The following is a 72089-nucleotide window of genomic DNA, read 5'->3' on the forward strand; positions in this document are numbered from 1 at the left end:
ATGACCCGGTCATTTACCTTCTTATTCCTTCTTCCTAAATTTTACGGATAAATTTTTTTCCGTTTAATTTTCTTTTCTGAACTCTGTTTCTCATCACTAAGTGTCATCTCGAGTGCTTGGAAATAGTTTGTAACATTCTTTCGTTTGGATTGATAACTTCCTTTAAGGATCGAGTCATTTTCACATTTTCACTTTCCCGACACTATTCGCTATTTCGTCCTTTTCCCTATTCTATCTTATCTCCGTTTGTCACTTTTTGGCACAACCTCACTTTTTGTGCTCGGAGTTAGTTTTTGACTTCACGTGCCTTCATTCTAAGTGGTTTCCATGAAATACGTATCTTTACTTTTGTAAGAAAGTACTCTGGTTGCTCCCGGTATCCATAGGGGCATGGATGCACAGTTCTTCAGAATCTTTTTCTTTTCTTGGGGTGTTTTTCGTAAATATCTTTTGAAAATATTTTATTTTAGGTGTTTTTAAGAAAATATTTTTTGAAGATATTTTCATTCTGGGTCATTAGTGCAGTTAACCCTTTTTGGAGGGGCCAATGTGTAATTAACGAAAGTAATTGCAAACATGTCTCGTTTTGAGCCTAGATTCTCGTACGGGATTCATTTTCACATTTCGTCGAGTCATGTACTCTTAGAATTTCATTCTGGTCGTTTTTCTCCAGTTTCAGAGTTTTTGACCCTAGTTGTCGCCGAACTTGTTCGGGGTATATCTTTCTGTTCGGGACTCAGTTTTCGACGCCGTTTCTTCCCTTATTTATATTTTCTCATTTTAAATCTTTTTCATTCATGGAGTTTTGCTGTTTGAGCACGTCTGCTCAAAATCCACTTTTTCGGACCTGGAAGGACCCTTTCGGGCCACTTTTAGGGTTTTTCTATAAATAGGGGACTTAAAGAGAAAAAATCAGATTTTCTTCTCTCTCTCCTCTCTCTTGGCCGGCAGCCATGGCTTCCAAGGGGCTACCACCCTTCTTCATTTTCTGGCCACTTCCCTCGTGTAAAACGCCGTAATGCCTTAACATTTAATGCTTGTCTTCACAACGCGCACCTTTCACCCTTATTTGAAGTCAAGTTGTGATTTTCATGGGGCTTCCTTGGGGGTTATGTTCATCGTGTTGTCCCCGGCAAAATCTCGCGGTATCGTCGGATTCGGAGCGGTTTTCATTTCGCGGTATCGACAAAACATAGTCATTGACATATATTAAAATTAGAGCATTTGGACAAGTAACGAAGTTTTTATTTAATATTTATTTTGAATGAAATATTAATTCATGTGGCCTTAACTAACTTGAAATCAATATGTGTTAACATATTATATTAGGCCCTAGCATGCTCTTCAACATAGGTGAATTTGAGAGAAATCGGAGTTGTTCTGAAATCTAGTAATATTTAATTAATTTGATTAATTAATTTATTCCAAGTGTACTATTCACTCCATTTGAATTCCAACTTGATTTTATTGATATGCATGTCATATACTCTCACATATATTTAATCAAGAACATTTGGTTAGGTTTTGAAAACCTTTCATTTAATTATTTTCCAGTATTAAGGTTTAATACTCGTGGCTGTATCTTACGTGAAATGTACTCTTATCATGCTCTTAAATCTAGTCTTGATATGTTTAATAACATATATCAATTTGAGATCATTTGGATGAATGTCAAAATCAAGAGATTTTAATTAAAAGAATTAACTAAAATCCATTCAATGGCTCTATGAGAATGTCTAAGTCACTAGCTTGGTATTCATGATTTCCTTGACTTGTTCCTTCTTGTGTATCACATTGAACATAATCGAATAAGATTGAGACTTACAATTACTTGTCTTCCTTGTATGGAACTTAGTTCACATGGTTGTAACTTGTATTTCATGGAGCTTTTAGCTTTTCATCATGTATTTAGACCCCTTGTATCTTGATCTCATTAAGGTAGTTAATGAACTAGTATGATTGTCTTGAAATGGTTTAAGTACACATGTGTTGTTTAATAAGTAATTGAAATCATGTATCTTATGCTTGTGGTATATTTACTTCAATAGATTTCTTGTGCTATATATCTTGGTTCTAATCTATATAGATGCATACTATGATTTCTTGACTTTTCACATGCCATTATAGTTGATGAACTTAGGGCATGACTTATGTGTTCCAAAATCTTGGTTGTGCATGGAACGTGGTTTAATGCATTACTTGTATTTTGATACAATCTTGACTTGCACAACTTGTTGATTTTGGGACTTATGATATCAATCAAGAATTGACATGGCTAGGACTTGGTTCTAGTACGGAGGATTGTCCCTCTACAACTATAGTGCGCACTAGGGGAAGGTACCCATGGGTTAGTAGCCCTAAAGTGATCCCAAGAGTACGGTTTTAATCCGGGCGATATCCGAGTTTCCACATTGGTTGATTTCACTCTTTAAATTTCAAGATGCTATTCCTTGAAGATTTAAAACTTGTCGTGTTATGTGAAATGCACCAATCTTGTTTATTGCATTGATATTATGCATTGTCCTTGATTTTATGTATTACTCCTATCGTGTTAATTGGAATGCTCCAATCATGTTAATTGTATTGATAATGTATCCTTGTTAACTTATATCCGAGTATACTTCTAGTCATGTTAATTGGTATATTCCAATCATGTAAATTGCATTGAAAATGTGATCCTTGTATTCTAGTACCCTTCTTGTCGTGTTGTATGGATTATTCCAAACCTTGCTTAACTGTGTTGATAATGCAATTCGTGTTAATCTATATCCAAGTATCCTTCCTATCATGTTCCTTGGATTATCTCAACCTTGATTCGTTTCATATATGTATGTATATCATGATTCTTGTTGTTTATACTCTATGGTAGCTTAGGATGCTCCATGAGTCTAACCTTTGACATAGACATTAGGTGGCATGACCCTTTTGAATTGTTTCAAGTCAATGTAAAAATTTCTAAAGAAATCGAGTCGATGCATACTCATTCTCTACGAGTAAACTTGTTTACTCACCCTGAAGTTACTGGGGGGCTATTTCAGGTACGAAGACTTGGTTCGTGATGCTTGTCGCTCCTTGGATGACGTGTAACTTTGAAGTTTCCATTTCATGCAAATATTAGCATGAATTGCTCCTTTCATAGCCTTATGTATCAAACACGTATTCTTTGATTCCATATACGTAATGTGTACATGGGTACACCTTTGTAATGTATTTGACATGTATGAGTTGAGGCCATAGGCCAATGGCATCAAATCTGTATTCTATGCACTTTCATTTTTAAGGTTCATTATAAAAATGTTGAAAAATGCTAAGTCATTGCTTCATAACTTTTGCATCGGGTGTGGGAATTCCATTCTTTTTCTTTCATAGGGTTTCCATGATCATGTATGAGGTGTGGCCAAGGGCCAAACACTATTTCGTTCTAGGTTTTGCATTTTGGTTTCATTTATAGCGTTTTTAGGCATTTTTAGCCATTGAGAGGTCATATTTTGCATTGGGATTCTTTTAAGGCCGCGAACCATTGGGACTCGTCCTAAATATTTTTTTACGTTTGCGTGCATGTCCACAATGCACAAAATTCTTAAGTTTCAACTTTGGAACTATTTTTTGGGCGATTTTATGAATTTTCATGCAAAATTCATCCATGGGGTGTCAGTTTGAGTTCCCCTTTGTTTTGGCATGATTTGAATGCTTCAATGATGCTAGGGGATGTTTTTAAGTTTGTTTGGATTATGTAGAAAACATGTAAAACCTTAGAGACGGACCGGGCACCATTTTCACACATTGCAGCAGCTTTTCATAGCTACAGTAGATGTGTCGGCCGGCTGATGGAGCTCCATCGGTCGACCGACGAGCCTCGAGACCCCATTCCAGTAGCCTTTTTAAGGAAATGGTCGTTTCGGCCGACTGACGATGGGGGTTCGGTCGACCGATCCTCCCTAGGAGCATTTTCTGCATCTTTTCCTTGGACAGCCTTGTGGTTCCAACTTCATAGAATCATATCTCTTTCATTTTAAATCCAAATCAGGTCATTCTTGATTCTAAACTCAAAAGCTTGAAGTCAGCTTTCCAATGGTACCAACCATTCATCAAAACTCCAACTGTAGTGAGAGATATTCCAGTTCTAGTGAGATAGTGTCGTGGTATCTCTTAAACGAGGAAGGCTACTCTGTTTTAATTTCATATATCTTCCGTTCAGACTCAGAATCAGGAAATTCTTGAGTCTAACCTTGTTTATTTTTCGTTGTCTTTCCAATGGTGTGCACGGTGGCACTTATCTTTGTGTGAAATGACCTTTTGCCCTTGGTTTATTTCTTTTCGATTTTGGCATTCTTACTTCATTTCTTGGTTTATTTGTGTTCCATGACCTCATGGAAGGTCATCAAAGTGTCTTAGAGGTGTGTTGTGCCTTGGAAGACCATTGTCTAGTTTCTTTTGCTTCCGCATCTTGGATCTAGTTCGGGTCGTCACAGAATACACTAGGTTGAAAAATCCAGGGTCGTTACAAATATAAACATTTGAATGAGGGTGAGCAAATGTAGCATTAACTTGTTCATAGTGTTCATTATGCGCATGTCCATAAGGACAATTGGAAGTGGAATGCAACACGCTTGAACATGTCATGAAAGGCTCACAAGAATGATGAGGATAATGAAAAGGAGATGGTTGGGTAGCCGATTTTTGACTCAATAAAAATTGATGAAGTCTTTTAGTGAGAGTTTTGACCTCGGTTACAATCTCCATTGGATTTCAACTTGACACACTTTCAAAAAATTTCTTTCTTTAATAGAACGATGACTTACCCGAGAAGTTTGAAATTTATGTAATGAATTTTCACTCATTTTTTGAAAAAGGTGCCAAACATCATCTTTATGTTTCCCAAAATATAAACCTCCACATGAAGTATCAACTATGTCCTTATGAGTGTCGGATAGGTTTTCACAAAAATATTGAACCACTTGACATTTTGGAATGTTATGGTGTCAACCAAAGTGCAATAAAGATGTGTGGCCAAGCTTAAATTTGTAAAATGCCACTACCACTACTAACTACTAAAGTAGTAAGAGTGAGTAGGAATCGTCCCAAGGGAAAGTGAAGGTATTCCGGAATTAATGTTGGATTAGTAGGTCGAATAATTAAAAATGGTTTTGTTGGTTTGATTATACTACAATGTAAACTAAAATAGTGCAATGTAAAGATAACTAAAATAAGTGAGATGTAGAGAATGAGAGAGGGTTCTTGGGACATAGAGTTCACCACTAAGCATTGCTTAGCTAGACATTCAACATTTGATAAATTAGGGGGATAATGTGTTATAAACAAGGTGTGTGCAATTGATTGGATTATTAAACTTGGATGGCCAAGTAAGCATACATTGTCTAAAACAATCAAGTGGATAGCACAACATATCAAATTAAGTCATTAAACCTTCCATAAGCCCACAATCAATGCACACTCAAGAATCTAGAGAAATATACTACTTGTACTTATAAGCATGGATCATCAAACAACAAGAATGGAATGTCCACCAATTTAGGAAATTAATGTAATTAAACTATAACTATGCTAATGACATGAAAATTAAACTAACTAAACTAAGGAGGTGGCACAATCCATCAAGAAATAAGTATGAACCATCAAATAAACCACAAGAGTAATCCATTAAGCATCATGCCTTGACCAACACTAGACTCATCAACTTAACATACATAGACATGCGTCAAATGTAAATAATCAAGTGTAAAGCACATGACCATTCATTCCAACATACATAGACATATGAATAGAATTAAAAGATCAATTAGAAGTATTAAACTACACAAATCATGTAGAAACAAGATTTATATATATAAGAGGTCAAAACAATAGTTACAACACAAATCCCCATTAATTACAATCATCAAAGTCTAAAAAGCATGCTTAGGGCTATCCCTAGCCCCAAGAGAATAGTCTAGCCACTCATGGTTGGTGTCATCCAACCCTCAAGGGCATTCTCCATGGTTGAATTCATCTTCCTCCTTGGTTGTTCTTGGTGAAAAACCCTAGAAGAATGAAGAACTCTCCCAAAAATGTGATGTTCTCTCTCTAATCTCTAGCCCAATCTCTAACAAACCAACCTCTATGCTAAAAATAGCCAAATTCCTTACATAGGTAGCTTAAATGTCACACCCAATGGTCAGACCTCGTGCATTAGGACCTCCAAATGATTGCACCACGATCACACCTTCAATTCAGCTTGCGATCGATCATGGCTCGGTTTGATCGATCATACAAGACTTTTTCACCACTTTGCTCATTTCTTCAACTAGACTTTAGATTGCTTCCTCCAATGCTCTGATTCAGCTGATTGACATGTTTTGGAGATAGTGCCTGAAAAGGGAAATAACATAAAATTAGACTAAAATGGAAAAATAAGATAAATAAAGATCCTAAAACATTCAAGGTTAAGGGGTTTAAATGCGCACTTTTCAGCGCTTATCAATAAACATTAATTTTCTCTCTCTAGAATTTGGATTTTGTGAAAAAAGGTGGCAAGAATATCCAAATCTCTAGGGTTTCAAGCATTAAAACAAAGAGGAAGAAGATGAATCAAGCCATGAGGATAGATCTTGGAGCTATTATGACCACATCTACACCCTCCATGAGTGACTAGACTTCTCCTTAGGGGTTGGATGAGTCCTAGGCTTGTAATCTAAACCATTCTCTTTAAGTTTTTGGGGAATTAATGTTGTAAATAATGCTATAGCCCTGTGTATATAATGAATCTTGGGTTCTTCTTTGATTTCTATGGTTAAATTCTTCCTAGTAATTCTTTATGTTGGTTGCATGTCTATGTGTGATTAATTGAGGATTTAGTGATGGCTATGCATGGTTTTCATTGAATGGATTTGTCAATTAATTTGATGGATTATGCTTATACTTGATATGTTGCACTACACCCTAGTTTACTTGTTGTTAGGTAGACAATCTATGCTCAAATTTGATACTGTATGGCTTATTATTGCAAATTCCATGAATCTCTAGATTGATATGTGTTACAATTGTTACTAATTTGATGGGTTATACTTAGACTTGATGGGTTGTGTTACACTAAGTCTACTTGTTGGTTAGGTAGGCAATTCATGCTTGAATTTGATGATGCATTCTTAATATTATAATTGGTAGTTGCATTTTTTTCACAAGAATGTTTTCCCCAATTAGTTAAAACTTTGTGGTTTAGTGAATGAGCTTGGCGGTGATTCCAACACCCTAAGACCTCTCTTCATATCATTCAAACCCTATCTCACTTAGTTTATTTTACTTGCATTTTCATTTAATTGAACTTTAGTATAATGAACCAACCAAACCTTCTCTCTTTTGCAATCTTGTAAAACACTAGAGTCGAAGTTAAATTCCAACTACATGTTTAATCCCTACAGACGATCCCTACTCGCTATACTTCATTAGTAGTAGTAGTGGTTTTATAAATGTAATTTTGACTTTCTAAGCTTCCAAAACCACATTCATATTTTGACCTTGTGAAGCGACCTCTCGCAAGAAAAACGGCCTCATTTGGGACGTGTCAATAACAAAAGTGTTTAATTGGGTTTACTTATGGTAAATTGGTTCAATTAAAGAATAATATACTATAATAAGGATATTTATGTAATAAACCGTCGAATTGTCACTTGTTAGCAATTAAATTTCAAAATTTGCGACTATTTATCTTTTCTTGAATTTATAATTAAGGTCATTTTTTTAATAATTTTGTTTAGGATTGGTCACCAATATCTAATTTTATCTAAATATAAATATATGTCATATCAACAGTGTTCAAATACTCCCTAGTGAGTAGGGAATACTATACTCTAATTGTAGCCATATGATCTAATCCAACAGAAATTAGTTAATTATCCTTTCTTTCTATATTTTAAGAAATTTATTCATTTTTTTTAATTATCAATAAATATTATCAAGATGAAAGGACAAAACCAGATACTTTGTTAAAGGAAGAAAAGAAAAAGAATTTGGCTATGTCGCTCATCCTTTTGGTGGATTAAAAGAAAAAAAAAATTATTTTTTATTTTGAAAAAAGGGAACAGTATCAATGATTTGCATCGTAGCTTTGGCAAACAACTATTTTGTTGAGCTGAGTTGAACTGTACTTGTTTAAAACCCAAAGAGAATAGAAACTCAGTTAAGGACTTCTTTTACAGTCTCAGCAACCTAAACCCTTCACAGACTGAAAATCCATTGGTTAGGAATACCGGCATTTTGTACTGATCTTTTTTTTCTTTTCTTTTTTGGTTACTTTGGGGATATTGCAAGGATTTATTTGAGTTTTAAGTTTCTATACTCAAAATTATGGTTTGTTATGTTGAATTTCTAGTTTATGTTAGTTGATCTTTGTATTTTTCGGTGTTTCACCACTAGTTCTTCTTATTGCTTAGCAATTGGAAAGTATTCCTTTACTGGGTTAAGGAGTATGGTCTACCAAGGAGTAACGACGGGAAAAAGTGTGTAATACCCCTATATTTTAAAGGCTTTATTTTATTTAATTTATTTGCTTTAATTGATTTATTTGATTGTTCATGTTTATTTAATTGTTTATTGTGTTAATTATTTAATTATTTATTTGGTTGATTACACCTTACGTGCTTAGATGTATTTTGTAGAATCACTTATTTATTTATTTATTTTATTATTTATTTATTTGCAATGGATTGGACTAGGTAGTTGGACCTAAGGTTTGGGGCCGTGGACTATTGGAGAAGGCATTGGTGGATTTATAAGACTAAGGCCCATGGATGTAATTACATATAATTATATATTACATGTTTATAAATAATTAAATATTATTTATTTATGTGTTTATTGTATATAAATATTTATATTATATGCTTTGTAATATATTGCTCCATATGTAATATATATATATATATATATATATATATATATATATATTTACTTGTCAGACTGGGAGTAGGATTAGGGTATTGGTGTATATATCCGGAGTAAGATTAGGGTATTAGTGTGTGTGTGTGTGTCTATATATATATATATATATATATATATATATTAGTATGTGGGAGGGGTTTTATGTGAAATCAAAGGGAGGCAGAGAGATAGAGTAGAGGGAGAGAGAGAAGAAGTAAGGAGGCTATGTTAGGCACTGGATGTTATATATTTTAGCCCATTTACTTGCATGTTTTATTCTCTTAGTAGTAGTTTATTTGTGATTTTACATGTTTTATTGTTTTTATTTATTTTAGGGCTTTAATTGTAATATCAGTCAAGACCAGTGATTTCAAGCTTTAAAAGATGACATTCCGTGGGACCGAGCTATGATGAAGATCTAAGTCTAATTAGACTTATAAAAAAGTCCAAGAGAAGTTACAAGTTGATGAGACTAAGAAGAAAAGGAAGAATCCTTCTCCAACTAGGAAACTTTTTCCAAAGTTGGTAACTTGAACCCATTTTGGTAATCTGTCTTTATCTCTCTCCTCGAGTGTTAAAATAGCTCAATTTTCTTCAAAATGGAAAGGAAATTCAAAGATCTACAATTTTGTATTTCACGAGTATTTCATAAAACAACTGTTTACCTTGTCAAAACTGGGCTGGAAGTCTGTACGAATTTTGGAGTCCTTGTTTGACAGAATTTCCATATATGTCTTCTATATAGAAAAGGGAACTTTGGAGCTGATCTTCTCTTATTTAAAGGGAGTTCTCTACAGAATTGTGATATGATATAGAGGAGCTTGAGGTTGAGATCAGAGGAGAAGCATTCAGAAGAAATAAAGGATCAATCCATGGCGGTGAAGATGTCTTTCTCAACTATAAAGAATTCCACTCCAATCATGCTTGGCTAAACGCTTTGTTAGGGTTGTGATGTAGCCCTAACTTAGCACCATTGGTTTAATTGTATTTATTTATTGTTGAACAATTATTATTCATGCATGATTGTGTAATCTATAGGATTTTTAATTGACTTTTCAATAAAAATCGGTTTTACAGTTTTAATTCAATTACAAATATTTTTATATCTTGTCTTAGATATTTGAATCTTGTGATTGAACACAACTCATTCACTTCTTGCAATTGTTAATGAGATGATTACACAATTATTTTTCTCTGAATATAATGTTAGGAATTTGATAGATTATGCTTAGAGAAGATAGACTATACTACACCCGAGAGAAAAATAGTTAGGTAGATGGTTTATACCAATTGAAGATAGTCCATGCTTAGCTTTAAATTATATTATCTTCTAGCTGAATTAATATGTGCTTGTAGCGATGATTAATTCCTTATGCATGTTATGTATATATATCTCCAATAAATTGATACAATTGACCAGTGGTGCGACGTTAGTGGTGAAGTCATGCTGCTAGTTCTCCCTCTCTATTTTCTACATCTTATTTAATCATTGTTCTTTATTTTATTTTTTCTACTTAGTTTATCTAAAATAAATCATCACAATTTGGTTATCCTATTTTCAAATTAAGTGAGAATTTGAGAAATCTATTGGCAAACTTTATTTACACAAGTCCCTTTGGGTACGACACCCTTATAAGTAAGCCCTATCTAAAAAAAATTCGTGCACTTGTGAGTGGTACATATCAATCTCACAACAAGCTGAATCCAAGGAAGAAAAAAACAGAGTCCAGCCAAGAAAGAGGAACGAAGGCAGCTTGTGGTTGCCGGAGTTGGAGAAGATGATCGGGGAAGGTTGCAATGAGGTTTTTAATCCGAAAACCTTAAGGCAAGTCTCTTTTCTATTTCTTTCCCTTAGAACTTATAAACCCTACATCACATGCTAGACTCTATGGATTAAATAATAGACTTAAAATGGATATATATGCTATTGTGAAATTATAAACAGACTTGTATATTCATGTATAAATATATGTGTATAAACTTGCTTAATTCATTAATTTAATGCATGATTCTCTGTTTTAATTGTTGGAGCATGTGATTTTATATTTGTTGGTCCTAATGATCACCAAGCGGTGTTTGCCTGTTTAATGTCAAAAACTTATGAATCAGAGCTTTCAAGGGCTTATACCAACTGCATTATGGTGCAATGTGGATTAAATCATCATACAGGGATAATATTTTCATTTACCATCTTGTGACACAATTACACAAGGGTTTGAGATAGTACATTACAGCCATTATACCTGCTTAAGCTATTTTGCTATATGCATTGAGGTTCAATACATGAGATTCGGCTACAGGGTTCTGCAGGGGCATTATTGTTTTTTCACAGTTGTATTATATGTTTATACATGTGTCCAGATAGCTGCATTGTATTGAACAACTGTGGTTGAACTTGTATTGTGAATTATACAGTCTCAAGACTTGTATTATGATGGGAGTGACAAATGGTTGTTACAAGGGCATTTTGGTCATCCTATATGGAACTCAGGTGTGTGACACGTTACAGCGATCCTAGAGTGATATTGTATGTAATACAATTGCATTGCTTGGAGGCTAAGTCTAGATAAGAATACAATTACAGCCTTCTCTTAGTGAAGTGTAATTTCTAGTATGCTTGAGGACAAAACAACTGAGGTGGCAAGGTTATATTAGTCCATTCATATGAAAATTTTTAGCACATTCCCTGAGCAATCATTGGCTAAAGGTGACATGTGTATATCCTTGTTGAAGGAGGACTAATGTATTGAACTCTATTATATATACACTGTTATATAAGTTTTAGGGTTTAGGCCTCTGTTAAATAACCATTTAGGGATTATTATCGCAGATTCATTTAGGGATTCTCGAAGTTAGCAAAACCACTCACCCATCTAACTAAGAAAGGTGTACCGTTTGTATGGGATGAACACTGTTAAAAAGCTTTTGATGAATTGAAAAACAAGTTGACTTTTGCACTTGTTCTAGCTACTCCACAGAGTGGGATAGAGTGTCTTGTCTATACAAATGCTTCTTTGCAGGGTTTAGGATGTGTTTTGATGCAGGAGGAACGACCAGTGTCATATAAAAAAAATAAGCTTAAGCCTCATAAGCTTAACTATGCGACTCACAACTTGGAGTAACTGTGGTATTTGTTTTACGTATTTGGAGACATTATCTGTTGGGAGAGTCATTTGGATTGTTTAGTGACCAAAAGAGTATGCAATATTTGTTCACATACAGGGAGTTGGATGTGAGACAGCGTGGGTGGTTAGAGGTTGTGAAAGATTACCACTTCTCTATACAGTACCATCCAGGGAAAGCGAATGTAGTGGCAGATGCACTCAGTCGTCGACCTTATATATGTTAGTCTTTTAGCGTTGTTTGCTTTAGAATGGGATGTTTTGAAGACCATTGATGAGTTGTCTTATGTTTTTGTGGCTTGCGTAGTAATTACACCTGTTATCATCCACAAAGGACTTAAGGCACAACTCGTAGATCAGCAGTGCATTGATAAACTTGCAGAGTTAGCTTCTGGAGATGTTCCATTTTATTCTGTTGGGATAGATGGAGGCTTGAGGTACAAGAGATGCTTAGTAGTACCTTCTGCTGATGATTTAAGGAAGGAAGTGATGACTGAGGCTCACAAATCTGAGTTCTCTATTCATCCAGGTGGAGATAAGATGTATCAAGACATAAAGCAATAGTTTTGGTGTGCAAGTATGAAGAGGGACACATCTATCTTTGTTTCTAAATGTAATAATTTTCAAATGGTTAAGATTGACCATCAGAGACCACCAAGTGCTTTGCAACCCCTTCCTATACTGGAGTGGAAATGGGAGAGTATTTCCATGGATTTTGTTGAGGGATTGCGTGATTCAAATAGGAATCATAACTCTATTTGGGGGACAATGCTTCAGTCCTGCCCCATCAAGATAGATTGTGTCCTGCACACTAACTTGTCCCAATAAAAGGTTGACACCTCTTTTAAACTTAAAAAAAATATAAAACATGGGTTATACCCATTTTTTATAGTTAAACCCGACAGATCTAATTTTTTTCCTTACTCAACTTTGAACGCCAGTTTTAATTAACTCATGAAAAATTGTCTTTCCTACCTTTTTCTTTTATTTTTAATTTTCTTCAGATAGAAAATTATCCTTAAAAAAATTGAACTAACCATTTCTATTTCTCTCTTTTTAAAATCTACCTCAATTGTTTTTTATGCATGCTATATATGAAAGTTTTTTCTTTTTTCACTCAATTTTATAGTTTCTACCTTATTTGTACAATGTATATACTCAAATTAATAAAAATTTGAGTAATGACACTGGACTAAGATAAGAAATTAGCCACGAAATGTAGTCTAGTGATTTGTCATAGACAAAGTGAGTGCACAAATTTTTTATAAATATAAAAAAAAAAGATATACACAAATACATAACTTGTTTGAAAGACGCAATGGCTTTCTTTGCATTGATTTTGCTTTGCCCCTAAGACAATAATAATCTGATTGAAATTAAATACAAATAAACAAAGAGTTCCTCTGAAAGAGAAGCAACGACACAGAATAATAATTTGATTCACAAAAACCAGATAAGTGACTTCTCTTCATCCTATCCAGAGTCACAAAAAAGCATACTTCTTGGATACATAAAATTTAATAACCACCTGCAATAAAAAAAAAAAAAAAAATACATGCACACATTGCTCAATCTCCAAACAATCCTTAGATTAACGAAGTATAAGGGAAAATTTTCAGCTTGTTTTCTTGTGCACTTTGTGGAAGGTTACCGTAATGTTTCATTGATTCCTACAAGCATTAAAAAATAAAAATAATGAGAAAGTAGTTAATATAAATAAATCTATAACTTATTTTTCTTTAAGAGTATGAATAATAATGCTAGAAGGACAAGTTACTTGAAGTAATTAAGTACAAGTCACATCAGATAGCCAATTTGTGGTTTCTCCAAAATTTTCATTAGAGTTCACCATTGTAATACCCCTATTTCTCAAAAGGATATAATTGGATTTTAATTATTTATTTTATGTGCATTTTAATTGATTAATTGATTATTTGTTTTCTGTGCATTTAAATGTGATTATCTGGCTATGTGTTTAATTGTAATTGTTGTTTATTTTATTATTTGCTTAATTGAGTAATTGTGAATTTATTTAAATTAATTTGTTTAATTAAAATTGTTTATTTATTTTTCATGTAATGGTTTAATTGTTGTTTAATTTAATTCCTTGGTTAATTTGCTGCTTGATAGAATTAAGTTGTAATTTGTTTATTTAATTTCTTTGATTTATTTACATTTTAGGATTAGGGTTTTCTTTTATGAAGTTAGGTTAGCCAACTTTTAATTTGTATTGGAATTAGATGTAGGTTTAATAAAAGCCTATATATAGAACAGAATAAGTCTGCTAGGGTTAGAAAACCCTATGCACGTAATAGTTCTTGAATGGGGAAAACAGAGGGAGCTTGAAAGGAAACTGTGAGAACCACCAGTTAGGATTTTAGTCATGGACTGAAGGTCGTGTCAAGGAGGAAGGAATGGATGGCTTGTGGGATGGAACCGGGCAGTAGGAGGTTTACCGGGGGTCGGCAATCATCGGAGAATTTAGAGACGATGTTGAAAGGTTTCAAACCGAAACCTAAAAGCAAGTTTCATTCTATATACTTCCTGTAAACTTGTGTTCTATGCATTCTATATAGTCTCCAAGAAGTTAATTAAACTTTAAAATGGATGAGTATTGCATGATAAATCAAACTGTAAGAAGTTTTAGGCCTTTGTTTAAACTGTAACTGAAATTGTTGCTCTTGCATAAACTGTTCCGTCATGGTTTAATCTTTTTGTCCATTAATTCATACTGGAATGTGAGGAGTTTCTAGGGCTATAAGAACTTAAATTGAACCCTAGGAATGTTAAAAAGATTTAGAACAGGGACGTTAAACTTCGTCGGAAGTGCAGAAGACAAACGGACGAAGCAGTGACGAAGCAGAGACGAAGTAGAGGGGGCTCTCAGGGAGAGAGCCGACTCCCTCCATTAGGGAGCCAGCTCCCATGATGAGAGAGCCGGCTCTCCATAAGGGAGAAACGGCTCTGGAAGCCTAAGAGCTGGCTCCTATGAAGGGGGAGCTGGCTCCCTTGTAAAAATACCCCTACGGGGTGTTCTGTGATACTTTTCTGTTTGCAGGGGCTTATATGTAGTTTCTGGAAAGTGAAGGGGGTTCTAATTGTTTAATAATTAACCTATTAAAACCTTAAAATAGTTGGTTTATGCTAGGGTGCTAATCGTAAGGGGCAACATGAAACATAAACGTATAATAAGCATGCTATCAAGGAAGGAAGAAGGTTTAATTTACTAAGTTTGTTTTAGCAACTCAAACCGACTGGTATTAAATTATTTATGGGATGTTATATGAATAATATATATAATTTAATAAAGGCCAAAAGGGTTGGTTTAGGATATGGTTATAGACATCATGAGCTTTAGATACTAAGTTACATGTTGTCAGGAGTTGAGGAGGTTTTACTTGTTGATTGTGCTTTAACCAATTGAAATGGATTAGTATAAAATACCATTAGGGTTTTATATACTGTGCAGATTGGACTTCTGAGTGTCATTATATCATACACAGGTTTCAAGATGGAGGATTAAATAGACGTCATATGATGTAAATATTAATTTGCATGCCGTTAAAGATTGAGGAGGATTTAATTACTAGGCTTAGTTTTAGTAATTTATATGAACTGGTTTGAAAGTAGCGTTTGGGAATTCTAGTATAAGGTGCTCAGTTTATAATTCTGATAATCATTATATCATGCTATGGATGTAAATTGATGAACTGTTATAATTTCTGTTTTGTCAATTGGATGGATATGGATGGTTTAAATTGTTTACCAATACTTTAGCAATTTAAATGGAAGTTCTATGATTATAATCATATACTGGATGCATGATAGGATCTTATCCATATCTGATTTCTATTATATTGGTTTCTGGATGTACTTAATGTTCATTTGGGTGTGCATCATTTATGGATCATATGCATAATATGCACCGGTATGGGACGGTGGCATATTGGAGATGGATTAGATCAAAAAGCTAAGTCCTATCTCTTCATACATACGGAATAGATTAACTAAAACAGTTAAATCCTACATAGATGCATGTTCTGTCAACTAAAACGGTTGAACGACATAACGGATGTTTGTTTTATTTTTCTGTATTAGGAGGGATTTATATATATACTTATGGTACTGTGATATGAGCTTGAGCCTCAGGATCATGGTTAGGGTGCATATATCGCAAAGGTTGGGTAGCTAGATATAGCTGATGTTCCCTGGTAGGTCTAGGTACATGACTGCTAGAAAGTGTGATTTACATGTTACCTGCTACTCAAGCTGAACTACACTATAGGCTAGTGAGCATCCTGTAGTGTGTATCTATATCTATATGGACTATTTTAGCTATTGCTGAGCTGTCTAGGATGTATCTGCGTATCAGGTTTATGTATGGATTGTAGTAGAACGAAACTTGCATGTCGGCCTGACCCACTCTTATTTTTCAGGTGTTCGTCAGTACCGGGCTTAGAGCTTGATCGTGATGAAACAGATATAGTCACTCACTCTTCCGACTACATAGGATTTCCTTTCTTATTTTAGTTTTGGATTTTGGTTGTGTAATTATTGTTCATTTGGAATTCTTAGGGGTCCACTGGATGGATTCCCGAGTTGTACGAATTGGAAAATTAAATTATAAATCTATAATACTTTTTGGAGCATTTTTGTATTTAGAATTCTTTTCAGCTTATTATTTTATTTTTTTTATTCTCTTGTATTATTGCTTGTTTACATATTAATTGTTTGGTATCCCTCGGATCTGTGCTCGGACTTGATCACCCGTGGCTCTAGAATTAAGGGGTATCACAACCATCGACTGCATTATGGAAGGCATTGCCAATACGATAATAGTTTTGTGAACACCAAATTAAAATGAGAAATCATGTTGTAGAAAAAAGGTATCGTAGGAAACTATTATTATATGAACAAGAAAATATAGAGAAAAACATATAACGGGAAATCAAAAGTGTATTACTTGAGTCAAATTATCAAATGTTTGTTGACAACTCTATGTCCAGTTTATTGCTCTTATAACTCATAAGTACTGGAAACATGCTCCTATAACATTTAGTAAAATAAAAGAAAATAAGTACAACAAAAAATCACACATTTAATTAATTTATAAAGTTTCAAAGCAAACCCTTGTGGCCCTTTGTTGTCTTGTTGAAACTTTGGTGGTTTTGGCAATAAATTTTTGTCTTCGTCGTTCAAGTGTACCCTTTAGTCGACTACGTGGGGTCCAACTGTGGCTTTTCTTTTAACTCCTATGGGCACACAATTGTTAGTTGGAGCTATCATTTCAACTTGCTCATTTCGACCAATTGAACTTTCGCTACCACTTAAATTGTTCAAGTAAAGTTCTTTCTTCATCTCCTCCGAGTCATTAAGCAACACAAGAGCATATTCATTTGCATATGCATATAACTTCTCGTGTTCTGAAGCTAAAGATGAAATTTCCTAAAAATTTGGACACAAATGACTGTAACACTTTCCCACAGACACCGTAGGACTATCATTGGCTTCAATTCCATAATAGTTAGTGATAGTCCTTGCCTTTGCATCTTTTGTCCATCGTTTCATGATATATTGGGATGGAATCTTTTTTATATTTTTCTTATCCAACACTTTCAATGCATGAATACGTAAAATTCCAATAGAAGTGAACTTCATGCAACTACAAATGACTAATTGTGTTGAGGCATCAAATTTAACCACATGCTCTCGAGATTTTCCAACACAAGACACTTTGTATTCAACTTTTGTCCCTTCCTTAGCCACTTTGTATATATTGTAATCGTCTTTCCTCATGTACTCTTTTTGAAACAATTGAAAAACTTCTAGGGTATAAATTTCTGCCCCATGACGTAATGTCTCCACACTATTTAACAACTTAGGCACAATTTGGAACATCTTAAAATCTGCACATGGTTCTTCATATCGCCAATCATTCAAAACCCTCTCATAATGCTCCAAGAAACGCAAAAGATCAAGATTTGGCTTTAGGTAATTCTTCAACACATTGTTTATGCTTTCACTATGTTGGGTACTTTTCATGTCCGCAGTGAAAGTGTGCTACCATAAACCATGGCCCATTTTTCTCTTACATCAAATAACTCTTTCAACCATTTATTCTTTTTGAGACTGTATTTATCCAACATACTTTCCCATGCCAATAGCCACTCATCTTAATATTCATAATCATACACACAGTTGCCTAGATCTTGTGCAAATTGGCTTGTTGAATGAAATACATGATTCAAATTCTTTGCAGCATTTTGATAAATATGCCAAACACATAGTCGATGTTGAGATTCAAGAAAGATTTATGATATTGCTTTTGTCATTGCAGCAGATTGATCTGTGAGAATCATCTTAGGCTGCTTTCCAGACATTACACCAAGGAAAGTCTCAAACAACCATCTAAATGATTCAGTGGTTTCATCATAAAGTAAGGCTGCACCAAACATGACTGTTTGCTTATGATGATTTACCCCAATAAATGGTGCAAAAGTTTGACCATATTCATTTATCCGATAAGTAGTGTCAAAACACACAACATCTCCAAAAAGGTCATAATCACTAAGTGAGTGTGAAACTACCCAAAAAAATATTAGTGATCATATCATCCACATCGAGCTATAGTGAGTAAATATATGATGAATCTTTTAGTTGCATATTGTGGAAATACTCCAATATAGCTCCAACATCTCCTTTTTCCATTGCCATCTTTCGCTTCTATGTATGTAATTTCGGTAATCCTTATCTAAAAAGCTAAGATTCTCTCTCCCCCCAACTTCTCTGCTCATCAATTCCATAGTTGATTTTATTGGTAATCCAGACCTGTTTGCATATTCAGAATGTGCTTTTTGAGCCTTAGAAATACTTCGATTAATCTACAACATGTGTTTCATTAAAGTTCTAATCAATTCATGATTATGACTTTTATTCAATGACACAACCTTAAAGTTTCCATTATTTTGAAGTAGGCATGTCATTTGAGCCTCACAACCAACTCTTGTAATTGCTTGATGGTAGTTAGGATTTTTGTTCATGTTGTCTTTTCTTTTACCTTCTTTTGAACAACAAAAGGAAATCCTCGTGATGATCCCCACTCTATTTTTTCTGTGATGATTTTTCCTTACATCGAAACCAAGTTTATCACCGTAGTTGAGGTAGAACTGGTTTGCTCTCTCATCGGAACTAAACTCCATTCCATGTTTCGGTTCGACTTTTTTTGAGGAACATTCATTGGGAAGAGAAGGACAATCATCTTCCATATCCACTTCACAATTATTCGATGGCTGTTCAAACTTACATAATCCATCTCCTGTATATTTCAATAATGAGAATAATTTGTGACTATTCAGAAGACAATTCTTTCAATGCTTGAGAACCCTTTATGTTTTTTTTACTAATAAATGGATAAACAAAGAAATTTAATAAAATGCAAGGAATAAAATACAAAGAGTTATTTAAGACAGTACATTTGAATATAATTAATCCTAAACTATACAATACATTTTTCTTTTTCTTTTTATTTTGTTATTATTATTATTATTTTTGGAATAGGTAAGCAATAGAGACACAAGCACCAAGAGAAACCCCCAAGTCCACCAAAACAAACATATATGAACCAAAGCAACACCCCAACTATACAAACAAAAACTGAATTTAACTCGAGACTAAGACAACACACCAGCACAAAAAAATAATAATAATAATAATAATAAAAAAAAATTTTATGAGAGAAACACAAGATGTCCACGTGAATGGGAGATTCTATTTATTAATTTATTTGCCACATCAGCAATCTCTACTGACTGATCAACCATCAACAAAATTTGACATTTTTTCTTTTTATGGAAATTGAACCTAAATAAGAATGAGAGCAAAAGAAACAGAATAGAAAGTTTGAAAGCTCAAAAAACTCAAAATTGGAATATAATTAAGCTCGATTTCGGCAAAGTTTGAACAAAACTTCTTACTCGATTTAAGCTATTAGAAAGAGAAAAAAAATTACACGATTGAACAAATTAATTTTGACATTTTTCCTTTTAATGGAAATTGAACCTAAATAAGAATGAGAGCAAAAGAAACAGAATAGAAAGTTTCAAAGCCCAAAAAACTCAAAATTGGAACATAATTAAACTCGATTTCGGCAAAGTTTGAACAAATTTCTTACTCCATTTAAGCTATTAGAAAGAGAAAAAAAATTACACGGTCAAACAAATATAATGTTTTAACATACCTGTTTCACGAAAATGAATCAATCTTTACTAAGATCAAATCGAAATCGAAATACAATCTGAAGTGGAGTGGTGGAGATCATGTTATATTAGGTTTGAAATGATTAGCGGTTAAGGAAAAAGAGTGATGCAGATGAAGATACACAAATAGGAGCAAAGAGAGGAAAAAAATAGATTTATCGGGTTTAACCATACAAAAATGGGTATAACCTATGTTTTGTATTTTTTTAAATTTAAAAGAGGTGTTAACTTCTTATTAGGACACGTTAATGTGCATGACACAATTTATCTTGATAAGGAAGGGCCGAAGTATTATCCCTATTTGGGTCATTGTTCTAAATTTGACTATTGAAATTTGAATTACAAATGTGAAGAGTTGTAATAATACAACAAAATGGGCTTTTAACAACACATTTCCTACGAGGGGTATGCATAACCCTTGTAGAAAGTACTTTTTACAACAGCCTCGAGTAAGCCCTTGTAGAAGACTAGTTTTCCACAATAGGCCCGGATAGCCCATTGTAGATAGGGCTTTCTACAACAGGCCCGCATGGCCTCTTGTAGAATAGGGTTTATTTTTCTGAAAAGTAAATTTTGGCGGATTGATGAAAAAATGGCGGCTTTTTTTTTCATCAATCTCTAGCAGCGCGCCAAAAAGCTTAAGGTACCATTTATTCCTCCCAAATTCGCACACATCGATCCACCAACCAAAATCCCCACGAAACCCTAATCATCTAAGCCCAAATTCCGCGAGTTTCACCTTCAGATCGAGGAAAATAACCCAGGTACATATCTATGTTCTTGGTTCATCTCGGTTCTTCTCTGAATATATGTGTATATATATATATATATACATATATACATATATTTGGTTCAACACTTCGCACACATCGATCCATCAACCAAAATCCCCACGAAACCCTAATCATCTAAGCCCAAATTTCGCGAGTTTCACCTTCATATCGAGGAAAATAACCCAAGTACGTATCTATGTTCTTGGTTCATCTCGGTTCTTCTCTGAATATATATATAGATATATATTCAGAGAAGAACCGAGATGGTGGATTAGTCTAAGCCTCTCTAACACAGGTACTATTTTTTAACTTCCTATTTGATCATCTCTGCGTTCCCTTCGCAATTTGTAGAGCCTCTGTCTCTATAATTAAAACAATTCCTGAAATTTGGATGTATGCATTTGAGAGTGATTATTAAAAAGAAAAAAAAAGATGAGACTATTTAAATATGCTAAAGTCTAACGCACATGTTCTCTGAACCTCATTTGAGTTGTTTTTTTTTTTTTTTTTGGTTTGGTTTTGTGTTACACTCGTATCTAAATAAACAAAATGCAGAAGAAACTTGTTGAACTTCCTAAGGAAGAGATATTGAAATAGAAGGAAGAGCCTGGAATGTTGCTTTCAAATGTAAACTCCATTACATATGTGATGAGATTGCAACCTAGAGTTAGACAGTACAAGAATTTTAAAAACTGATGATAAAAATGTGGGGGGAAAAACCAACATTTTTTTTTGTTGATGTTCATTATTCATGTTATAAGTATTAAAATGATTCATTAATTTCATTCAGTGATTGAATTTCAGTTGTTGGATAATGATATCTGATGAATGGTTGACATCTAATATATTTATTTGTTTTTTTTTTTTTTTTTTTTGGTTTTTGGTTAAGATATCAGCAATGTCAACAATTGGGCATATATCTTCCCACACACCATTGATGAAGGCAGGATAATCTGGGAAAAGGTTCCAGGTTTCTGTTATGACTATTTAAGAGTAATCTAGATCCCTTGAAGTGATTCAGGAATCAGGTAGATAATTAGAGGTGCTAAATTGCTAATAAGGTTGTAAACTTACTATCTAATGAAGCTACACAACATAATGAATTAAATCCCATTTAAAAAAGTGTCAATAGGAGGTCTTTTGATGGTGATGGAGACTCCTATTTGGGTGCTAAAACATTCCGTCTTGAATTCCGTATTTTTTGGGTTAATGGGTGGTATTGTAAATCTTTGGAGGACTTTGTCGATAGATTGAGAGATAGTAGGCCTTTTGAACAGATGTTCTTGGCCTTTGTACAGTTGTCTAATGAAATTTTGTTATAAAAAATGTCAATACTTTTTTATACCTTGTGTGGATTTTCATGATAATTGGTATGCTGAAATTGTTTGAAGGTTTGAACATGACATGGCCATTTCTAACCTTTGTAATTGAGAGAACTTCGTTAACTTCCATCTCAGGACATTTTTCTATGAAGGTATTTGAACAATGGACATCATTGAATAAATGATGAAGTTAGTATTGCTGCCCTAATGTGTAAAAATTAAATACAACAGAGTCAAATCAATTAGAAGTGACAAAACTTAAATGCTCCAATATGATTTACTTTTCACTTTTCTTGCCACCGTTATTCAAGTATTCAACTGTTGGCTTTTTCTTGCCTAATGAGAACGTTCGAATGCCTAAATGAGACTTGATTAGGTAATTGGAGATTTCATTGTTCTATCTCCGGAGAAAAAGAGGCTTTTAACGACATCATAGTACTGCTGACGAGCAGTAAATGAGCATCTTTAAATTCTCTTAAAAAGAAGTATTGCTTAAAATTTTACAAATGATTACAAGAGGCTTGATAAGAGAAAATGATTAAATCTTTGAGTGGTAAAATAGCAACTATAAACATTTTTATAAAAAATAGCTGTTAGTGATATTTTCTTGAGAATTATAGAGTTGAGACCTCCTTGTTAGGAGGGGGAGGGTTGATGGGTGTTGGTTCGAAGCACTGTCCCCTTTGGTGCATTATAGGGGATCTGAACCTTTTGCCATTTATTCAAGTCGGTAACAACATTTAACTTTGGAATTTCAAATTCCATTTTACCAACTTTTTATATAAATATATATTGAACTGGTAGAATATGATGATAGATTGGAAGATGCAACAGTAGCCCAATAAAGTGATGGATTTGATAATAAAAATCACAGTACTGGAATTTAATTAAGCAGTTTTTTTTTTTCAATTGGTAAGTTACACATATGTTCAAATAGGGGCTTGAACCCTTAACCTCTCCTACTCGAGCTAAGACTTTGGTGGTCAGCTTGTTTGGTCTTGGTTAATTTCTAAACATTAGTCACTATAATGGGTTTGAGATGTATCTCTTATAAGGAGATGGTTTACTTCTTTCCATATCACCAATTTGTTGTATTTATTTATATATTTAGTTTCTTTGAAGTACTTAATTTCACCTGCCATTATCTTAAATCTCATGTCCAACCATTATTGTAATTATTTTTAATGTTCTAGATTGCTCATGAGAATTTAGTTGTTTTCTTGAAAAATTATTTTGACATACTAGTGAATGAGATCCTTTTTATGTTTCTTTTCCAACAATGTTGGTTTGTGATTTCCAGTCCCACCAGCTAATTTTACTCAAAACATGAAATAATCTTATGGTAGTCCCTTCGTGCCAGAACATAGAGGGCTTTGGTTAAGAAGCACGTAGAAGACAACAATACCTGGGTGGTTGTCAGGCAAATCCTTTCTTTCACATTAAATGAGAAGGTACAACAATCTTGATGCTTTTATTTTTTATTTTTATTTTTTTAAATTTTTTTTCCCATAGTTGTGGACTATTATAGATCATGAAACTAACTGTAGATCTGATTGAAAATTTGGTAGGGTGCTTTTGTGAGGGAAATACTTCTTGAAGAATTGGCTAAGGTATGGGTTTTGGGCATCTTTACTGATTTACCATTCAAAGAGTAGGAGAATTGTAAGGCACAAGATCCTCATGCATTGGGCATGCTTGCAATTTGTTAGGACTTGCTTTCTCTCCACTCCTAGCCCCCCACTTCCCTCCCCCACCCCACAAACACACCCAAAAGGAAAAAGAAAAAGTAAAAGGAATGGAATAAAATAGATAACGTATTGAGTTATTCTACGATTCAACACATCACTGATGATAAGTTGGATCAAAATGTGATGTGTTATTGTTTAACAAATTTTCTTGTATACCATTGAGGGGTTTGTCCCCATTTCTAGTTTTCTACTAAACCCAATGAAACTGTGTATTCCTACTCTTCTAATGTACAAAAAAATATGGAATCCGATCTTCATTTCTGTTGTGTATTTCTTGCTTTATGAAGTCTCTATCTTGATCTTGTGCCAGAGTTATTAATTCTTGCTTGTGCATTTGTAAACTAGTCTTGGTCTAGGAAGTGGATTATTGTTTACAGGCCTGAATTAGGATTGAAATCATTGGTCTTGATGTGACTCTTTTTAATTTGTTCAATTGTTTCTACCTTTCATTACTCTTTTTTCCATTTGACTTCAAACCTTTTAGTTCAACTTTTGAGTTGTGACTTGCTATTAGATGTTTAATAAAGCTGGATCAATAAAAAGTAAATCACTTTCAAGTGATAATTGTTAACTATTTCAACTTTTTATCCTTTAATAATCAATTTTATCACCTGTATGCATGTCTCATGATAATTAATATAGTAATAGCGAGAAATTATTATATGGTCCGGAGATTATTGGTATGAGTCAAGAATCACAAAATTGATCTTTTTAAGCTTCTATGCAGATCAATTTTTACATCCTTTTCATCATGTCTAACCATGCCGAGGTAAGCATCAACCTTAGTTAATGTTTTTATTATTTGTAGTTTAATGTTTAAATTTAGGTATGACCATATTTTTATTGTGTTTTTAATGTTCTTATATCAATTTTCATGTACTTGGAATGAAGAGTTCTAGAAAAGTTACAAAAAGATTAGAACGGGGGCGTCAAGCAATTTTGGCTGGTATGGTGCGTCAACCCTCAGTTATACGCATTTCTGATGGGGGTTCAAACTCCCCTCGTACATCCACAAGTGACCAAAATGTAGTAGTTGGTGAGCCTTGTGTTTTTGAGCTGCTACACTTTTGTAGCCTTGTGTTTCATATGCATATAAAATTGGGCCGTCAGGTAGCTGAGCCTGTTCTACTTCTATATCTCCTGGGCCTGTTTGGGCTTTGTACATACTTTACACACACACACACACACATAAAAAGATTAATTTTATACTTATACATGCCAGTGATTGCTTGAGGCTATTAATGGAGACACCCATCTCTTTATCTAGTGGTTGCTGTTGCACACTTTGTTTGGGCTGTGTTTGTTGGCCAACTCTGTAAACAGAAATTATGTAAAGGACATGCAACTTGATTGGTTTCCTTATGCTACACAGCCTGCTGACACAAATGATGTAGTAAAGGTGTGTGTCTTCTGCTGTAGTAAGAATTGGATATCTATCCAAATGACCATCAACACAATAGTTAAGCACATCAGCTCCCAAACAGTCTGTATTCATTGTGCACTTTCTTGTATTTAGAATAGTTTTATTCACATACATAATAAAGAACACTGCAATTACACACAGGTATTGTATCCACAGCACACATAGCAAGCATGTAAACACTTAAACAAACCATAGTTTGTGAGGTCTACCAGAGCTGAAACTGTAATGGTCACTTTCTTGACCATGATTCAACTTGTTTAACTCCAAATCATCAATTCAATCATGCTTAGATGATGGACAATCAGAGTATAGCATGATTATAGCACTCAAACATGAGTGCTGAACCTGTAATTGCCTTTGACAGCCCACTGTGTCCTCTGAAATGTTTGGACTCTTTTCCTCCCTTTTCTTCCTTCCTTCTTTCATTTTGGTAGGAGCTCTAATTTAATTTATTATCTCCTTTCCAATATGTTCTCTTGATTCTAAGAAGACTGGTTGAATTGTACAATTTTTTTATTTTGTTCTCTCTCTACACACACACACACATATATATATTTGTTTATCTACTCACTCACTGGTGTGGAAGTAATTCAATACTTTTTTGAGCACGTTTTAAAAAGTTTTTAATGATATATCAATATGAAAAACACTATTTGGTTTACATGCAGGGCCGAACGTGGGATAAGCTTGTATTTTTGAGTTTTTGCTTAAATGATGCTTGAGGTATCAATTTTTTTGCTTAGAACTTCCAAAATATTAAAATACAAGATACAGATACATGATTATCATCTACTTCCAATTTTTTTCTCTATTTACAGGTTCAAGATTATCATCTTCTTTTGGGATACCTGGGTGTGCTTCTTTTGGGATACACTATTTGGTTTACATGCACGGCCTGGGATAAGTTTGCATTTCTGAGTTTTTGCTTAAATGATGCTTTAGGTATGTAATTTTTTTTTTTTTAATAGCTTCCACATTCATGGGATCAACTGCTAAAATATGTTGAAAATTCTCAAGATTCTTGCTACACGAAACCACTACCTCATGAACAGATCCAAACTTCTCTCTATTCCAAGTTTTAATAGACTTCTTGGTAATTTTAAGTTTCTGAATTAGCTTTTTAATTGGATCACCCCCTACCTCTCGAAAAAATTGAAGAGAGTTGTGTCCCCAACAGCCCAAGTCCATGTCACTATTTGAAATTTCATTCATGAACATGAATCACATGGATAGACAATAATTTAGGATGATACGGAAATTAGGTGGGATTTCATTCAAGGCTATGGTTTTAGGATATTTTTGGATTTTCCTTGAATTTGAATAGGCCAGTTAGTTATTTACATAGCTTTTTCGTGAAATTCCTTATCATAATGGAGTCATTTTGAAAATGGTAGCATCTCAAAAATGATTTCAAGATATTGAATTCTGTCAAAGTAAGGATTTTTAAATAACCATGTTTGAAGAAATTCAATGGAAGTTCTTCTCGGTCTAAATGACCCCATTTAAATGATGATGATTGCATTGAAATGCTATGTAAATCATAGTGTTGCCATTAAAATTCAAGGGTCGTTAAAGAGGCTCTTAGGAATTGACAGTGTGGGGTTTTCCTCTTGTTCTTGAGGGTCAAGTGCTTACAAATGTGGCTGCTATTAATAAAAGATGAAAATTAAAAAATTTAAACTTTACACGTAAGATTCTAATCATTAAATTGTAAATAAGCTAATTTGTGCTCATGTAATTGTATAACATTCGAAGAATTTTTCTGTAGCATCTCATAAAAGTTAGAAGTGCATGTAATATCACAATTGGTTTTGATATGGAATATCACATTTGGTTTTGATATGGAATATCACATTTGGTTTTGATTCCAATATCACATTCTAATAGATATGGATATTTTGCCTCTGCTTATTGTATTATAGTCTGGCTGATTGTTGAAGATAAATGATAGATAGGAGTTGCTCGTGTGATGCCTGTTGATGTAACTTGTTATTGTCATTTCAACCATCTTCAAAGAAACTGTATAATTGTACTTGAACAATCTGGAAATTTTCTTTTTAGATATTTGAAAGAGTTACAAGAACATTTTGGTTCTGTCTGAGTTTGGACATATTGAATTACCTAATTGAGACATTGGTAGAAAAACTTTAAGCGGATTGAGCAACTAATAAATTGAAATTCTGTCTAAGCTGAACATATGCACCATTTAGAAGGCAAGAACACAAAATTTTACTACTTACAGATTAAATAAAATAAATGAGATCATGGAATATATTCAATTTACACCAAGCTGTTGTAGATGTGGATACTTGGTCTGCATAGTGACATGAACCAAGCTATTTTGATTGTGGGTTATATTTATTTGTTGATTGCTTCTATATGAACTTGTTTTCTTTGCAAAAAATATATAGTTACTGTTTCACTACTTCATCTGAATCGATCAAATTCTAATATTGAGTATGATCTTAGGTTGTATAACCCCCTGGAATATGAGTATACAAATATCTGGATTGATGGATTGTAGGATTAATTTGTACTTTTGAAATAATGGAGATGCACTGTGTCCAAGGATAATGTTATAGATAAATACATACTTACAGACATGTGTGCGTGCATATACATGTACAGACATTGGTAATTTGCAGATAGATAGTTTATATGAGGCTGTAATCTATAATGTTTGGGTCAATACGTGTGTGTTTTCTTGTAGAGGGGCTAAGCTGTTGATGCTTCAGTTAGTATCAGTTCCTTTCATGCTTAAGTTTCTTAGTTGGTTAATTTTCAATTTTTTATTCATCTATTTATTTTAGGGTATCCTTTGTTTACCTTCCAGCCATGGGATTGTGATCTACCATTTGAATTTGTTAAAGAGCTGCTCCTGGGGTTCTCGTCGAGTCATTTTGATGTCAACCAAGAGTAACTTTACATAGACATACATATTTATAATTCACATAAACAGCATATATGCTTTCTGTGTCACATTCTTTCTCAGAATATTAGCATTCTCCTTTTTGTTGAATTGTTCATTTGTCATTTCCCTTAACTGTGTTTTGATTGTGATGATTTATGGATTTTACATGCTGTGGTCCATGCCTGAGAGGTCAAAAACTTGGTGTTTACATTGTGAGAGATTTTAAGTGCAATCTCAAATGCATTAGTGGCTGTCCATTCACAATTCTTTGGGTCTTTCGGATTCGGACTGACTTGCATATGTTTAGTGAACATGGAATCTGCTTTGGACTGAGTGGATGATCAAAAGAGTTGTTCAACAATCTATCTTTTTAGACTTCTTTGTCATTGGTTGTCAAAAATAATTTTGTGGCAATGTTCTGCAAAATGGATTAATAAATTAAAATTCATATTTTAACATTAATGTGATTTTGTCTGCTCTTCTATAGTCTGACCATGTTAGATATTAAGTGCACATTACGTACTTAATCCATTCCTTAGTTGTCTCTAACAAATTAATTAATTCTACCCAATTCTATTTTCTCTATTTACAGGTTCAAGATTATCATCTTCTTTTGGGATACCTGGGTGTGCTTCTTAGGGTATTAGAATATGATGATGGGCACTACTATGAAGATATCAAGACAAGAAAAACACAAGACCAATTGGGTTGCCTAGAAGAGTGAGCAATTGCCTTAATATTTTGATTTTTTGTGGGTATTGCTACTTGCCAGGTTACATTTTTTGTGGGTATACATATATGTCAACAATGATGGAATTGTACATTGAAATCTTTAATGAATATAAGACTTCTTGAAATTTATTTGTTTGTGATTGGTGGGATTTGCCTTTTTTTATTTTTTGTAAGGCTTGACATATTTTTTTGCATGCATCAAATATATATGTTGATGTTGTTGATTTGCATAAGGTTTGGTATGAAAATATATGGATTTGGGTGGAGTTTTGGCTGTGTAATATTTGTGGAATGAGATGTTGGATGAGTGATGATTATTGCCAGGTTTCTATGTTTTATAAAAAACAGGCATAATATTTGTTTTGGGTGGAAACAAAATATATATATATATATATATATATATATATATATATATATATTACTTTTCACAATGGACAAAGTTCCTAGCAGAACAGGTAAAAATTGTTGTGAAAAGTTACATTTCTAAGACGGGCTATGTCCGTCGTAGAAAATTCCACCTTCTACAACGGGTATACTTACCGGTTGTAGAAAAATTGACTTTCTACGACAGGCAATAATCATTGTGGAAAATGACAGCTTCTACAACGGGTTACTTTCTAGGAGGGGCAACGTCCATCGTAGAAAAGAACACCTTCTACAACGGGTCACTTTCTACAACGGCCATTGCCCATTGTCGTAGTATGAACTTCAACCGTTGTAGAAAGTTTCCTTTCTACAATGTGCTAGAACCGTTGTAGAAGACCCTAAGTCAACAATGACCGTTGTAGAAAGTTTCCTTTCTACAACGTGCTAGAACCGTCATAGAAGACCCTAAGTCAACAACGACAGGGGATACCACAATGGGCCATGCCTGTTGTAGAACTGTTTTTCGCCCCTTGTTACAAGTCATTTTTCTTGTAGTCCACCAAAACAAACATATATGAACCAAAGCAGCACCCCAACTATACAAACAAAAACTGAATTTTACTCGAGACTAAGACAACACACCAACACAAACAAAAAAAATAATAATAAAAAAAAAATAAAAAAAAAATTATGAGAGAAACACAAGATGTCCACGTGAATGGGAGATTCTATTTATTAATTTATTTGCCACATCAACAATCTCTACTGACTGATCAACCATCAACAAATTTTGACATTTTTCCTTTTTATGGAAATTGAACCTAAATAAGAATGAGAGCAAAAGAAACAGAATAGAAAATTTGAAAGCCTAAAAAACTCAAAATTGGAACATAATTAAGCTCGATTTCGGCAAAGTTTGAACAAAATTTCTTACTCGATTTAAGCTATTAGAAAGAGAAAAAAAATTACACGGTTGAACAAATTAATTTTGACATTTTTCCTTTTAATGGAAATTGAACCTAAAAAAGAATGAGAGCAAAAGAAACAGAATAGAAAGTTTGAAAGCCCAAAAAACTCAAAATTGGAACATAATTAAGCTCGATTTTGGCGAAGTTTGAACAAAATTGCTTACTCCATTTAAGCTATTAGAAAGAGAAAAAAAATTACACGGTCGAACAAATATAATGTTTTAACATGCTTGTTTCACGAAAATGAATCAATCCTTACTAAGATCAAATCGAAATCGAAATACAATCTGAAGCGGAGTGGTGGAGGTCCTGTTATATTAGGTTTGAAATGATTAGCGGCTAAGGAAAAAGAAAAATGCAGATGAAGAAACACAAATAGGAGCAAAGAGAGGAAAAAAATAGATCTATTGGGTTTAACCATACAAAAATGGGTATAACCCATGTTTTGTATTTTTTAAAGTTTAAAAGAGGGGTCAACCTCTTATTGGGACACGTAAGTGTGCAGGACACAATCTATCTTGATAAGTCAGGACTGAAGTATTATCCCTATTTGGGTCATTGTTCTAAATTTGACTATTGAAATTTGAATTACAAATGTGAGGAGTTGTAACTATCCAGATAATAGTTGTCACACTCTGGTGACTTTTGAGTTTTGAACTTGCACCCTTTGTTACTCTATAAATATGGGTACTTGCTAGATTTTTCATTCAGTCTTCTAGTTCTCTCATATTTATTCCTACTCTAAATTATAACAGTTTCACAAAGAGCACAAATTTTTTATTCTTTGATATTGTTAATTGTAGAAATTCAAACTCTGTTGTATCATAAAGATGTCTCGGGATCCCTTTTGAGTAGAGCTAAATAACACCTTAAGGAGAGTGATGATACATGCCTCAAAAGTCATAGAAATTAATAGTTTTGGGATTGAAGTTAATCACACGCAATGAATGAGGATGTATATAGTAGTCTTGGCCGACTTAAACACAAGAAATAAACCTTACATCATGTTGTATTATTCAAGTTCTCAATTATTCATGTCACATTCAAACCCTAGTTGTTAGATCAAATCTTTTCAACGGCTCCTAGCCAATTTTATGTTAATGTCATTAGCCAATTTGCTTGGTCCCAAAACAAGTTGGCGGGATCGCATGTAGACGACCCCTTTTGAGAAGAGCCAAATAACACCTTAAGGAGGGTGATGATACATGCCTCAAAAGTCATAAAAATTATTAGTTTTGGGATTGAAGTTAATCACACGCAATGAATGAGGATGTATATAGTAGTCTTGGCCGACTTGAACACAAGAAATAAACCTTACTTCATGTTGTATTATTCAAGTTCTCAATTATTCATGTCACATTCAAACCCTGGTCGTTAGATCAAGTCTTTTCAACGGCCTAGCCAATTTTATGTTTATGTCATTAGCCAATTTGCTTGGTCCCAAAACAAGTTGGCGGGGTCGCATGTAGACGATTCAGTGGACCACCTGAATGTGTTGTTTGTTGCCAATAAGTTACAATCTTTGGCTTTTGAGACCCCACCACGCGCACACATGCAATGTAGCTGAAGCAAGTTGCGTTCAAATGCAAAGCATTACTGTTAACTCTTGTTCTAGTGATGGCAGGCATCCTTTTATTCCGATAAGCATTCTTTGGCCAGACGAATTATATGTGACGTGTACTAATAACTCCAGTGTTTTTCTACATATTTTCTTTCATGCTTCAGAGTATTGTTCCAACAGTTACAATCTTATCTCTATATTTTTTAGCACAAAACTATGTTTCAACTTGTAAACACCCATTTCATATTAGTATCCAAATATCTTAATTATTTATTTTTTGCTTTGAAATAATGCCCTAAAGATGCATCCTTAAAAGAAACTTTATTGCCATTTTGTACAATTTCTTGAAATGAATCTTAAAGGCAACAACTAATCAAATGTATTTTTGTTTTTTCTTTGCTTCCAAACTGTCTAGTGAAAGTGGTCTCTCTCACTTTGATTGTATTGTGTTCTGCAATAAGGGTATACCATCTTTTCAATAGAATCAACCTCAGGACTAGGGAGCACGACACTCCACCTAAGGATATTATGGTAGTGTCGGACACGGCCTGAACAAACGGATATGGCTCGAGCACGTGTTAGACATGGCTAAAAGGATTTTGAAATTTGAATATTTTATTTTCTAGTTGTACACAAGTAACAACACAGTATGGACACAACAAGACACGTTTTGGACACTTTTAGAACACGACAGGATGATTTTGTAATTATTTTTATTAGAAGAATGAATCTCAATGCAATTTGAAATATATTATGGACTAATACAAAAACATAGTATAGAATTTAAAATAACAAAATTGTATAAAATTTAAAATAACAAAGATATAGTAACAAACATTTAATTCTAAACTTTAAATTAGTGCTTTCATTCATAATTTAGAGGATAAAATGAATAAAAATGATTGTTTTTTTTATATATAATATAATATTTTATTATTATTTTTTGACGTATATATGTGTGCCTTATTTTTTTTTTTAAATTTATCGTATCGCCGTGTTCGTATCGTGTCGTATATGTTGTTTCATGTCTGTATCGTATGAATGATGAAAATAAATAAATAAAAACCAACGAACGAGGTTGTTTCTTTTAAGGCGCTACGCTTCTTTTTTTGATTTGTAGCACGAGTTTTCTTAAATAAAATAACCAATTAATACAATACACGACAATGGGTGAAAATCACCTCCAGTCACATAGTGTACCATTTTCACCATTTTGGATTAAGTGGAGGAGAATTGGCCATATCAATTAAAAATTTTGGGTAACTAAAATTTTACCACCTTTGTATTGTAAAAGCTTTAAATATTGTATTATATATATATAAACACATTTAAATATTGTATCCAAAATACCTTGTCTTCTTTCAAAATGTCGTCTTCTTCCTTTCCTCTCTAAAAGCTTCATCACCTTCCATTAATGGACTCTCCAATGACTCACAGTAACTTTTGAATTTCAAAGCTTCACTTCAAAACCCAAACACATTCCAAAACCTCATGTAATTTCACTGAAGTATTATGCAGAAACTCCAGAGTATCATCCATAGATCTAAGCTTTATTCATGTAAATCTCGATTTTGGGTCTGTTTTTTTCTTATCTGACTAAAGAGCACAAACATCATTGGTTCGCACTTTTTTTTAGTACTCCTAGAATTTTGTTGGGATTTTACGTATAACATAAGCATGAAATATAGTTAGTATTGCTTGGGATATAAAATACGTATTGTTTGGGATGTTAAGTAGGATTATGTTGGGATGTTACTTACAACTTATACTGTGATACCCCCTAATTTCGGAACACGGGTTGATCAAGTCCGCGCACAAAATCAGGGAATATCAAACCAATTATAGTATTTAAACAAACACGGATTACAAAATGAAATAAAGAATAAAATAAAACGCTGAAGAAATCCAATAACCAATAAATCCATTAATAACTTCCAAATGGTTACAACTCGGGAATCCCGTAACTCAAGGACCCCTAAACCAAAAGTTACTATTTAGAATTTCAACCAAATAAATACTAATATCAACTGAAACAAAACTAATATCCTACTTTTAAGCAAATAGAAGGAATGGATAAGTCCTCCAGCTGCGGATCCTCAACCTTGAGACTTGACCTTCTAACAACCTGAAAAATAAATCGCGGGTTAAACCCTACGAGCAAGTTCTCTCTACCAAGCCTCTGAAAACCAATAAACAGATCATCTTTACCAAAACCATCCCTAATTAAGCTTTAACTTTAATATACGATGCTACCAATATATATAAATACTTATATATATAGTACAAGAATCCTATCTGTTAATAGGGCATTAAATTGTCAAAACCACTCACCAATAATTAATTATTAGTCATAACCAGACCAAGCCCCCCCTTTTATAATTTTCTCATAAAGTAAACCCCACTCACCTTAACTCCATCCTAAACAATAATTTAGTCATCTACACATATAGCAATTTAAGTATGCACCGGCAAATCAACCATGCCATTTATAAATATATTTATTTATATACTAGCAATTCAACCATGCTTCATTCAATATATTTACTTTTACAATTAATTAGCAATTCAACCATGTTTCCCATATATGAAATTTATTCATAACCAATAAGGCAGTATATCAAAGCCTTTGGCAACTCATCCATGCCTACAATTCAACCATGTACTAACTTTAAACTTAACTCTAGGTATAATTATACATAGACTTCACATGCATATAATAAGCATGTCCTTAATTTAATAACCGTGTATCTATTACGATTTTAAATCAACTATACCATACACGAATCAAGTCATACCAAACAAGATTTATAATATTTAATAATCTTAAATAATATATTTATACACATATATTTTATAATATATATATATGTGTGTATCATACATCCCATACCAATCGTTGACTATTTAAAATTATATCTACATATATATACACATATATACACCTCCTTTCATTGCAAAAATATTTAATTAATTGTATTTATACCACTAAATGCTACTAGGTATCTGAGTAACACTATGAGGCTCTCAGAACATCAAGAACACACCCTCTAATGATTAATTTTAACCCTAACAAGCTTAAGATAAATACTGGAACTTCACCGGAGTCTCAAGCAACTTTCCAGGACCTCACACGCATCCCCACGCGCCTTCACGCGCCACCACATACCCCTAGACTACTCCCACGCGCCTCCACGCGCTTCCCCTTACCGGCAGGCTCGTCCCCGCGCCTGCACGCGCCCTCACGCGCCTGAGCCACTCTCGGCGCGTGTTGGCAGCTCCTAATTGGTTGATGTTTGGTGCTCTTGGTAAGCCGCGATGCACTGGATCCTCTCCCTTAATCAACTACATCTAACCATTGATGCCGCATGTGTATCAACTTACAATGGACCGCATCACACCAGATCAATCCAACTAAATTAAATTAATCCTATGGCCTAGATCAACGAGTGCACCCTTTTCCTACGTACGCGACCACACTGGATAAAAATCCTATTGATGCGCAAATACTAGCCGCCTCCAGTGTGTTTGTTAAACAATTTAACATATATATATCTATATATATATATATATATATATATATATATATATATAACAATTTCTAAATTAACATTTAAAATATAAATTAATTTCAGAAATTGTTCAAAAAATCTCAGAAAAATCCCAAAAGCTCTATTTATTATTTTGGGCATAAATGAACATATACAATTAAATTAAAATCCATTTAATTTAATTAATCGTGCTACACAAGGTTAACGCAAAATATAAAAATTTTAGAAAAAAATAAAATTTAGTTAACCTAACCTCACATACAAGATCTAAATTATCAGAACAATGCATACATATATTCACATGTTTAATTCTATAATTTTGTAAAGAATAACTATGCTCCTCCAATCTGAATAATAATTTAATTTAATAAAATAAAATTATAATTTCGATAATCAAGGTGATAAGTTTATGAGTTCTAAGAGGAGAAGTAGAGAGGAACTCGCCTTTTCTTTTCCAAATCCGGTCTCCTCTTAAGTTCTTTGATACGGCCTCCTCTTCGTTAGCCCTTCTTCTTCTCTCTCTAATTCTCTTATTTTTCTAACGTGGAAAAACTCCTAACCCTAAAGTCTTATGTGTCTATTTATATGCATATAAAAACTAAATCCTTTTCCCATTAGGATTATCATATAAAATAAATAATATTTATCTTTTAAATAATATATATACATACATATATTTTAATATAAACATATATATATTACCTTCCATATATAACCATTAGTTAAATAAATTATATATACCTATATATATCAATATATAATTATATTGACATATATACCCCTCCACATGATTTAATAATGAATTAATATACACATGTAATTATATAGGTATAATTATGCAAAGATAATTATTAAATATCCTCACAACCACGGGCCTTTACCAATTAACCTAACAAGGCTTCCTTCAAGCCCAATACCACATCCGTTGGTCCAACTTCCTTTAATCCCAATCCAAGTAACTTAAATACCTAAAATAATGAAATTAAATTTAATAGCTACCAATAATTAACAATAAAGTTACACCAACATAAAATCACGCAAATCCAATAAACAATTCACTAACTAGCATTCCACCAATCAAACACCGTATAAATTTAACAAATAAAATTACAAAATATAATTTAATTAAAACAATACAATTTACCTACACACTTAATTAAATAAAACAAATCACAACTATCAAGCACCTAATTAAATAAAACAAATCATTTAAAAATAATAATAATAATAATATAATATAAATTAATTTAATTAATAAATCATTTTTAAAATATCGGGGTATTACATTCTTCCCCCCTAACAAAAGGAATTTCGTCCTCGGAATTCACGAATCCATGAAATGAAATTTTGATTATTTGTCCCAAATTTTCATTTTCCCTTATTCCACTATTTGCCATGTAAGATATCTAATATGTAAATATCTATAATAACATGCTCACAATTGTGTAAATTACTTAAACACCTAGTGGTGTAATATACTAACAGTCAATGATTTGTATATATATGTATAAATATATATCACCATCATAAGCCAAAACCAGCCAAAACCATCCAGATACTAATGAACATGATGCATTTATATCTACTAAGTCATTTCTACATCTACCTTGAAATAGAAAACATACCCTCAATTCTTCTGAGGTACCCATGCATTACAAGGTGTGGCATTGTACACCATGCCCTAATGCAACTGCTGTATAGGATGTCCCTGCGGTGGCGGTGGTGCTGGTAAGGCCGAAAATGTCTGAGCCTACACACGTGGAATCTGTGGAGTAGGTAATGGTTGCCACTGTCCCTGTTGCCCATACTGTTTCTGAGCCAACCCAGGACACCGTTTGGCTGAATGCCCATAATCTCCACACTTATAGCAATGACCCCTAAATATATTTAACTGCCCTCCTGGTGATTACCCTGTAGCTGTCCCTGTCCAGTCTGAGGTGCTCCAGTTTGCTGAGTGGAAACTCCCTCTCTCTGAACTTCTGAATTACCCTTGTGCCTCTTTCAAGGCTGCTGGCCCTGGAATCTGCCCTTATCATTCTGTCGGTTCCCATTATCATTCACTTTCTCAGCTGGCTGATTAGTAACGTCTTTGCCACCCCGCTTCTCAGCCCTAGTCTATCTGAAATCCTCATTTAGCTGATAAAGCTGCAAAGCTGGGTCCACCACTTGAGCATAAGTAGTGTAGGCTGGACTACCAGTAATAGCTTTCTTGATAGACCACATCAGTCCTTTGACAAAACTGTTGCGCTTCTTCTCCTCTGTATCCACCTCCTCCGGTGCAAAGAGAGATAAGCGTGTGAACTGCTGTTCATACTCCGCCACTGTCATGGTCCCCTGCTGCAGATTAAGAAACTCAGTCTTCATGCCTGCCCTAACTGCATAAGGGAAATACTTTTCTTCAAAGCGTGCACTGAACTCATCATAAGTCAATGCCATCCTCTCCTCTATGGTGGTAACTGACTCCCACCACTACAGTGCATCCCCAACTAGCTTGAAGGTAGCAAGCATCTGCTTCTGAACCTCCGTGCACTGAACCAAGCGAAGATGTCGCTCAATGTCCTGTTTCCACTGGTGAGCTGCTCTTGCATTGGTGGAGCCCGTGAACTCAGGTGGACTCCCTTTTGTGAAAGAACTCCTGGCCTTCTCCCAAGTATCAGTCTGAACAACCGGTGCTGGTAACGGTACCGGCTGTACCTGAGGCTGATTCCGAAGTGCAGCTGCTACCCCAACTTCTATAGCCCGAGCAATGAAGTCATTGATGTGAGGAGGAAACTCTGGATTTTCTCCCTGATCCCCAGTCTGTTGAACTTCCTCCTGCTCCTCATAAAACTGACCTTCATCCTCCTGACGCTGCCTACGGGCCGCTTCCCTTCGTTGCCGATTGTTCCGTCTAGTTCTTGCGTTAGCCATTCTGTCAACACAGAAGGACAGACATCAGCACGATTAAACCGAACCGTAAAGAATACAATGAATCCTAAACTTAAGCTCTAAACAATAAAGAACGCTACGCGGAAGTCTTATACGATAGAATCCTAGAGACACTTGAACCTGGAGTGCTCTGATACCAACTGTGATACCCCCTAATTTCGGAACACGGGTTGATCAAGTCCGCGCACAAAATCAGGGAATATCAAACCAATTATAGTATTTAAACAAGCACGGATTACAAAATGAAATAAAGAATAAAATAAAACGCTGAAGAAATCCAATAACCAATAAATCCATTAATAACTTCCAAATGGTTACAATTCGGGAATCCCGTAACTCAAGGACCCCTTAACCAAAAGTTACTATTTAGAATTTCAACCAAATAAATACTAATATCAACTGAAACAAAACTAATATCCTACTTTTAAGCAAATAGAAGGAATGGATAAGTCCTCCAGCTGCGGATCCTCAACCTTGAGACTTGACCTTCTAACAACCTGAAAAATAAATCGCGGGTTAAACCCTACGAGCAAGTTCTCTCTACCAAGCCTCTGAAAACCAATAAACAGATCATCTTTACCAAAACCATCCCTAATTAAGCTTTAACTTTAATATACGATGCTACCAATATATATAAATACTTATATATATAGTACAAGAATCCTATCTGTTAATAGGGCATTAAATTGTCAAAACCACTCACCAATAATTAATTATTAGTCATACCTAGATCAAGCCCCCCCTTTTATAATTTTCTCATAAAGTAAACCCCACTCACCTTAACTCCATCCTAAACAGTAATTTAGTCATCTACACATATAGCAATTTAAGTATGCACCGGCAAATCAACCATGCCATTTATAAATATATTTATTTATATACTAGCAATTCAACCATGCTTCCTTCAATATATTTACTTTTACAATTAATTAGCAATTCAACCATGCTTCCCATATATGAAATTTATTCATAACCAATAAGGCAGTATATCAAAGCCTTTGGCAACTCATCCATGCCTACAATTCAACCATGTACTAACTTTAAACTTAACTCTAGGTATAATTATACATAGACTTCACATGCATATAATAAGCATGTCCTTAATTTAATAACCGTGTATCTATTACGATTTTAAATCAACCATACCATACACGAATCAAGTCATACCAAACAAGATTTATAATATTTAATAATCTTAAATAATATATATATACACATATATTTTATAATATATATATATGTGTGTATCATACATTCCATACCAATCGTTAACTATTTAAAATCATATCTACATATATATACACATATATACACCTCATTTCATTGCAAAAATATTTAATTAATTGTATTTATACCACTAAATGCTACTAGGTATCTGAGTAACACTATGAGGCTCTCAGAACATCAAGAACACACCCTCTAATGATTAATTTTAACCCTAACAAGCTTAAGATAAATACTGGAACTTCACCGGAGTCTCAAGCAACTTTCCAAGACCTCACATGCATCCCCACGCGCCTTCATGCGCCGCCACATACCCCTAGACTACTCCCACGCGCCTCCATACACTTCCCCTTACCGGCAGGCGCGTCCACGCGCCTGCACGCGCCCTCACGCGCCTGAGCCACTCTCGGCGCGTGTTGGCAGCTCCTAATTGGTTGATGTTTGGTGCTCTTGGTAAGCCGCGATGCACTGGATCCTCTCCCTTAATCAACTACATCTAACCATTGATGCCGCATGTGTATCAACTTACAATGGACCGCATCACACCAGATCAATCCAACTAAATTAAATTAATCCTATGGCCTAGATCAACGAGTGCACCCTTTTCCTACGTACGCGACCACACTGGATAAAAATCCTATTGAAGCGCAAATACTAGCCGCCTCCAGTGTGTTTGTTAAACAATTTAACACATATATATATATATAAAACAATTTCTAAATTAACATTAAAAATATAAATTAATTTCAGAAATTGTTCAGAAAATCTCAGAAAAATCCCAAAAGCTCTATTTATTATTTTGGGCATAAATGAACATATACAATTAAATTAAAATCCATTTAATTTAATTAATCGTGCTACACAAGGTTAACGCAAAATATAAAAATTTTAGAAAAAAATAAAATTTAGTTAACCTAACCTCACATACAAGATCTAAATTATCAGAACAATGCATACATATATTCACATGTTTAATTCTATAATTTTGTAAAGAATAACTATGCTCCTCCAATCTGAATAATAATTTAATTTAATAAAATAAAATTATAATTTCGATAATCAAGGTGATAAGTTTATGAGTTCTAAGAGGAGAAGTAGAGAGGAACTCGCATTTTCTTTTCCAAATCTGGTCTCCTCTTACGTTTGTTGATCCGGCCTCCTCTTCGTTAGCCCTTCTTCTTCTCTCTCTAATTCTCTTATTTTTCTAACGTGGAAAAACTCCTAACCCTAAAGTCTTATGTGTCTATTTATATACATACAAAAACTAAATCCTTTTTCCATTAGGATTATCATATAAAATAAATAATATTTATCTTTTAAATAATATATATACATACATATATTTTAATATAAACATATATATATTACCTTCCATATATAACCATTAGTTAAATAAATTATATATACCTATATATATCAATATATAATTATATTGACATATATACCCCTCCAAATGATTTAATAATGAATTAATATACACATGTAATTATATAGGTATAATTATGTAAAGATAATTATTAAATATCCTCACAACCATGGGCCTTTACCAATTAACCCAACAAAGCTTCCTTCAAGCCCAATACCACATCCGTTGGTCCAACTTCCTTTAATCCCAATCCAAATAACTTAAATACCTAAAATAATGAAATTAAATTTAATAACTACCAATAATTAACAATAAAGTTACACCAACATAAAATCACGCAAATTAAATAAACAATTCACTAACTAGCATTCCACCAATCAAACACCGTATAAATTTAACAAATAAAATTACAAAATATAATTTAATTAAAACAATACAATTTACCTACGCATTTAATTAAATAAAACAAATCACAACTATCAAGCACCTAATTAAATAAAACAAATCATTTAAAAATAATAATAATAATAATATAATATAAATTAATTTAATTAATAAATCCTTTTTAAAATATCGGGGTATTACATATACCGACTTAAATTACAAATTGTTGGGATGTTATGTACAAATAATCTATTTGGATTATGTTGGGATGTTGCGTACAATTTATATTGACTTAAATTACGAACTGTTTGGGTTGTTATGCAGTATATCCAAAATACCTTGTTTTCTTCCAAAATGTCGTCTTCTTCCTTTCCCTCTCTAAAAGTTTCACCAGCTTCCATTAATGGACTCTCAAAGGACTCACAGTAACTTTTGAACTTTAAAGTTTCACTTCAAAACCCAAACACACTCCAAAAACCCATGTAATTTCACTAAAGTATTATGCAGAAACTCCAGAGTATCATCCATAGATTTAAGCTTTATTCATGTAAATCTCGATTCATGTAAATCTCGATTTTTGGTCTATTTTCTCTTATCTAACTAAAGAGCACAAACATCATTGGTTCGCACTTTTTTGAAATATTTTGGAAAGAAACAATATTTTGGAAAGAAATCAAAATTTGGGTTGTTGAAATGGCGGGATTTTGGAAAGAAATCAAAATCAATATTTTGGGAGAGAAGAAAATGGCGGGATTTGGGTTGCTGAAATGGGTTGCTGAAAGGGAGGGAGGGAAGAAGAAATAGTATTTGTGAACAATGTATACATATATATATATATATATGAAAATTGTGTATAAAACAAATAAATATTTTACCCACCTTAGTAACTACTGTTCACTAACACAAAAAGGCAAAAATGGGCCGATGTAGGACTGGTGATCCTGGTCCACACGACAATAACCCAAACCATGACCATCTTGAGTGATAACAAATCCAAAACGAAAAAACAACAGTGTCTTTTGGAATGTCCTAATCTGTAGATGTTGATTGTTTGCCCATTAAATTTTAAACAACGTGCCCTCTATAAGTCTACAAAAGATAATGATAATACTATATAAATAAATAAAAATAAATAATGAAACTTAAGCAAAATATATCTACCTATTTTCTGGTCATGCACATTACGTACTCCTAATACATTATTGGAATGGACCGAATGGTCATTCCAAACTTGATAATTCCTCTAAATAATAATTGTCCTATAATACTTTTCAAAACTACCCCACATGAGCTTTTCCTATAAATTTGAAACATCTCTCTCCCATTCTCATCAATCCAAGAGAGAGAAATGGAAGGCTCATCTTCTAGCTATGTTCATGTTCTTACAACCCTTCTCATTCTACTAGCCTTCACCTCTTACGTGAGCTTGGCTTCCGGTGCTGTGGCCGGGAAATCAAGCACCGAGTTCATCAGAAAATCTTGCAGAGTAACAATCTATCCAAAACTTTGTTTCACCTCACTCTCAGGCTATGCAAGTGCTATCCAAACAAGCCCTAAGTACCTAGCATATACAGCACTCTCCGTGACCCTCGACGCTGCCAATTATACGTCCAGCGTGATGAAAAATTTGTCACGAAGCCACGGCATGAAGCCTAGAGAGGTCGCGGCCATGGGAGACTGTGTGGAGTTGTTAAGTGCCTCCGTAGACCAACTGAGAGAATCTCTGGGAGAGATGAATCAAATTAAGGAGCCAAACTTTGAGCAAATGATGAGTGACATAAAGACTTGGGTCAGTGCTGCTTTGACGGACGACGACACGTGCATGGATGGGTTCGCCGAGAAAGCCATGGACGGGAACTTGAAAACTGTTGTGAGGGGCCGGGTCCTGAAAATTGCGCAATTGACTAGCAATGCTTTGGCTTTGATCAATACTTATGCTTCTCTCCATGTCTAGCTCACTTCAAATAAGGGTACTATTTTTTTTTTTCCTTCCCCCAAATGGTAAAGCAAACCTACACTTTTTTTTGTTCATTTTCGGACTCTACCCGTTCTCTTCTCTTTGAGAATAAAGAAGTTATACCAATAAGCCAAATGCTGTTTGGTATAAGGATAGTAGGTTAGGTGGTTGTTAATGTTAGCACCGTATTGGTCATGGGCAAGTGTATAAAATTATATTGTATAATTTCTAGTTATGTACTGTATTAGAGAAATTGTGTACATGAATATTTATATAATTGTTGTGATTATGTTTGTATATGATAGCGAGTTCAATAATACTTGGATATAGAAGTTTACTTGATCGAAGCCATCCTCATTTTGCGTGAGGGAGAGAGAGTTGCCCAGCATTCATATGGGACCACCTCACCCATCAATATCCCTTAAAAGACAAAGATATGCATTTTGCCCATACTCCGGCTCAAACCCTCCCCACTCTCAAATTCTTCAACTCTTTAAAGATGGAGAAGTTATACTATTACGCTAGATGTTCGAGACACTAAAACTAAATTCTTATCCTTGACCAACCCTTAGAGTTGCCATCTTACAAGTTTATTAAATAAAAATAAATAAATGAATTAGTTTTAGAGAATGATATTTCAATATTCTCTAAAAATAATATTATGCTTTAGGAATTCTTGAAAATTGCATTAAAAAATTAAACCAAACAGATTTGAATTTCCAAAACTCTATTTCTTTTTTATCTTATTTTATTAAAATTTAATATTTTTTTCATGAAATTCCAAAACGACTCAACTGGGCACAGCTCACAAGTTCTCCCGGCCATCACAAGATAAATTTGAATTCAGTAAAGAAGTTAAACATGAACATCATACAACTTACTTAATTAGAGGCTTTGGATACATGTGAAGGAAGGCATATCATGCATCACGCCTTTGTGATATAAATCTTAGAAACGAGACAACCAAGGGCGCATAAACTTTTAAATTTTGTTTTAATATCTGGAATGAGACTAACAAGCAAAATTATACCCACCCAATAAATTCGGACAGAAAAAATTTTCAGAAACTTTTCGAGTCAGAAATTATTGTCATATATACTTTGTCTTTGTTAAAATCTTTGTTTGATTCAACAATACTCAAATATGTGAGATATATTGGCATATTTAGGTAACAAAACGAGTCCTAGTCGAGTTGTAATTTCAGTTATCATATTAGACTTGACATCGACTGCGGAATTCAGAGGTTGAACAGAAGAGGAAAGTACTGTTGATCATCGAAAAGGAAAGAACAACACATTAGGACATCATTTCCCACTTAGGACACAATGATATACATGGTATATTTTCAGAATTTCAAATATACAGAAATTTGAAGTTCAGGTTGAATTATGTCAAGTGGGAACCGATACCTGCATTTGGGAACCGGTTCCAGAAGCTAAGATTTGAGAACAACTCTCTGTCCTTTGGGAACTGGTACCAAGATTGGGAACCGGTTCCAGAAGTCCTGATTATAATAGGTTTCCAGTTACCCTGTTCTGTTTAATTCCTTTTTAATCAAACTTTCCTTCCAAGTCATATGCACGAAATTTCCTTTATTTTCAGAAGGAATAAGACTTTGCAAACCTCTATATAAACCATGTCATACACATAGGTTTATTAACGGCTTTTACTCATTATTCATATATCATACAAAGCCTTACGAAGTTTATCCCTCTCAGAAAATCAAAGTTGATTTTTCTGTTGTCTTCCTAGAACATACACATATTCACCTAGTTAGGTTAGAGTTGTGGAGTTCGAATCCTGATCGTGATCATACAGTTATATCTACATCGATCAGACAAAGCAGATCTTATTCTACATCATTCAGACGATTGAAGAACATAAGTAAAAACAATCACACTTTGAAAAGGTTGGAGCATTCGTGGAGTGTTGTCCGATCTACATGCTACTCTTCTACAAATATCAAGCATAAGCCTGAGGTCAAGTTGTTGTTGGACGGGGAGTCGCAAAGTTAGAGGATTGTCAGTAGTTGGTGTTTGGTAGAACGATAGGGTGTGAGCCAGAGTTAAAGTTCAGTATATTTTGTTTCAAGCATAATGGATTGGTTTACTTTGGACTGCACAGTCCACGGGGTTTTTCCCATAATAGTTGACGTATTTTATCAACTGGTGTTTCCTCGCTAAAATCCTGGTGTTATCTTTAATGTTTTTTTATTTTTTTTTATTTTTTATTTTTTTTATCTGCATGTGATTAACTGTTTAATTGCTAAAATAAGTAAAGTTGGTAACGTCACAGATCTATTTTACAAAATCTAAAACTTTCCTAAATACATTCCACTACGTATGACTCACAAAATATACTTGATATGACATGTCTACCTTGTCTTTGCTGAAGTGTTTTGTTTGAATAAAAAATGGAATGACACACTGACAACTAGTTTTGCCGAAAAATATGCCATTCCAATAATGTAAGAGATTTTGCCCAACCTTGGGGTTGCTGGAGAAGTTATAATCATCTGTCAGACCCAAACCAACTTCTTCGGGGTATCCAATGGCTAACCAACCCTAAGGTTGGCCAGAAAATAGTTTTCTATTACTCCAACCTAGGACACTTAACCATGACCAACTTGCTGACTTCTTCTAGCAAAATTTGGACATAGCTATGAGAAAGGTTGGCAAACCTTTCAATAGGCTCATTTTCTCAGTCATTATATATTCTTCCACTTTGAGAAAATCAATGTTAAAGTTTTGGAAGGAAGTCTTAGTATTTTAGTTGCTCCAAATTTACATCTTGTAAGTTTTGGGGGGCAAAACGTGACCAATCAACTATGTATTTGATCAAAATATATACGAATCCATTCTCCACGTAAACCTCTAAACAGGGGGGACGAAATTGGGCAAAAGGTTTCAAATCCTCAAGATCACAACTTCTGGTCTAGATAATAGGCTGATTAATGTTTCAGCCAAATGGTATATTATGGCTAAAAAACTTTTAGTTATCTCATTCCTCTTTCAACAGAATATCATATGCCAAATTTTTCACTCACAATCTAAAATTTATATGCCGTGCTATTCTTCCTAGAATATAAGGCACATAAAATTTGGGGGAAAATGCATGTTTATATCCCAATTTTCAATAGTTAATTCGAAAGTGGCACGTGGCAAGTTCCAATGGAACTTACAATAATAGATTCTTATGACAATGGCTAGTAAGTGCTTGGCACATGGCCATATAAAGGTGAATGGATCACCTACAGCTAAGATCCTGTTTGCACCACAAATTATCGATTAACTTCCAAAGAAAGGTTAATAGGTGGCTGATTACAAATTTTTAGTGGAACTTTGTATCTAGCTTCCAAGCATTTTGGTAAGAAACTAATCAAAGTTGGACACGTGGCTTATTAAAAGGGCCACACCTGTAACTGTTTGCACTATAATTATTGGTCAATTTATAGGAAGGTGGTCTTGGCTGATTCCAATGAAAGGGTGATATGCAAACAAGGATACAATCATAAAGCAGCATGCGAGTTCATCTTAGAAAGCCATTTGGTAAAGTAACTATCTAAGAATGTACACGTGGCAAATTTCTATGATGGTGGTTATGGTTAAAAGTTTTATCCTCTAAGTGGGAACATGGTAGGCAAAGAGGAAAGTGGTAACCTGTAATTGAAAAATTGTCACTGCTGAGTGAGACACGTGACAGACAGAGATAAGCAGTTGCCTGCATTTTGGAAAGTCATAACCTTTGAAATGAAAAATGTGGCAAGTAAAGAGGTAAACAGTTACCTGCAGTTGGAAAGTCGTGACCTATGAATGGGACACGTGGAAAGCAAAGGAGTAAGCAATTACCTGTAGTTGGAAGTTATTGTGTCTTCCAAGTGGGACACGTGGCAAATTTTTAGTGAAAGAACGGTTATTCCAGTGGAAGGTTCTTGCGGTAAACTAACATAAAAAATAGAATGTGGGTGTAAGTTGAGTACAACACATGAAAACATAGGACACATGGAGAATTTCCAGTGGAAGAGTGTAGTGGCAGATGATTATTCTAGTGGAAAGTCGTGCGAAAATGTAACAAGAAAAGCATAACATGGTAAAAACATAAAGCACAAGATTAGATTAATCAGGGCAACATGAGGCACTTGGCAAACTTTGATTAAAACAACGTAACTGCCGATTTTAGAAACTCTATAAATTGGACACACATATGCAATTTGCAAACCCTATTCAATACATAACACAAACAGTGTTTTATTATCTTTCAATTCAATTTTTGTACTTTTCATTATTATTATTTTTATATTCCAGTAATGTATTTCCATTATTTTTAATTAAAGTTCTATACTTCAATTACTCTACTTTTAGCAATTGTCCTTTCAATATTTTACTTTCAAGTCATGTATTTTCAATTTGTTTCCTTTCAATCATAAAAATTCCCAAAGCACTTTGATACAAAAGCAAAAAAGAACCTCGGAGGTGGTCTGCACTTCAATTCCTCTACTTTCAGTAATTGTTCTTTCAATACTTTGCTTTCGAGTCCTGCATTTTCAATTTGTTTCCTTTTAGTTATAAAAATCTCCCAAAATTCTTTGCTACAAAAAACAAAAAAGAACCTTAGAAGTAGTCATTTCAGGCCCCCTCTCACTTGCTTGCATGATCTTTCATTCTTCCATCTAGAATATTGTTTGGACTCTTAACTTGGAACGTTTTGAGTTCCTGTGACGCCCATAGTTCCATTGAAACTAAGGGTGCAACTTGGACAAGGCAACCTAAACCCAACCCGATTTTTCACGGGATTGGTCAATCATTTTTATAACTAGGGTTGGCTTGAGTTGAAAAATCTCAACCCAAACTTAATTAGGATTGGGCTTAGGTTGTGGTGCTACCAACCCAAGCTCAACCCGAACCTAAATTCTAATATTGTTTTCATATATATATATATATATATATATATTATTTTAAATACATTATATATAATAGGGCAAAGTACAAATACTCCCCTCGACTTGTAGCCTTTTTCAGTAAACTCCTCGTCTAATTTTTTACCAAAGAACCCCCCTCGACTTGTAGCCCTTTCCAATAAATCCCCTTTGTCTATTTTTTTTTACTAAAGAACCCCCCTCAACTACCTTAGGGGGGTAAAAGAGTTGATATTTTGCCAAAATACCCTTTTATTTAAATCTTAATTTTCCCGAACTTAAAAAATTCATATCTCGCAAACAGTATATCAAAATATTGCAAATAATATATGCACGGAAAGCTTATAAAACAAGGATTTCAGAAATATAATATTTGTTTAACAAAACTTCATAACCAGAGAGAAATAGATAATCTAAAAATCTACTTATTTACACCTTTATTTTCCACTTTCTAGTAGGAGATTACCCTGGTCGATTTCAATGGAAAGGTATTACCACATTCCAGTGGAAAGTCTTGGGACACATGGCAGCCAAGGAAGCAAGCGGTTATAAGTGGTTACATGCAAAGTCATGAGACACATGGCAGCCTAGGAAGTGAGTGGTTACAAGTGGTTATATGCAAAGTCATGGGACACATTCTAGGAAGTGAGCGGTTACATGCAAAGTCATGGGACACATGGTAACCTAGGAAGTGAGCGGTTCCAATGGAAAGGTACTACGACATTCCAATGGAAAGTCTTGGGACACATGGCAGTTAAGGAAACAAGTGGTTACAAGTGGTTATATGCAAAGTCATGGGACACATCCTAGGAAGTGAACGGTTACAAGCGATTACATGCAAAGTCATGGGACCCATGGTAGCCTAGGAAGTGAGCAGTTCCAATGGAAAGGTACTACGACATTCCAGTGGAAAGTCTTGGGACACATGGCAGCTAAGGAAGCAATCGGTTACAAGTGGTTACATGCAAAGTCATGGGATACATCCTAAGAAGTGAGCGGTTACAAACGGTTACATGCAAAGTCATGGGACACATTCTAGGAAGTGAGCAGTTACAAGCGGTTACATGCAAAGTTATGGGACACATGGCAGCTTAGGAAGTGAGCGGTTCCAATGGAAAGGTACTACGACATTCCAGTGGAAAGTCTTGGGACACATGACAGCCAAGGAAACAAGCGGTTACAAGCAGTTACATGCAAAGTCATGGGACACATGGAAGCTTAGGAAGCAAGTGGCTACATGCAAGCTATCATTACTAAATTTTATAAATAGGGCATGATGTTGTAACTTAGAGAGTCTGCTCAACGCCAAACAAATTACGCATTTCAATACAATTTTACTTCTCATTGCAATGCACTTTCAATATGATTAGTTTCAGTCCTGCACTTTACTTTTCATTAGATAATTTTACAGCCAATTACTTTCTCAGTTCTTCCTAGCCAGTTAACAATTCCGAAGTCCTTTATCAAAGGCAAAAAGAACCCTGAGGTGTTCATTCCAGACCTCAACACAATCGCCTGGTCCCGTAGTCTTCCTTCTGGAATATTGTTTGCATCTCTCTTTGGAACTATTGTAGTTCCTGGCACGCCGATCCGGTTCCATCGGAATCGGCAACAGCTTTTTTCAGGCCAAACACTACTGCAACAATGTTATTTTATTTTATTTTTTATAAAATACTCGAGTTATTTGAAAGATACATTTCAGAATTATTCATTTTCACATGGAGCATAACATATAAAAAAATTAACCCCAATAGATATCGAATATTCATTTTTTTTTTTTTTTTAAATGGCGAGTCTATAAAAGAATGAAAATACTTTGATGCAAAATATGATATCTCATTAAATCGATCTCTGTTGGGGTTAAATTTTTTTATATTCAGCTTCATATGTAAATGAATAATTTTAAAAATTTCTTACAAATATCTCGAGTATTTTATTTTTTAAAAATAAAATAAGATTGTTGGAGTAGATTTTTCGATTGTCTATTTCTCTTTAGTTATGAAGGTTTGTTGTACAAATCTTAAATTTATGGAATCCTTATTGCATAAGCTTTCCGTGCATATATTTTTTACAATTTTTAAATATATGGTTTGTGAGATATGAATTTTTGAACTTCGGGAGAATTAAGATTTCAATAAAAGGGCATTTTGGTCCAAATATCAACTCTTTTACCCCCTTTAGATAGTTGAGAGGGTTCTTTGGTAAAAAATTAGATAAGGGGGATTTATTAGAAAAAAGGTTACAAGTTGAGAGGGGTTTTTTGGTACAAAAATAGACAAGGGGTTTACTGAAAAAAGGCTACAAGTCGATGGCCTTTTTTTGTACTTTGCCCTATATAATATTCATATTATTATCACATTTTTTTCTTTTCAACTTCCTTTATTAAATATTAATTTATTGTTTGTTAGAGAAATTAATTTTCTAAAAATTTGTTTGTAATTTATTAAAATTTTGCAATAATTTTTTAAAACTTCTTTTCATTTAATAGTAATTTAATGTGAATTCAAGATCACAATAAAATTTCAGTTTGGAGATTGGTTACATGAGTAACCCGAATTAACCCGACTTTATAACTCAAAATGTAAGTCTGAGTTGCAAACTCAAATTTAAAAGTTGAAGAATCAGTTGGGCTCGAAATGAATAGTTAGAGTTGAAAGTAAGATTAGAATTAAGCTCAAATCAAACATTTTATATGTTGAGTTGGGACTCCAAGTGTACATTTAACCTGCCCGAGTTGCGTAATTGAAACTAAAATTTTTACCGTCCAAATAACATGCATGGCAAAAGCGTATGATACATGCACATACAAAATTGTAAGACAGTATTTCAGTAATATCTCCTCGAACTCAAGTGGAGATTGAGTTGAAGTTTTATAAAAATAAAGCTATTTGTCAGTGGAAAAAATAGTACAAGCCAAAAAAGAAATTTTTTTGATTCCGAATTGAAAACGACCTCATAACACAATTGTAAATTTTAATTATTCGTGCAAATCATTAATCACAAATAAACATGAATCTCAAATCTTAGAACTTCATTATTCTTACATACATATAATGCATAAATAAATATAGTTAGATATAAATACCTCGATCTGTAATTGCAAATATCGTAGATATCAAGGCAAACGTCGAGATCCTTTCTGTGGAACGAACAATGTGATAAACTGCAAGTCAAAGTGTGAAAACTAATTTCTCTCTCTTGACCTTTTGCACACATAAACACTATACGTGTTATTTTATTAACCTACATAACTAATGGGAATATGCACTTTTATAAAGGCAGAGAGAGGACTAGTTTTCCTTTCAGTAACTTTAATTCCACTTTCCATCAAAGTAAGGAATAAATAGGAAAACACTTCTCCAATAATTAATTACCAAAAAGGTAATTTAATAAGTAGACCAAATAATATAATATTAATCTGATATCTATTTACATAACCACTAATTAATAAAATATATCACATGTCTAAATCATGTGGGTCACACAATTAATAAATAATCTAACAACAATATCTACTTTCAACATACCTAACAATGATTGCTTTTTTCCAAATGAATGCTCTCAAACTCAATCTGGTGACTCACTCTTGTTGCAACGACTAACATGGCTAGTATTGTGTACATAACTGGATTAAGATTTGGATTCAACCATACCACCACCACCACCACCACCACCACCACCACCACCACTACTATGAATATTTCTAAGAAAAGCATATTTCTCCATCTTAAAAAATTAAATTGTTTGAAAAGATAAACAAATTATAGTTCACATTTCGTAAGTGACTGTTAAAATAAAGCAAATAAAGATGAGGACGTGTAGAAGAGATGTTGAGGAATCCCGGGGCTTATTAAATTAGAATAGATATTTTCCATCCCCCCCCCCCCCCCCCTCCCCCCCCCGCGCCCGAGGGACAATTAGATTAGACATATAGATATTTAACTTTGGTCAAAACAAGAATTTTAGCTTTCATGACCCCCTTTATACAAGAATAAAGATGTATGAATCCGTCCTCCTCGTAGAATTGGACAAAAGGTTTCAAATCCTCGAGATCACAGCCTTTGGTCTAGATAAGAGGCTGATTAAAGTTTCTGCCAAATGATATATTACAGCTGAAAAACTTTTAGTTATTTCATTTCTTTTCTAACAAAATATCACATGCCAAATTTTCACTCATAATATAAACTTTTATATGCCTTAATATTAAATATGAGGTACATAAATTTTGGGGGTGATGGTTACACCCCAATTTTCAGTAGTCAATTATAAAGTGGCACGTGGCAAGTTCCAATGGAACATATAGTAGTAGCAAATTCTTATGCCAATGGCCAGTAAGTGCTTGGCACGTGGTCATATAAAGGTGAATGGATCAACTGCCGCTAAGATCCTCTTTGCACCATAAATTATCAGTCAATTTCCAATGGAAGGTTAATAAGTGGCCAATTACAACTTTTTAGTAAAAATTAGTATCTTCTAAGCACTTTGGCAAGAAACTAATCAAAGTTGGACACTTCATATTAAAAAGGTCACACCTGTAACTTTTTGCACTATAATTATCGATTAATTTTAAGTGATAATTTGTTATGGCCGATTCCAATAGAAGGGTGATGTAGAAATAAGGATACAATCATAAAGCAGCACGTGGATTCATTTGAGAAATTCATTTGGTAAAGTAACTGCCTAGGGACACGTGACAAATTTCTAGGATAATGGTTATGATTAAAAGTTGTATCCTCTAAGTGGGACATGTGGGAGACAAAGAGGTAAGTAGTTACTTGTAGTTGGGAAATCGTCACTACTGAGTGAGACTTGTGGCAGGCAATGAGATAAGCAGTTACGTGCAGTTGGAAAGTCGTGACCTTTGAACGGAACACGTGGCAAGCAAAGAGGTAATTGTTGTTGGAAAGTCAGGACCATTGAATGGGACACGTGGCATGCAAAGGAGTAAGCAGCTACCTGCAGTTTAAAGTTGTTGCGTCTTCCAAGTGGGACACATGGCAAATTTCTAGTGGAGAAACGGTTATTGTATTGGAAGGTTCTTGCAATAAAGTAGTAGTAAAAACAGAACGTGCTTTAATACAAGGGACAAAAAGAAACTTGGAGGTAGTATGCACTTCAATTCCTCTACTTTCAGCAATTTCCCTTTTAAGTACTACATTTTTAATTTGTTAACTTTTTCAGTTATAAAAATCTCCTAAAGTCCTTTGCTACAAATGCAAAAAAGGATGTTAGAGGTAGTCATTCCAGGCCTCCTCTCAATTGCATGATCTTTTAAACTTCCATCTGGAATATTGTTTGGAGTCTTCACTTGGAACTTTTTGAGTTCCTGTGACTCCCATAGTTCCATTAAAACTAAGGGTGTAACTTGGGTTGGGCAACCCGAACCCAACCTAAGTTTTTACGAGCTTGGGCAATCATTTTGACAATTAGGGCTGACCTGAGTTGAAAAATCTCAACCCGAACTTAATAAGAATTGGACTTAGGTTGAGGTGCTAGCAACCCAATCTCAACCCGAACATGAATTCTAATATTATTTTCACATATATTTTTTATTTTAAATACATTATATTTAATATTCAAATTATGTTCACGTTTTTTTCTTTTCAACTTCCTTTATTAAATATTAATTTATTGTTTGTTAAAATTTAGAGGAATTAATTCTCTAAGATTTGTTTGTAGTTTATTAAAATTTTGCAATAATTTTTAAAAATTTCTTTTTGTTTAATATGAAGTAGTAATTTAATGTGAAACTAATTCAAGATCGCAATAAAATTTCAGTGTGGAGATTAGTCATATGGGTAACTTGAATTAACCACGACTTTATAACTCGGAATGTAAGCCTGAATTGCAAACCAAGTTTAAAAGTCAAAGAATGAGTTGGACTCAGGTTGAGCAGTTAAGATTGAATATAAGATTAGAATTGAACTTGAATGGAGCATTTTATATATTGAGTTGGGCTGAAAGTATACCTCTAACCCTGCATCCCTTATTGAAACTGAAATTTTTACCGTCCATATCCTCAAACTCAAGTGGAAATTGAGTTGAGTATTTAAGTAATATATTCTCAAACTCAAGTGGAGATTGACTTTAAGTATTTAAGTAATATATCCTCAAACTCAAGTGGAAATTGAGTTAAGTATTTAAGTAATATATCCTCAAATTCAAGTGGAGATTGAGTTAAAGCCAACCGGTGAGTAAGTTATTTGTCATTGGGAAAAAAAATAGTACAAGCCAAAAAGGAAACCTTTTTTTATTCCTAATTTGAAATCGACCTCCCAACAAAATAGACTAACTCTGATTATTTTTGTCCAAATGAATGCTTGCTCTCAAACTCAATCCGGTGACTCACTCGCGTAGCAACCATCATTATTATTATTATTATTATTATTATTATTATTGTAGCAAACATCTAACGAATTAAGTAAAGCATATTTCTCCAACTAAAATAATTAAATTGTTTGAAAAGAAAAACAAATGATAGTTCACATTTCCTAAGTGGTTGTTATGAACATAAAGCAGATAAAGATGAGGTTGTTTAGAAGCGATGTTGAGGAATCTCAATGCTTTTAATTAGATTAGACATTTTATTTAATTACAAGGACAATTAGATTAGACATAAAGAAGATATTTAACTTTGGTCAAAACAAGAATATTAGCTTTCATGACCCGCTTTATACAATATATTTCACTGACATAGAAATATCCCATTATACCTTATCGTATTAAAAGTTCAGAATTCAATAATTAGAAAAAGACGTCTGATTTTGTAATGAGCACTCAATCTTAGAATTAGCAAACATTGCTTTCCCCGGGGTCCCTCACTAGCTCTACTTTCCGCCACAAGCATCAAAAACAAAACTAGCATTCAAATTAGTAGCACCGACTCTTGTATTTGTATTCATGCTTAGTTTGAGCTCGTATTTAAGATTACTTTAATTTGTACATAAACTTATATGTATTTATGCTTTTAGAGACATATCAGCGTTGACAGGGATCTGAGAGGTAAATTCTTAAGGTTACGCTTTCGAATCGCACTCCTGACTTAAATGACAGGTGTGTTGTGGACTCGATACACATGTTCTAAGAAGAGAAAAATATATATATATATATACTTATATGTATCTACACTAGCATACATTAATAACCTTCATGAACCTATCGATCCAATACTTAAGAAATTCATGATATAATTGCGTATGTCAATCTCAAACTATACAGTTCGGTTCATTTATAACCCTACTGCGTGCATCGGAAGAATAATATTTACTTAAAATAATACTATCCTCAATATAATAATTGTTCAAAATATCTCCAGCAGAACTTATAGAAAGTTCACATCAATCAGTTCATTAAATTGAATCCATCACCACAAGTCACAAAGGACACTCGAACGTGAAGGCAAAGGTGCTGACTGAGTGACTGATCTAGCATAATGTCTGCTGTTAATTATATACCAGCAAACAAATCGTGCCTTCATCTGGATTTGGGTAGGGATTGTGTAGTTGAGAAAATGGCCAGGCATTTATTTTTTTTTGGGGGGTGGGGATTTTTTCAAGAGATAAAATAAGAGAAAAATGTGGAGAAGATGATTTTTGAAAGTTTCAATAGAAGGAATGAAAAGCAACTGCCCATCCTCCCCATATGGGTGTCGCAGGGAAATCTTTCGGACAAAGTGCACCTATGGTAGCACGCACAACCCCGATACACACAATCCCTGCTTTGTTGAACCATAAATTAAAAACACATACATGCCTTAACGAAAATGGCTAGCTTTACGGCTTTACCAAATCAAAAAATGCAAATAACAATAATAATAATAAAGTAAATCTTCAACCAGCAGCTTAAAGCCTTAAACGACTGCGTTTGCATTAAAAAATGTTATGGATAAAGACATATTTGGATGATGAATTCCACTCTTAGAGTCTTACTGCACTCTTACCAACCTATTGCAAAAGTGTAAGAACAATAATCTCTCCCGCTAGCTCAATCTAACTAATGTTTACAAGGATGAGCTGTCTAGACTCTAGAAAGAATAGGAAGAAACACAAGATGGCAGAGATAAAAGCTTGTTAGAGACTCTAGATAAGAAACGCAAGCCGATAGATATTGTGGGGATTCTTTATTACAATGTCGCTTCAAGTAGCAAGGTGATATCTAAATACAAAATGTGATGAACCTTGACAGGTGCCTTCGGAGGAAGGAGAAGAAGCATACTAGTCAATGAAATTAGTGATGAAAGTAGGAACACCGTTTGTCTTGTATATGGGTTTTCAGTTATTCATTTATGGCCTTGTGCATGCATGAAGACCTCTATTTATAGCCTCGGTTATCTCAGCTTGTTACCTAACTCTCGAGAGTAGCTCTTAGAGCTTGAGCCTACTTTGCTAGGCCAGCCATCATGACTCTCCTAGTGTAGTAGGGTCACCATGGTCATTTGGCTCGAGATCCTTACAGATTAGGGGTTGCAATATTTGACACGACACGCTAAAACGACACGAACACGACACGAGGTAAGCGAGTTTGTGTTTGGGCTAATCGTGTTCGTGTCATAATTGTGTTGACACGGATTGACCCGTTAACTAAACGTGTCATGTTCGTGTTTGACCCTATAAACACGATTAACCTGATTAACTAAACGTGTCAGATAAACGTGTCGTGTTCGTGTAAAAAATGACCTATTTAGTAAAACGTGTAGAATAAATATGTCGTATTCGTGTCAAAAATGACTTAAATGTGTCTTTTCGTGTTGTGTCAAGTCTTGATCCATTTATTAAACAGGTTATGCGTGTCGTGTCGTGTGACACGTATAATAATCATGCCGTGTTCGTGTCAAGGGTATTAGACACGATTAATAATCGTGTTGTGTTCGTGTTCGTGTCAACCCTAATCGTGTCCGTGTCGTAATCATGTCGACATGAACACGACACGCCAACACGAATTGCCATCCCTATTCCAGATCCTCGAGTAAGAGACAAAGACCCTCGAGACCATCCTACCTTGGTCTCGAGGTAAGTTTATTCTTTGTAGAAGATGTCCCCAAGCGCCCCCTGTGTGGGTGTCGCTCTCAAGACTGAAAGGCGAGATTCCGATGTGGTCTTGCTAGAGGAACTCTACTGTGGCATGCTTGAGCTCGGTCAATGCCATGTTGTTATGCCACGTGAATCTGTGAGATCCACCCCCTATAGATATAAAAGCTTATAGATACACCATTGAAGAAAGCAGGAGCTATGAAACAATATGAACCGAGTCAATGAAATCAGAGAACATATTCCAGTGGAAGAGCGGCTATTCCAATGGAAGGTTCTTGCGGTAAAGTAACAGAAAAAATAGAACGTGGGTGTAAGCTGAGCATAGCAAATGGAAATATAGGACACTTGGAGAATTTTCATTGGAAGAGCGTGGTAGCAGGCGATTATTGCAGTGAAAAGTTATGTAAAAAAGTAGCAAGAAAAGCATAACTTGTTACAAACGTGGAACACGAGATGAGATGAATCAGAGCAACACGAGACATTTGGAAAACTCTCATTAAAACAACGTAAATGCCGATTTTAGAAACTCTATAAATAGGACACACATGCAATTTGCCAACCATATTCACCACGCAAACAACATTTTATTATCTTTCAATTCAAGTCTTGTACTTTTCATTATCTTTTTATATTTAGTAATGTATTTCCATTATGTTTAAATAAAGTTCTACACTTTAGTTACTCTACTTTCAGCAATTGTCCTTTCAATATTTTACTTTCGAGTCCTGCATTTTCTATTTTGTTTCCTTTCAGCCATAAAAATCTCCCAAAGTACATTGCTTCAAAGGCAAAAAAGAACTAGGCCTACTCTCAATTACATGATCTTTCAATCTTCCATCTGAAATATTGTTTGAAGTCTTCACTTGGAACTTTTTGAGTTCCTGTGACGCGCATAGTTCCATTGAAACTAGGGGTGTAACTTGGGTTGGGCAACCTAAGCCCAACCCAATTTTTCAAGGACTTGGGCAATCATTTTTATAACTAGGGTTGGCCTGAGTTGAAAAATCTCAACCCAAACTTAATTAGGATTGTGCTTGGGTTGAGGTGCTAGCAACCCGAGCCCAACCCAAACTTGAATTCTAATATTGTTTTCATATATATATATATATATATATATATATTAGTTTAAATACATTATATAAAATATTCAAATTATGATCACCTTTTTTTTTTCTTTTCATCTTCCTTTATTAAATATTAATTTATTGTTTGTTAACTAATGTTGGATTTTATTTTACTACTCGCAATAGTACGAATCCTTTGCAGGATAGGGCTACTTAGAGGGTGTCGAAACTCCGGGATTATGGCGGTTTTATCGAGTTTTCAATTAATTACTTTTTTAATTTAGAAGGAAAGTTTGTTTGTTGTGTTGCAATTCAATAGCATGAACAAAAATTAAACAAAGTAAATAAATTGATATCAGAGAGAGAAGATCTTAGGGCTTGATTTCATCATGAACCTCATACTATGGTCAATTGTCTCAACCTTGGGATTTCAATGTTTATATATAACTCGGAATTAAAATCAATAACATTCATTTAATTCAATTTAAAGAAAGATAAATCATGAATGTTTGTTAAAAATAACTTATCTTTAGTTGGCACGAATTATCTACCTACCTACTTTTAACTAATGTTGCAGAATAATCCATCTTCCCTAAGTATATATTATGAAAACATTCATTCACAAAAACGGTTTACGCACCATTGCATGATCTCTATTATTATTGTCACGAGAAGCCCTTAGCCGCCAATCTCAAACAAGAATAGGTAGATTTTGATTAGAGAAGAATTAAATCTAAGACAAGGTATTAATTTATCAAAAACTAATTTATTCAATTAAAAACCCAATTGCTGTGAGATATTATTTATTTTTTGGCAATTTTCGTAGACATAACAAGTCCAAGTTGAGTTGTAATTTAAATTACTTGTTCTACAAGTCATCAAGTTCAACAGGAATTTCACAACTGGGAAGGAGTTCAAACTTACCATACTTGAAGAGTTTGTGATGAAAAGGGTAAGGACACTACATGAGGAAGGAATATGAACAAGGTTGGACATTCTACACTTTCCATGTTAGTCTACAATTTCTGTAGAATGAACCAAGGCTGAAGGAATTCGAAAATCCAAGTCTGCCAACCTTGAACCGGTTCAGCTTCCTTGAACCGGTTCAAGATGTTCAAGTTTGAGTCACTGCCAAACTTGAACCGGTTCAGCTTCCTTGAACCGGTTCAAGATATCCTGTTTGCAATACAATTGCAATTTTCTTATTCTGATTTATTTCCCAATTGGTCTAGAATTGTACCAAATCCTATGCATGAAATTTACCTTATTTTCAGAGGGATTAGGTCATTCTATACTCTATATAAATCATGTCATATACATTGGTTTATTTACGGCTTTTACATTATAATTCAGAGATTATTCAAAGCCTTAGGAAGTTTATTTATCTCAAAAAATCAAAGTTGATTTTTCTGTTTTCTTCCTAGAACATACACTTATACACCTAGTTAGGTTAGAGTTGTAGTGTTCGAATCCTGATCGTGATCATACAGTTATATCAACATCGATCAAACAAAGCAGATCTTCTTCTACATCATTCAGACGATTGAAGAATAGAAGTAAAAACAGTCACACTTTGGAAGGATTGGAGCATTCATGAAGTGCTGTCTGATCTACCTGCTACTCTTCTACGAATATCAAGTGTAAGCCTGAGGTCAAGTTGCTGTTGGACGGGGAGTCGCAAAGCCAGAGGATCGTTAGCGATTGGTGTGGTGTAGAACGATAAGGTGTGAGCCAGAGTCAAAGTTCGGTATACTTTGTTTCAAGTATAGTGGATTGGTTTACTTTGGACTGCACAAGTCCACAAGGTTTTTCCCATTGCAGTTGAAGTATTTTATCAACTGGGGTTTCCTCGTTAAAATCCTGGTGTCATCTCTAACTTTATACTTTGCTTTATTTTATATGCATGTGATTAATAGTTTAATTGTTAAAATAAAGTAAGTTAGAAAAACACAAGATCTGGTTTTACAAAATCTAAAACTTTCTTATATACATTCCGCTGCGTACGACTCATAAATTTGGTATCAGACCCAATCTCTATACATTGAGTTGATCCTTGTTCAAAAGTTTAGTATTGTTTTCAAAAATTGTGTTAATCATGTCTTATGCGTTGAAAGAAGGCGGTTCTAATCAATGTGGTCCTTTATTTGATGGAGATAATTACAATTTTTGGAATTCAAAGATGAGAGCCTATTTGCAAAATTCTGGTGGTAAAACTTGGATAATAGTTGAGTCTGGCTATACACTTCCAACAATAGATACAACTGTGGATGGTAAAATAGTCAAAGAGTTAAAAGATACATTTGCTTTTACTGCTATTGAAACTGAGTGTAATGATGCTAATGGCAAAGCTTTATATTCAATTATTAATTCTGTTGTTCCATCAGAATATGCTAGAATTTCTGATTGTAAAATTGCTAAAGAAGCTTGGGATATTTTATAGGTTACTCATGAAGGAACTTCAAAAGTGAAGTTGTCCAAGATTCAGTTGCTCTCTCATAAATTTGGCAACATTGTAATGAAAGAAGATGAATCATTTTCTGATTTTTATTCTAGTCTTCTTGAAATAATTTCTGAACTATGTCACTTAGGGAAAAAAGTTAGTGATAAAAAAATCTGTGAGAAAATCTTAAGGTCTTTACCTAAAAGATTCCAGATTAGGGTTGAAACAATCTCTGAATATTGGGATTTGACTACTTGTCAAGTTGATGAGATGGTAGGTTCATTAAAAACTTTTGAGATGTAAAATTTTGATTTAAGTTGGAAGAAGAAAAATCTTGCTTTAAAATCTACACAGGTTGAGAATTCTATGAATGACGACTCTAATGATGATATTGCATTCTTATCAAGGCAATTTAATCAGATTTTGCAAAGGCGACAGAGGAGAAGGAATAACAACATGGCTAATCCTCAAAATTTTGACAAGACGTCAAAGTTTAGGTTTAATGAGAAAAAAATAGAAGAATCAAAAGAAACTGAATTTACTTGCTGGAATTGTGGTGGTAAAGGTCATACATCCAATGTTTGTCCTAGTCCTAGGAAAGAATAAAAGGATAGGAATAAAGGAAAAGCAATGAAAGTTTCTATGATAGAAAAGTCTACTTTAAGTGATAGTGATTCTCCTCAGGATGATACTAATGATTTTTCTTATGTTGCTCTTCTTGATAGGGGTCCTCATGTTGTTCATTTATCTGACTCTGACAGTTCAGATAACGATGACAGTGAAGTTCATGATGAACAGGTTGAAGAGGATGAAAAGGACGATGAAAGACTGAAGAAGATGGTCAGAGAAACCATTGAGACCAAACAGGCAATTAATAAGATAGCAAAGGAGCTTATCCAAGCAAAATGAGAGAATAAAGATCTAAAGAAACAGATTGATGAAGGCAAAAGGAAGGCTGTTGAAAACAAGTCTTTCATCATTGAGCTTAAGAAACAGATCATCATTCTTGAGGATAAGGTAAGTGTTGTTAACTCATTAAAGGATTATATTGCTTTGAAAACTGATTATCTTGAAATTGAATTGAAATCTGAAAGAGATAAACTGAAAGGGTTCAATATGAGTCAAAACAGTTTGAATAAGATAATCAACATGGGTAAGGATGTGAATGATAAAATAGGGTTAGGATTTGTTAAAGGTTATTCTAGTAATCAAGGTAAAACAACTTTTGTTAAACCTGCTATTATGCCTAAACCGTGTTTGACTGATGCATCACATTCTGCTATGTCTTACGTGCCTAAATTGTTGCATTGCACTTTTTGTGGAAAAAATGGACATAAGTATAACACATGCCTTCACATGAAAAAAAAAGATTTTTCTAATTTTCATTCTCATGATATTCATGCAAAGAAAAAGGTATTTTCTAAAAAGAAAAAGGTTTTTGTGTCACCTAAGTTTTCTAAAGTTGAAAATTTGCCAAAGAAAGAGATAATAAATGAAAGAGAATTTCAGGAAGTGAGAGTGAAAGTTATGTGGATCAAAAAGACTGATTTGATCAATTATGTGGCTGTTGAGTCCGTGGAACTAGTTTCCAAAAGGACTTCACCTTCAAACTGAGTCCTACAAAATTCAGTGATCATGGCTTGTGTTTAAAAGAAGATTTTGTTGCCATTAGATCACTTGTTAGGGTTTTGTTAGGGTTTGAGTTTCTGATCATAATCTTCTTGATATGCATGTGAATTTTTTTTTGAAGAATTTATGATTTATCTTTGAATGCAAATTGAGACACATGATAATTTGAATAAAAATAGATTTTTGGTCTGTAATCCATACATTGAAAGATGATTTGCATTGCTTAGGAGATTTTTAGATTTGAATTTCTTAAGTTCATAGACTTTTGTGCACTAGTCCATCTTTGACAAATTTAGTTGAAAATCTTTTTGATCTGTTGACTAGGATTTATCGTTCACAAAAGCTATAAAGGTTATTGTTTTAAAAAAATAGGAGCTAAAAACAAAATAAAAAGATTGAAAAAAAAATATTTAGCTTGAAAAGAAAAGAAGAAAAAAATGCTGAATAAATTGCTAAGGAAAAGGCTACCTATTGAGATTTGATCGAAAGCTCCCATTAAACTATGAATTGAAACGAAAAGTGGAGATAAGTTGAGTTGGGGAATTGCTGACTACTCTTTAAAGTGAAAGCCACCTTGAAAAAAATTGCTCAAAACAATTTTATTTTGATATTTTTCGATCAATAAGGTTTAGACAATGATCTGTTGAAATTCAACGAAGATAGATTAGATTGGATTTCACACACACACATGAACTTGCTAGATTGATTTCTAAATTTTTCAGTAAAATTTGTAAGTTTGATTTCATGTTGTGATTACTTTCTGAGATTTGAAATTATTTGAAAAGTCCGTGGAGTCAAATATTTGTTCTCTGAGATAATTTTAAAATTCTCTAAAAGGGTTTTGAATCGTGTGTTAACTGAATGATTTTAATGATTGGTGATTTTTTTTTTTTGTCTTATTTTTATTAAAAAAAAACAAGGAAAAAAATTGAAAATTTTGATAAAAAATTCAAAAAGATTTTGATTTTAGGTTTTTAGTTTGTTTTGTTGCTAGTTTTTATCACCGATGTGTTAAAATTTTCTTCTGGAAACAATTTAAAACATTTTGTTTCACATTTTGCTAAGGTTTCAAGACTGGAAGTCTTGAACCGGTTCATTGGGAGTTGAACCGGTTCAAGATTGTCACTAGGACTAGCCTAAAGTTACTGTCCATCTTGAACCTGTTCAAGATGGCTGAACCGGTTCAAGTCTTGTGCACTTGAGTGCACTGCCCTTCTTGAACTGGTACAAGAAGGTTGAACTGGTTCAAGAACACGGGATTTAGGATTTAAATCATGCTTTGGGTCTCATTTGTTGCAACATCACTCCATCTCTCTTGTACTCTCTCACTCCTTCATACATACACATATATATACATCATATATATCACATCTTTGTTATCATTCCATGCTATAACATTGATCATTACATGATGTTTGGAGATTGATAACAAAGATTGAAGAAGTTGTGTGAAAGTTGAAAATTAAAAAATGGGTTTAATGAAGTTTGAAAGAGTTTGGGTTTAAATCTTCGAGGATTGGTTAATCATTTGAGTTCATTGAAGAGATTGAAGCTTGATTATACTTGGAAAAAGTATATTTGCATTGTGTTGATTGATTTTGGGGTGATTTGAATATCAAACCAAGGTTTTCTATAAACACTTTTGGGGTTGCACACCAAGTGTTGGATAAAATTCCTGAAAGAGTTACAAGCTTCAAAGTGAGAAAATTTGTAAACAACATGCCTCCTAAATTGTCTAGAGAAGCTAAAGGAAAAAGGATTGCAAATCCTAGATGACCAAAGAGGTCTAGAACCGACATCACCATTCAAGAACCTCAAGGCAGTTCTCAAGCTCCAAGCATGGCTTCTATTCGATATCCTTCAGTTTCTAGCACTGGAAGGATTGTGTTTATAGCATCAAATTTTTACAATGAAGAAGCTTGGAAAGTGTATAACTCTGTTTACAAAGATGAGCCAATCAAAACAGAGAGAAATGTTAATCTTCAGAAGCTTCAAGATACTGCAGGACAAGCTCTAGTGAATTATATCAAAGCTCATCATTGGCTTTATTTCACTAGACTTGGCAAAGGCGTTTATTGTCTGGATATAATTAGCTATTTCTATGCTAATATCCGTGAAATTCATGACTCCCACTTCGTTGTATCTTTGTTTGGGGTTGATTATACAGTTGGTGAGAAGGATATTGCATCTATTCTTGGCCTTCCGGAAGATCGTCAACTGTCGGGACATACTTTGCCTTTGACAGTTAGAGGTCCTGATTTTACCCGGATTATACCCAAGATCTGTGTGCCTAACTCCTTTATGAACCAAGATAATATCCCAGCTCGATTTCTGATCGATGAAGCTGCGTTTTTCAATTTGTTTGCTATGGCAAATCTGGGCTACTTCGGGAAGAAGGATGAATTGACTTTGGAGAGAGCACAAGTACTGTATTTTCTTGCCAACAATAAAATATTTTGTTGGATCAATCTATTCTGCAGCTTATAATTGCTCATTACAAGAAAAATTCTCATAAGTACTCTTCTCCCTTTCCGATGATTATCATGGAAATTCTGATGAAGAAGAATGTGCCAATTCCTCCAAGGGCTAATCATAAGCCTATCATGACTAAATTGGATCCTGGAGCTTTGAACAAGTCAAAGATTGCTAGGGAGAATGCTAGAAAGATAAGGAGATCTGTTGATGAGGGGCTATCACGAGTTGCTGATATTTCTTAGCTATTTTCTCCGAAAGGAGTTTTCATGAAAGCTGATGCCAATTTCATGTATTCTCATCTACTTCAGCATCAGAATTCATTATTTGAAAAAATGATGACGGAGATTCGAGATCTCAAACTACAGATGACTCAGCTGCGAGGACAGTTATCTGAGGTTCCAGATGAGGATGGCTACAGGCCTGTGCCTCCAGATCCGTCTCTGCAAGCTGAAGATGAGGGAGATGATGAAGATGGAGCTGAGTATACAGATGAGGATGAGGATGTAGAAGAAAGTGATGAAGTGGATGCAGAAGAGAGTAATGAAGAGTAGAGATGATGTTTCTTATCTCTGAGTAGTTGAGGAGACATGGTGCTACTTTTATTGATTATTTATCACGCATCATGACATCATGTTTTATTTAATTATTGCACAACTTGTCTTTGTTTTTGGATATTCTTGGAATATGCTTTCATAGACTTTATTAAGTTGATCCGAATTGTGCTTTAATTGACTTCTTTGAATTAAAATTTACTGTTCTAGTATTCTTTTCACTCCTTTGTCAATTTGTTACAAAAAGGGGGAGTCCACCTGTCCTGTCAATGTGAGGGGGAGATAAAATGGGGGAAAAATAATTGGATATTTACTTCAGGGGGAGTTTTTAATTTTTTTATATATTAAACTTCACTGGTAGTTGTTGCTTGATAGTGTGCAGGACACAGGTCAAGCTTTGAATCCAAGAAGAACAGTGTTCTTATTACCTTTAAGCAAATCATGTAATTTACTTTTCTGCTTTGGGTAGATTGTAAATATTGTTTTTAGGGTTTTGTCACTAAATTGGTAAAGGGGGAGATTGTGAGATATTATTTATTTTTTGGCAATTATCGTAGACATAACAAGTCCAAGTTGAGTTGTAATTTAAATTATTTGTTCTACAAGTCATCAAGTTCAACAGGAATTTCACAACTGGGAAGAAGTTCAAACTTTCCATACTTGAAGAGTTTGTGATAAAAAGGGTAAGGACACTACATGAGGAAGGAATATGAACAAGGTTAGACATTCTACACTTTTCATGTTAGTCTACAATTTCTATAGAATGAACTAAGGCTGATGGAATTCGAAAATCCAAGTCTACCAACCTTGAATCGGTTCAGCTTCCTTGAACCGGTTCAAGATGTTCAAGTTTGAGTCACTGCCAAACTTGAATCGGTTCAGCTTCTTTGAACCGGTTTAAGATGTCCTATTTGGAATACAATTGCAGTTTCCTTATTCTGATTAATTTCCCAATTGGTCTAGAATTGTACCAAATCCTATGCATGAAATTTACCTTATTTTCAGAGGGATTAGGTCGTTTTATACTCTATATAAACCATGTCATAGACATTGGTTTATTTACGGCTTTTACATTATAATTCAGAGATTATTCAAAGCCTTAAGAAGTTTATTTCTCTCAGAAAATCAAAGTTGATTTTTCTGTTTTCTTCCTAGAACATACACTTCTACACCTAGTTAGGTTAGAGTTGTAGTGTTCGAATCCTGATCGTGATCATACAGTTTTATTAACATCGATCAAACAAAGCAGATCTTTTTCTACATCATTCAGACGATTGAAGAATAGAAGTAAATGCAGTCACACTTTGGAAGGATTGGAGCATTCGTGAAGTGCTGTATGATCTACCTGCTACTCTTCTATGAATATCAAGTGTAAGCCTGAGGTCAAGTTACTGTTGGACGAGGAGTCGCAAAGTCAGAGGATCGTTAAAGATTGGTGTGGTGTAGAACGATAGGGTGTGAGCCAGAGTTAAAGTTCGGTATACTTTGTTTCAAGCATAGTGGATTGGTTTACTTTGGACTGCACAAGTCCACAAGGTTTTTCCCATTACAGTTGACGTATTTTATCAACTGGGGTTTCCTCGCTCAAATCCTGGTGTCATCTCTAACTTTATACTTTACTTTATTTTATCTGCATGTGATTAACTGTTTAATTGCTAAAATAAAATAAGTTAGAAAAAAACAAGATCTGTTTTTACAAAATCTAAAACTTTCCTATATACATTCCGCTGCGTACGACTCACAAATTTGGTATCAGAGCCAATCTCTATACATTGAGTTGATCCTTGTTAGAAAGTTTAGTGTTGTTTTCAAAAGTTGTGTTAATCATGTCTTATGCGTTGAAAGAAGGCAGTTCTAATCAACGTGGTCCTTTATTTGAAGGAGATAATTACAATTTTTGGAAATCAAAGATGAGAGCCTATTTGCAAAATTCTGGTGGTAAAACTTGGGCAATAGTTGAGTCTGGCTATACACCTCCAATAGTAGATACAAATGTGGATGGTAAAATAGTCAAAGAGTTAAAAGATACTTTTGCTTTTACTGCTATTGAAATTGAGCGTAATGATGCTAATAGCAAAGCTTTATATTCAATTAGTAATTCTGTTGTTCCATCAGAATATGCTAGAATTTCTGATTGTAAAACTGCTAAAGAAGCTTGGGAGATTTTGCAGGTTACTCATGAAGGAACTTCAAAAGTGAAGTTGTCCAAGATTCAGTTGCTCTCTCATAAATTTGGCAACATTGTGATGAAAGAAGATGAATCCTTTTCCAATTTTTATTCTAGTCTTCTTGAAATAATTTCTGAACTGCGTCACTTAGGGAAAAAAGTTAATGATAAAAAAATCTGTGAGAAAATCTTAAGGTCTTTACCTAAAAGATTCCAGATTAGGGTTGAAACAATCTCTGAACATTGGGACTTGACTACTTGTCAAGTTGATGAGATGGTAGGTTCATTAAAAACTTTTGAGATACAAAATTTTGTTTTAAGTCGGAAGGAGAAAAATCTTGCTTGAAAATCTACACAGGTTGAGAATTCTATGGATGATGACTCTGATGATGATATCGCATTCTTATCAAGGCAATTTAATTAGATTTTGCAAAGGCAACAGAGGAAAAGGAATAACAACATGGCTAATCCTCAAAATTTTGACAAGACGTCAAAGTTTAGGTTTAATGAGAAAAAAATAGAAGAATCAAAAGGAACTGAATTTACTTCTGGAATTGTGGTGTCAAAGGTCATGCATCCAATGTTTGTCTTAGTCCTAGGAAAGAACAAAATGATAGGAATAAAGGAAAAGTAATGAAAGTTTCTATGATTGAAAAGTCTACTTTAAGTGATAGTGATTCTCCTCAGGATGATACTAATGATTTTTCTTATGTTGCTTTTCTTGATAGGGGTCCTCATGTTGTTCATTTATCTGACTCTGACAGTTCTGATAACGATGACAGTGAAGTTCATGATAAACAGGTTGAAGAGGATGAAAAGGACGATGAAAGACTGAAGAAAATGGTCAGAGAAACCATTGAGACCAAACAGGCAATCAATAAGCTAGCAAAGGAGCTTATCCAAGCAAAATGAGAGAATAAAGATCTAAAGAAACAGATTGATGAAGGCAAGAGGAAGGCTGTTGAAAGCAAGTCTTTCATCATTGAGCTTAAGAAACAGATCATCATTCTTGAGGATAAGGTAAGTGTTGCTAACTCATTAAAGGATTGTATTGCTTTGAAAACTGATTATCTTGAAATTGAATTAAAATCTGAAAGAGATAAACTGAAAGGGTTCAATATGAGTCAAAACAGATAATCAACATGGGTAAGGATGTGAATGATAAAACATGGTTAGGATTTGTTAAAGGTTATTCTAGTAATCAAGGTAAAACAACTTTTGTTAAACCTGCTATTATGCCTAAACTGTGTTTGACTGATGCATCACATTCTGCTATGTCTTACATGCCTAAATTGTTGCATTGCACTTTTTGTGGAAAAAATGGACATAAGTATAACTCACGTCTTCACAGGAAAAAGAAAGATTTTTCTAATTTTCATTCTCATGATATTCGTGCAAAGAAAAAGGTATTTTCTGAAAAGAAAAAAGGTTTTTGTGTCACGTAAGTTTTCTAAAGTTGAAAATTTGCCTAAGAAAGAGGTAATAAATAAAAGAGAATTTCAGGAAGTGAGAGTGAAAGCTATGTGGATCAAAAAGACTGATTTGATCAATTATGTGGCTGTTGAGTCCGTGGAATTAGTTTCCAAAAGGACTTCACCTTCAAACTGAGTCCTATAAAATTCAGGGATTATGGCTTATGTTTAAAAGAAAATTTTGTTGCCATTGGATCACTTGTTAGGTTTGGTTAGGGTTTGAGTTTCTGATCATAATCTTCTTGATGTGAAATTTTTTTTGAAGAATTTATGATTTATCTTTGAATGCAAATTGAGACACATGATAATTTGAATAAAAATAGATTCTTGGTCTGTAATCTATACATTGAAAGATGATTTACATTATTTATGGGATTTTTAGATTTGAATCTCTTAAGTTCATAGTCTTTTATGCACTAGTCCATTTTTGACAAATTTAGTTGAAATTTTTTTTGATCTATTGACTAGGGTTTACGTTCACAAAAGCTATAAAGGTTATTGTTTTAAAAAAATAGGAGCTAAAAATAAAATAAAAAGATTGAAAAAAAGTTATTTCAGTTTGAAAAAAAAAGAAGAAAAAAATGCTAAATAAATTGCTAAGGAAAAGGCTACCTATTGAGATTTGATCGAAAGCTCCCATTAAACTATGAATTGAAGCGAAAAGTGGAGATAAGTTAAATTGGGGAATTGCTGACTACTCTTTAGAGTGAAAGCCACCTTGAAAAAAATTGCTCAAAACAATTTTATCTTGATGTTTTTTGATCAATAAGGTTTAGACAATGATCTGTTGAAATTCAACGAAGATGGATTAGATTGGATTTCACACACACACATGAACTTGCTAGATTGATTTCTAAATTTGTCAGTAAAATTTGCAAGTTTGATTTCATGTTGTGATTACTTTCTGAGATTTAAAATTATTTGAAAAGTCTGTGGAGTCAAATATTTGTTCTCTGAGATAATTTTAAAATTCTCTAAAAGGGTTTTGAATCGTGTGTTGACTGAATGATTTTAGTGATTGGTGATTTTTTTTTTTTTTTGTCTTATTTTTATTAAAAAAAACAAGGAAAAAAATTGAAAATTTTGATAAAAAATTCAAAATGATTTTGATTTTAGGTTTTTTGTTTGTTTTGTTGCTAGTTTTTATCACCGATGTGTTAAAATATTCTTTTGGAAACAATTTAAAACATTTTGTTTCACATTTTGCTAAGGTTTCAAGACTGGAAGTCTTGAACTGGTTCATTGGGAGTTGAACCGGTTCAAGATTGTCACTAGGACTAGCCTAAATTGACTGTCCATCTTGAACCAGTTCAATATGGCTGAACCGGTTCAAGTCTTAAGCACTAATGTGCACTGCCTTTCTTGAACCGGTACAAGAAGGTTGAACCGGTTCAAGAACACGGGATTTGGGATTTAAATCATGCTTTGGGTCTCATTTGTTGCAACATCACTCCATCTCTCTTGCACTCTCTCACTCCTTGATACATACACACACATATATATATATCATATATATCACATCTTTGTCATCATTCCATGCTATAACATTGATCATTACATGATGTTTGGAGATTGATAACAAAGATTGAAGAAGTTGTGTGAAAGTTGAAAATTAAAAAATGGGTTTAATGAAGTTTGAAAGAGTTTGGGTTTAAATCTTCGAGGATTGGTTAATCATTTGAGTTCATTGAAGAGATTGAAGCTTGATTATACTTGGAGAAAGTATATTTGCATTGTGTTGATTGATTTTGGGGTGATTTGAATATCAAACCAAGGTTTTCTATAAACACTTTTGGGGTTGCACACCAAGTGTTTGATAAAATTCCTGAAAGAGTTACAAGCTTCAAAGTGAGAAAATTTGTAAACAACATGCCTCCTAAGTTGTCACCATTCAAGAACCTCAAGGCGGTTCTCAAGCTCCAAACATGGCTTCTATTCGATATCCTTCAGTTTCTAGAACTAGAAGGATTGAATTTACAACATCAAATTTTTACAATGAAGAAGCTTGGAAAGTGTATAACTCTGTTTACAAGGATGGGCCAATCAAAATAGAGAGTAATGTTAATCTTCAGAAGCTTCAAGACACTGCAAAACAAGCTCTAGTGAACTATATGAAAGCTCATCTTTGACTTTATTTCACTGGACTTGGCAAAGGCGTTTATTGTCCGGATATGATTAGCTATTTCTATGCTAATATCCGTGAAGTTCATGACTCCCACTTCGTTGTATCTTTGTTTGGGGTTGATTATATAGTTGATGAGCAGGATATTGCATCTATTCTTGGCCTTCCGGAAGATCGTCAACTGTCGGGACATACTTTGCCTTTGACAGTTAGAGGTCCTGATTTTTCCCAGATTATACCCAAGATCTGTTTGCCTAACTCCTCTGTGAACCAAGATACTATCCCAGCTCGATTTCTGACCGATGAAGCTGCGTTCTTCAATTTGTTTGCTATGGCAAATCTGGGCTACTTTGGGAAGAAGGATGAATTGACTTTGGAGAGAGCACAAGTACTGTATTTTCTTGGCAACAATAAGAATATTTTGTTAGATCAATCTATTCTGCAGCTTATAATTGCTCATTACAAGAAAAATTCTCGTAAGTACTCTTCTCCCTTTCCGATGATTATCATGGAAATTCTGAAAAAGAAGAATGTGCCAATTCCTCCAAGGGCTAATCATAAGCCTATCATGGCTGAATTGGATCCTCGAGCTTTGAACAAGTTAAAGACTGCTAGGGAGAATGCTAGAAAGACAAGGATATCTTTTGATGAGGGGCCATCACGAGTTTCAGATATTTCTCAGTTATTTTATCCGAAAGGAGTTTTCATGAAAGCTGATGCC

The 72089-nt window shown here is 34.0% G+C and overlaps 1 protein-coding gene, 1 long non-coding RNA gene and 1 other non-coding gene across 11 annotated transcripts; 2 read left to right on the forward strand and 1 right to left on the reverse strand.

Moving 5' to 3' along the window:
* Window positions 1–20845: 20845 nt before the first annotated feature.
* LOC132271929 (uncharacterized) lies at window positions 20846–30256 on the forward strand. Of its 9 annotated transcripts, none has more exons than XR_009469887.1 (9): window positions 20846–21361; window positions 21956–22094; window positions 23749–23839; window positions 23957–23998; window positions 24864–24905; window positions 25028–25172; window positions 26228–26282; window positions 26378–26501; window positions 29063–30256. It is a non-coding gene; the product is annotated as an uncharacterized LOC132271929 (long non-coding RNA). The 9 variants fall into 9 exon arrangements; XR_009469892.1 differs by having other exon boundaries at window positions 20846–21057; XR_009469885.1 differs by lacking the exon at window positions 21956–22094 and having other exon boundaries at window positions 20848–21361; window positions 23689–23839.
* Window positions 30257–42869: 12613 nt separating this feature from the next.
* On the forward strand, window positions 42870–43801 carry LOC132271931 (21 kDa protein-like). The gene has a single exon (XM_059773433.1). It carries the CDS (start codon window positions 42896–42898, stop codon window positions 43499–43501), a length of 606 nt encoding a protein of 201 aa, XP_059629416.1. The 5' UTR covers window positions 42870–42895; the 3' UTR covers window positions 43502–43801.
* A 12190-nt stretch (window positions 43802–55991) lies between these two features.
* Window positions 55992–56140, reverse strand: LOC132272295 (small nucleolar RNA snoR135). The gene has a single exon (XR_009470035.1). It is a non-coding gene; the product is annotated as a small nucleolar RNA snoR135 (small nucleolar RNA).
* Between the last annotated feature and the right edge of the window lie 15949 nt (window positions 56141–72089).

The sequence above is a fragment of the Cornus florida genome, unplaced genomic scaffold (genome assembly GCF_030987335.1).
Source record: "Cornus florida cultivar Cherokee Brave unplaced genomic scaffold, ASM3098733v1 CherokeeBrave_3.0.0_Hap2_Chr08, whole genome shotgun sequence".
Taxonomy (NCBI): domain Eukaryota; kingdom Viridiplantae; phylum Streptophyta; class Magnoliopsida; order Cornales; family Cornaceae; genus Cornus; species Cornus florida.

What these genes read in the sequence shown, in the direction of transcription:
- LOC132271931 (XM_059773433.1), top strand. Translation starts at nt 42,896, where the DNA reads ATGGAAGGCTCATCTTCTAGCTATGTTCATGTTCTTACAACCCTTCTC.